Source organism: Xiphophorus hellerii, chromosome 6 (genome assembly GCF_003331165.1).
Source record: "Xiphophorus hellerii strain 12219 chromosome 6, Xiphophorus_hellerii-4.1, whole genome shotgun sequence".
Lineage (NCBI taxonomy): Eukaryota > Metazoa > Chordata > Actinopteri > Cyprinodontiformes > Poeciliidae > Xiphophorus > Xiphophorus hellerii.
In genome coordinates this window covers 19,187,431-19,239,662 of record NC_045677.1, presented here as the reverse complement: position 1 = coordinate 19,239,662, position 52,232 = coordinate 19,187,431, and the positions used below count along the sequence as shown (strand labels likewise).

Sequence of the window (52,232 nt, the reverse complement as noted above, 5' to 3'; positions counted from 1 at the left end):
CTGTGCCTTGAACGTTTCTTACATTTTACCACACTGCACACTTACATTTTACTACCACTGCATACTTCTACTTTAATTTTGATATATTATGTTAAAGTTCAAGAAAACTTCTAGTTTATTCTAGTTTATTCACTCACACAATTTTAATACATTCCATGATGAGCTTACAACATACTGTTTTACAAGATAATGCAAATCACAGATCGTGCATAGCTGTAAGTTAGAGGAACATTTCACTGTTTTTAAGTCTCTTCACAAATAAAAAATGGAGAAGTGTGGCATGGTTTTGTATTCTATTCTAAATGAAATCTTCTACAATAAACTGTCTCCAGAAGCCACCCAATTTATAACTACAGTCCATCTGTGCGTAATATGATCTCAGTATGCTCCATAAAGTCCTCAAACATTTGAATTAATAAACAACAACATGAAGATCAAGGAACACAGCAGACAGATCAGGAACAGAGTTTTCATCAGAGAAACAGTGAAGGAGCTGCAGAGATCTACAGCACAGGTGAGCAAATCTGTGTGTATGGTGTTCTGACTATCTGTGCTACTTCATCAGATTTTCCTACCGTAGCATGGATAGATATTTATGTCAATACTGTATGTCAGTGCTCCCAGTCTAAAACTTCTACTGTCATGCTTACAAACCAAAAACTATAGCGGGTTATGTTGATGTTAAACATTATCATTGGATAACATTCTTTGAGTGACAAGACCGAAGCTTAGGGGTTGTGCTCTAGATCAAAGAATATTCATGTTAGAATGTCCCAGTCAGAGTCTAGACATACATCCAAGGGAAAATGGAAAATATATATTTTTTAAATTATGTTCACTGTTCCCATCTTTCTAGCTTGACTGGTCTTCAGCTATTTTTGCAGATGGACAATATTCTAATTGTCCAAAAAAAAAAAAAAAAATTGTGATGTATAGTTTTGCTTCTGCTTCACGATTACCACTTCCTATTAAACTGCATCATATAGCCCACCAGAATTTGCACAAAACTTTGTATTGTGTATCTGTTTGAGATCATCATTTTGAATATTAAATCAGATATGCTGAAGTAGTGCTAGTCTTAACTGAGTACCTTTGTTCCCAAAATACTTATACACTATGAATAACAATAACAGCTGAAAAAGTTCTTATGGCATGAACACACGAGGCAGAGTATGTTACAAACTTTTTTCCCCAAGGTATCTGAAAAACCAAAGAATGTGTTCAGAAAATCCTTTCTACAGAAAGATACAACAACCTGATGTAGATTTCTGTGGAAAGTAATTCTAGTTGGTTCCCTCAGTAAATACTTCACTTCTCAGTTTCACTAATCACATCAGCATTTGTCTGTTTAGCAGTTAAGCCCTCAAACTGATGGTTGCATCACATCCACAGTGTAGACACAAATCTTACGGTGCTGCCACATGTGAAACGTTAGCCTCACATTAGGCAATTTCTTCTGGAGCAGAATGGCCATAATTTCACTCAACACTATAACCTCTTCCTCCAGCAGCACAACCAAGGACAGTTTGCAGAAGCATTAGGCTTCAATAATGAAATAAACACCACAGTGAGAAATGATTTCCATCCCTGCTGTCCCCATAGAGCCCAATATGGTTACGACAAACAAACACATTTTAGGAGCTTGATGTCCAATTAGATTCAGATCCGGTAAGATTGAAGATTTGTCAGCAATTTAGACATTTTGTGTTCCACCCCTGTTCGCTGCTGCTATTTATGACTTTCATTCAGCTTACACACATGTTTAATATAGATATATATGCCAATAAAATGATGTTAGAACCTAAACATTGTCTCCTTTATTAGGTCCAACTTTCATAAAACCTTCAATATGAAGTATGACATCCTGAGTGAATCATCACCATGGACACTTTTCATAGATATACACTGAAAAAAAAAGCTGCAGGGATGTCAGTGTTTATTTATTTAAAATGACTCAATACAACTGTAGTGACCATGCAGCCATAATAATGCCAATTTTTTAAACAAAAACGTACTATGATATTTATACTGAAATCAGCTCTAAATTGCATCTGTCAAATAAAATTAAAAGTAAAATTACCAAGACACTGAAGAACATCAGTGAACTTTTTCAGATGTTATAAAATTACAACCACAAACTTCGGGTTATATTTTATTTGGATTTCAGTGATATAACAACACAATGCGAACAATAGATTGGATGGAAAACATTTTTGAACATTATTGAATCTTGATAAAGGGGCATGTTAAAAAAAATCATTTACCATTAAGTAAGTTACATCTTATATTCTTACAGAAAAAATATTCTTTTTAAAGATTTACACAGATTACTACCTGAGTCCTGTTTTGCTTAGAAGCAGGATGTATTATCCTCCTGAAAGAGATCACAGCAATCATGAACATCTATATGGAGAAAGAATGCTTATATATTTAGCAGATCAGGTCAGTTTTTACCAGCATTTCAAAGTGCTTTACGTCATAAAAACACAAAAATATAAAGTCATAGTTGGACTGTCAACCCATGTGGAAGATAGTCTGACTTATCTTCTTTTAGTGTTTGAGCACAAAATTTTGCTATGCTCAACCAAAATAATAACATTTTTAACTGATAAATAAGTTACATTTTTATGTTTCAGACCAATATGTATGCAAACATAGTACTCTGTACAAAGACGTTAAAGCAATAGTTAATGCTGTTTTAACCCCTAAAGATATTTTCCAAGATAAAACATGTCTTTTTAAGTTCTGTAGTAAAAAGGTTTTTTGTCTTTGCATCTGCTTTTAACAACATTAGCTAAAATGAAGATTATAAAATTTGTTGAAAGACTGTTAAATGGGGTTGCTTCTCTTTGCTATGCCTTTTCCTTCATCCACCGGAGGAAATCGGTCATAAAAACGTACTGAGTGCAAGAAGTTGATTGAAATTGAAAAACCTTAAAGTTTTCACCTTAAATATGCATGTACATCCGATCATCTGCGTCTTTGCGGTGTGCAAAGCGTGCAGCGCCAGTGCAGTGAACAGATTTTTGTCCTGGATTTCTCCTCTGTGTGCGTGTAATACCTGAGAGGCGCATCTGTCCTTCCTCCTGCTGCTGACGTCGCAGCAGTCGGAGGTTTTCCCTCGTAGGCTGAAGTCAGACTGCTGGAGATATCTGAAGAGGAGGAGGAGGAGCTGTCAAAGTTGGACTTTCTCGGAGAAGGAAAACTATTAGACACATCGACACGGGAATTAGATTAAATTAAGGTGTTTGTTTATATCCAGTCGGGATATCGTGTCCTGTTGACATGGAATGACACCGCACTTTCCATACAGGAGCTTCGAAAACACCATGGCAGCCCGTTTTCTGCGGTGGATCAGCCTCACCTCTCTGCTCTGCTTTGGCTCCTGTGTTCTGGCGGAAAAGAAAGGTATGCTTGGGCAGTGGGTCTCAAAAGGCAAAACGCCAGCGGGGCTTTCGTTTCCCTGTTTGCCTGTCCTGCTTTTTCTTAAATGTGAGAGAGACGGAGACGGAGCTGCGCGGAAACTTGATCCTGCATGGGCGAAAAGTTTCTCACAGTCCCGCTGTTCGCCCTGTGACCTGTTGTAAAGCTAGATTTGAGCCTTCAGTGAAAGTACAACACAGTAACTGCCACGACAATTGAAAGTCTGATTAGCAGAGGTTATGATTAATTGGTTAATTGATTGATTGAGGAAGTGAACATCTGTCAGGATCCAAGTGTGAAATTTTGAACTAGACTGATGACGATGATGATGGAAAATGATGTTGGTTGAGCAATCGTTTGTTTTCTTTCCACTCTGTATGACATTGTTTTAAGGAAAATCATATTTTCTAGATAAAAAGTTACAATTCTGAACAATTAGTTGCATAGAAAATAATTGTGAATAATTTTTTAAGTTCTGTAGTAAAAATAAATGTATATGTGTATATATTTTAAAAATTGACTGCACTATATCTATCTATCTATCTATCTATCTATCTATCTATCTATCTATCTATCTATCTATCTATCTATCTATCTATCTATCTATCTATCTATCTATCTATCTATCTATCTATATATATATATACACGTATATACTGTATATATATACAGGTATATGCTTATTCTTAAATACTTCATCCGGTTTTGAAACAAATAACAAAGCCATATCTCTTAAAGAGTGATATTCTCTTCTGCTACAGTACAAACCTCAACTAACTTGAAATAGAGGTTTCAAGGGAAAGTTAAGCTCATCAACTTTGCAAATGTTAAAGTCAAACTTTTCATCCCGTTTAGTTTCTTTACTCTAATGCCTTCAGTTGAAGAGAACTACACATTCTAGCTTTAGTTATTGGTTATGGTTTACATGACAACTTGCTTAGAATATATTTTTTATGTTTAGCTTCTCCTTCTTTTATGCCTTAATCACAAATGGCTTCTAACTTTTTGTTTCTTCTTAACATTTAGGTCAAACCAGATGAGAAAAATCATTATAACTGTTAAACTTACATAACTTCTCTTCAGAAACATTCATTAGATAAAATGTATGCAAATAGCTACCTTTAGTTTTTTGCTTAAGTTAAATTTACATGTTTACTTGAAGTTATGTTCTCTGGTGGCCCTGAAGCAGCAGGGTTTTGTCTATTACTTAGCTACAGTATTTCTTATGTTTTCTCTTTAAATATGTTTTATATAATTTTAGTTGGTCTAAGTGAATCAGACTTCATGAAGGCCAGATGTGAGGGGAGAAAGTGACCAGTAGTATCACTTTACTCCCTAATGACTGTAACTTCCTATTCTCATGAATCATAATGGTCCAACACTCATATCTTGTCTGTGCTGTTTGTCCCAATGAGTAGATGGCCACATGTTTCAGTTCCAGCAGCCCACATGAGCATCTTTGCTCCAATCAATGTATGTTTTATATATTTATTTATGTACTTGTTAACCATAACCATTGTAAGCATATTTGTGAGCCAAAAAGACAGTCCTCTCTTACTTACTTGTGGGAAGTCAGCTTATATCTCAAGCAGCAACATGTCTCCCACCATAAATAATAAATTAGGAATTTTATTAAGACCAGATGAGGTGAATAATGAGCAGCTGTACTGACAGACATGTTGTACTATTTGGTTTATTGCTGTTCTGGGGCAGGACAGATGTTTCCATGTGGCAAATATCCTCAGTGTCCAGTTTGATTGTAAACCTCCTCCATGTTGCATGTTGTAAATCTTGGTATGGTTACATAACAGAGAACCAAAGAAATATTGGTGTGCATTAAAAAATGGTAGGAGTTGAAATTAGCTCAGTGTATTTTTGGATTTGCACTTGACGGCAAACTGCCTATCTATAATTTACATTTTAGCATAGATGAGAACTGAATTCTAATTGCATTGTATAATATATTTATATTTTGACTAAGTGAGTTCTGCTTTGCAAATAGGGTAGAGCTTGATTTTGAGTCTATTTCTTAATCTCAGATGGATTTTACAACTTGTGGCTTGCAGTCACGGCCAGTTTGAGTCTGCTTCTAGGAAAATCCAACATACTTTAACAGAAGTTCCCAAGCATTTAAAACAGAAGGACTCAAATTCAAAACATAATCTTACACTTCTACTTGTTCTTGTCAAATCATATCTTCTTGTATATGTTTGCATTTATCTTGTGTGTTTAATAAGCGGGGCAGTTTTTTAGCTCATTACAAGAAAATAAATATGGTAGGGCGTTTGAAGAAACAACACAATGGCTGGTGTGGCCCCCTTTTTGTCGTCTGCCACAACAGACAGAACCATGGTGAAGATTACACCTTTAAAATCTGGTGTAACTCATTCCACCCACCTTCAGTCAATATGAGTTTGTTGTATATTTGCTCTCCATCTGTTAATTGGAGTAGGCGTTTTTCAATCAATATCATTTGAAGAGTTTGAAGCAGATTTCTTAGTTAGTAAAATACAAGCATCTAAGAAATTATTTTGATCCCTGGCAGCAAATTGTCAAAACATTTAACACTCCACAATACTTTCTTTCGTATTGCTGGTATTTTAGAGCTATTTGTTCCAACTCTGCTGTTGTAGTGATGATTTTCATGTGAACAAAACATCCTTTTCTATTTTGTCATGACTACAAACTTCTGTGCATTTCATTGGGGCTTTATTTAGTAGATTGACATAAAGTACTGCATATTGTGAAGTGGAAGGGAAATTGTATCTGCTAACAGAATCCTTTTACAAATGAAATCAGAAAAGTGAGATGTGTTCTTACTGTATGTCCCCATTTGCTCCATTTGTTGCTGTCAATCTTTACCACTTTTTAACATCTATACATGAAAATATTTATTTTTCTTTATGTCCTCCAAACTACATCTAGCTTTCTATGTTTTAGCACAGACAGTTTGATTTAGGTCTGAACTTTAACTAGGTCAATCTTGTAAGGTTGGAATGGGCCATTAGGTACATTCTGCTGTTTTGCTGAATGTGCATCCCTATCTTAAGTATTTTTTCAGCCTCTAACTGTTTTTCTTCCTGGATTGCCCTGTATATCTCTCCATCCATCTTCTTCACCAGTGTTGGCTTTCCACTGTACATAAAAGTAAGTAAATCATAACGTTTAGTTTTGGTCACATAAATTTAGAGCGCCTACTGCCACATGCTTACTGTGTCTCTTGCATGGTGTGGACAGGAAACTGTGAACAGGGTCTTTTTATTTCTTTCTTTCAGCAATGGACTTCTTCTTGCCCCTTTTCCATACAGGCTAAATTTGAGGAAAAAAAATTAAGTGTTCTGTTAACACTCTTCAGTTCTCCTCGTCTTAATTTTATTTTGTAAGCAACACATCAAGCATTTATGTAAATTAGATTGACGATACATCTGAACCCAGCCAGACGTTCTCCCCAGTGAAGTCCCTCTTGTCATGTGTGTGTTGAGGGACAGCATTCCCCTGTTAGTGTTTTCAATTGAGTGTAAAAGCTCCTTTATGTAGAAACAATCCTTACCTTGGGTTCTGGTATATTAAATTTATAAAATGTGGAGATGTTCATAAGGTTATTTGATTAGTCTATTTGTGACTGGAGTGGAACTGGAAGTGATTGCTGCATTTTGTTCCTATGAGAAGTGTTTCACCAGTAGAAAGCTGCTAAAGTGGTGATTATTCCTGCCTCTGCCAAAAAGTTTACCTGTGAAAGATCAGACTAATCATACGAGCTTATCTAAAATAAATCAGTAATCCCTAATGCTTGAAGCATGATTTGGGTAAGGATAGCCTGCTGATGCCAGTATGTTTTGTCTACATTAGTTAGTTCATTCCGATTCTTGACACAATGAAATTTAAAGATGGTACAAGTTTTATTAAGCTTTCTGTATTCTCTTTTGTTAAATGTTGAGCTGATTCATGGCAACATTTTTCAGCTTGAAGCACAATTCAACATTTCAGCTAAGTGATTTTCCTGGTGTGTTCAGTTAGTCTTAAAAAACCCGCTTCTTTCATCGGTCCATCTGTTTTTTCCCAGCTTCCCTATAAACCATGCCTTTTTCCATTCATTAAAGCCAATCTCCTAAGAGCGATAGTGAAGTACAGCTTGTGATCCAGTGTAATCTTAGACCCACAAGAGGTCCTGCTGCTGCTGATGCTACTGCAACTTCAGTTTCCTGTCCCTCTGACGAACAAACCAGACTTACATCTGCTGCAGCCATTGTTGGGGAAGAAAGGATTTTTTTGTTAAAACTGTGGGGGATGGAGTGTAATTTCTGGTCATCCTCAGCGAAGCTTTGAGAACCTGCATCAAGTCTGAGAGGTAGTAATTTTATAGAACTGCTGGCAAGGTGCAGGATTTCAAGACAATAGTGGCTTTGTATAGAGTAGGTCATCAGGCATCAGTGATACTTTGCAGAGCAGCACAGATCCGCAACCTGATGCAGACACACCTGAAAGCAGGTATGCAGGTCATCTGCATCAACAGTTTTATTATTTCGCTTCCTTTTCACTGTTAGGAGATTTTGAAACACTGTGAATCTAGTGTAAATCACGTGACACTGCACTTATACACGTGTTAATTATGTGTCTGGCTGCACTTCAGTAGTTTGTATACCTCCAGCATGGAATAAGTGAGTGAATATGTAGTTACTCATTGAACAGATTTGCTCCCTTTGTTTGTTCATGGTAACAAAGTCATCCGCAGCATTTATGGCCTTTCCATGATCGTCTGGTTGTGTCAAGTGGAAAGAGACCCAGCCGTCTAGGCTGGAAAAAGGCCCTGTGCTATCTTCTCATCAGCTTTAGTGTCGTGTTTAACAGGAAAAACATCCTACATCTAATTAAATTAATAACCCTCTGTGTGGGGGGATGTTTTTGCTTTAGAGACAGAGATTCTTTTACTCGTGAGCATATTTTTAGTGCAGTGCCATTGTACTGTTAAGATAATTATATTTTTAAAACATAAGTTTCCTTTTTACTGTAAGAATAACTCCTGATGAAAAGCTCTGATACAAAATCTACTGCTTTTGATTTTAAGCAATGCATTACTAAATGCGGTAATTATATGATTGTTTATTTGCCACAGATTGAAAGATTAAAGAAGAAATATTTAGTATCAGGAAGAGATGAATGAAATCAAAAAGCTTGTCTAAAGCCTTTATCCATAAAATAACAATAGCAACAACAGTATTTCATTGTCATATTAAATTGTCAGTATATCTTCTACACATTTTACTAATCATAGCTTTAAAATATCATTACTATTATAGTCATGACTGTTGGCTATCTTTTTGTATCCACATCATTGCTCTCTGTCTGTTCCCAAAGTAACATTGTGTTCTTACATGAATGTTTAAAAGTGAAAGCTAAAAAGATTTCTGCATGCTTGTCGTAGTTATGCAAATGTTTCTTATTTAGGTTACTTTGGTTGCTGATTTTTGTTTCCCACAAGTTAAAGCTTTCTTTCTGACAGCAACAGCACAAATAAAATGTTACAATCTAAAACTATACGTTTCACAGACATGTCTGAATGAAGCTCTGCAGTAATGCAAAAGTGAATAGGTAAATGGCGAACCCATTAATATCACAGAATTTAGAGGCTTAAAAAAGTCCCATTTTCACTTATTTAACTGTGGGATAAAAAGACTAACACTTGCAGCAGTGAAATAACCATTAAAAAAGATCCACTAACCTACAAATGTGTCTTTTACTACTAAATGGAAGTGCAAGCACATGATTTTCTCAAACTTGCACAAGAAATGGAAAAGTGTAGTACACCCCTTTGAGCCAGCTGACAAACGGTGAGTAGCAGCGGGTGGAAGAAGGGAGGGACTGCATTATTCTATACTTTATGGACTTAGTCACTCTGAACTTCACTTTCCTCTGTAGGAAGGTTGTCATAGAAGCTGTAACTTTTAAAATTTCAGTATACTTTCTTACCAATAACTATCCCAGGCTGTTTTGTGGTATTCTGATTTCAAACTATGTTTTAAATATTATTAACTATGCAATTAACTACTACTTTGAGATTAATTCATAAAAAATGAAATGGGTTGTAGTTCTAAATAGAAAATAAAGACAAGTCTTGATTTTTAGAGCTGCACTGCTATAAATGTTGGAATATTTTAATTTAGAACAAAGCAGTCGATTCATGCTAGTTCTTATGGGTTCTAATGTTTAATGTTAATCTGCAATCACTACACACATTTTTTATTATTTGTGGTAATTAGAGAATCATATTTCTTTCCCATGAATGAATATGTTTTATTTGCATTAAACCATACACTATATGGATGGACAGTGATGGTGAGCTAATTAAAGTGAAGAAAACCCGGAAAATTGGGGCAAGGATACAAAAACAAAACATCAGACAGAATGTTTCAGTTTTTTCATATTTGTGATTGTTTAAATGTCCATCAAAGAGAGCCTATATCCTGCTGCTTTTAGCTACCACTGCTTCAATGGAAGCATCCAAACTGCAGGTGAGAGACGCTCCCCATTATCTCGCGGACCTCCTGTCGGTCTGTCATCTCCTCTCGTGACCCACAGGTCGCTCTGAGGAGCAGAGCTACAATGTGCGCTCGCCCGCAGAAGAAATCCCCTACAGAGAGGAGAACAATGGCTTCACAAACAAACCTCCATCCTAGAGTATTTCAGAAGAAACCATTGTTTAAAGGGTGGTGTCTGATTATTGAAAATGTCTTGCCTAATGCGGATTAGCATGTTTTCTGATTACTTCTTATTAACAGTTTAATTTTTTTCCATGGATATTTTAAACTTAATTTTCCCAGTTGACTTTAAAAAAATGGGATTTGCATGCTCTTCTCATTAGCCTGGAGGACTTTCCTACTTCAGATAAAGAAGCCCCGTTTAGCAGTTTTAGGAGGTTTTGACTCATGAGGATGACAAAATTATAGACTGTTGTAAAGAAGTTTCAACACTTCTTCTCTTACGCCTAAGATCAAAGACAGACATGGAGATTTAACTGTTATTGCCACTGAGGTAAAATGGCTTGACTCAACTTGAAATTTCTTCAGGCAGTGCAGGATTTTGTAAACCTGAGTGCAGAGATCCGTTTGATTTAAAACAAAACTAAACAAAAAAAACCCTCAACTTTGTGTACCTTTTAAATGAATCCTGATCAGACTTGTCCACCTACCGCATTTAACACCCAGATGCCCATTAAAATAATGTTTTCTCCTCAACTGTTATTAAGGCATTACATGCTTCACTACAAAGGTGTGGTCAAATGTCAATCAAGATCCTCTCTTTTTCAGTAATCACGGAAACTGAGGTTGTTCAGAGAGTTAATGAGCCAAAAAAAGAGAAACGTCTTGTTTCATTAGGTCTTGGAGGTTTTTGTTATCTACCAGGAGAACAGATAAAACAAGACTGCATTTTGTAATGAGCTTTTACAAATATGACAATTTTCAAATCCTGTACAAAAACCCAGATGTTAATCGGAAGCCTGTAGTATCTCACTGAATTTTAGATCAGACACCTTGTTCCATCTTTAAATGGTCCAAGTCAGAGTCCAAAACAAGTTCTCAGCTTACACTGCCTATTGTGTTGAGCTTCTACAATAGAAGTGTCTCTTACATAAAACTCTAAGACTGTAAATTAATCAGCATAAATGCAGGCTTTCAAACTCACTTCCAGATTGGATAATGACATGCTAGCCTAAGATCAATATGTCAAAGAGAAAGAAAAGTAAAATTAAAAAAACTTGTTTCACACATGATTGCAGAAGCCCAACTCTTTGCACAAAAGGCTTTTTATTTAGGTCTTTGTTGTCTCCTTTGACACTGGCTTATCTGTCTTCTTTGACCTTAACTTGCCTTGTAGACATGACTTTACAGCCCTGTGCCAACAGAGAGGAGAAAGAAAATCCTATTTGCTGAAAATTACAATGGTTAGAAGGCAAAAAGACATTTAGATGGCATTAAGTGTGTATTTAAGTTGATTTATCACCAAAGAAACAAGACCAAGAATGGTTGACAAAAGCCAGTGACAACTACTATTTATACCTGCATGTAACAAAGAAATTAGTTTGGCTAATGAGCATAAATGCTTGGGTTTATATGGTTGCTGGATTAAACCAACCATATAATTTTCACCTGTTCGTGGGAATTTTTCTCAAATATTTAAAATCACACTCAGTTTGTGGGTAGATTTTGGTATTCCCCTATTTATTTTGTTCATGGCTGATATTAAAGTCAAGATCTTAAACTTTGTTGCATGTAATATAACTTTTGGAGTTGTAGCCATACTAAATTGTGTTCTCAACATTTATACCACAGTTTCTGCCATTTTCAAAATTCAAGTTTAAAGTTCTAGGAACATCCCGGATTTATTAAAGTCATTAGGGTTCCTTTTGTAGAAGTGCCAAGTTGGCATCAAAAAACTTTATCCAGTCTGACTAGTAAATCCTAATGTGTAAACTGAATTTGCAACGGTCAGAGTTTTGTAGCCAATTTACCACGATGAAGCTTTAACCTGCCAAAACAAATTGTGTTACTGTATTTAGTTAAACTGACATAGTTTACATATAAAAAGCTCCAGATCCCCATGGCTGAACATTTTTTAAATTGCTCTGTGAATTTCAACTACACCTGCTGAGCTCTGAATTCATTTCCTAGTGGGACTTTGAGCAGAACATCTTTATTACACTATGTTTTTTTCATAAGTGAAGCCAGACACACATAAAATAAACAAATAAAACTTTAATCATGATCAAAATAATAACACTAAAGAGAACTGTACTCTCCTTCTCTCATTTGCAGGGTCATAACCAATAAACCTGTTATTGCAACAGCCTGAGTTGTTAGTTGAGACCACACATTTTAAGTGTGTAACCAAGTACTTCATCGTATTACAGCTCTGTGCCACTTAAAGCATCATTAGATGGCCATTGTCTGCAACTGTACTTTAATTTCATAACAAATCACTTGAAGCTTAATGACTGTGTGACTAGTGGGAAAACTGGAAGGGTTGAAATGCTCTAGAGTGCATTCTTGGAGTTGAGCCAGGAAGTAAGGATTAGCCCTTTGGACCCACAATATATCCACTACATCAACAACCTCCCCCTGAGCTGATTAACTGGCAACCTGATGTTTTATTTTTTAATATGTATCCACTGGATTTATTTATATCTGAACATTATTGCAATGATCAGGTGCCAAGAAGATTTGCAAAAGATTAAAAACTCTGAAAACCGTATTGGATTTTCAGGTCAATGGAGACGTCAACAGCTAAGTGAATTGGATTTATTTAACCGTTGAGGCTGGGCTTTTTAAGTTCAGGTACAGGTGGGAGACAAATTAAATGAGAAAAAGTTGTAGGGTTTTTTTTTGTTCTGCCTAATGCCCCTTTTCAGGGTGAAAGGTCACTAGAAAGTAATTTACTCTGAAGTAAAGGCCCCAGTTGTTCTTAACGGTCAACCTAATCCTATGATTAAAAAAAAGGAAGCAATTTTAGAATGACGAAGGTGGCCTCCTCTAGGGTGATGTTTAAGAAGATTATTAGTTATGTGGAATGACTGAAGGTCTCTACATCCTTTGGACCTCAATGACTTTCATTCCTCCTACATTGTACTCAGAAAAATACATTTTTAGTGAAGAGGTGATACTGAACTGGTTTATTGCTCTGGCCAACTGTTTACTCAGAGGAGAATAAATAAATAAAAGGATTGAAGTGACCATCATATCAGTGACGGTTTTATGTCCTTATTGTACTATAAAGATTAATTATAAGGGAAGCCACTTATCTTCCCACACAGTTGTCTTTCATGGGATATTTCTTACCAGACTTGAGAACATTTTAAACCTGCTTTCACGAAAAAATGATCTGCTATAAAGCAGGGTAACATTTACCTCAGTGATCTGCTATAAAAAGTGAGCTTCTCACCGTATCTCCAAGGCTGAGCAAAGAGGCTGCTTGCATCCAAGATCTTGTTTATGGATAAGCCTGTAAATCAAGAGCTTTGCCTTTTGGCTTGCTCTTCATCTCAACAACAGACAGACACATTCCTGCAGACAATGCCAGGATTCATCAGGTTGAGGATTTAAATCCAACTTCAATAACCACATTACAGTGCCATTTGGCAAGGCTCTTGATGCCAAGTAGCTTACTGAGGTGCTAATCAATGTGTGAGCATTTTCACTGAAGGGAGCAGTCCACCTTTTTTTTTTCTGGTGGAGTGATCTAATGATATAATATACAACTGGTTTTATCACACCATCATACATTATAGGTAAAGATTACCTGAAAATGATGAATGGGATCTGTTTACCCTGACATCTCCTTCCTCTTGATACAAAAGTAAGGGTAGTCTCACATAAGGGCTCCAGTTATATAAAAAACATCTTCTTTGGAAGCAGGCTTTGCATTTGAGACATTTTTTTTCTATTTTTAAATACTTTTGATGTGTTTTGCCTGAGGAACTGAATATTTAATTATACTCCTGACAATGGAAATAGTATTTGATGTGCCAGTCACACTGATAATCTAATCATTTTAATTTTGACAGTATTGTAACTGATGAGGGATTCAATCTCTTCACATTAAAATGGCAAAAGGCTGAAAGTTTTTCCTCAACAAAGACAGATTGGTGCAGTTGAACCTTTAACTGAAATTTAGTGTTGTAGAGGTTATGAATCCTTGCTTGTACTTTGACTGTCAAGGATTCACTGTGTATTTCATAGACACTCCATCCAAGCCAGGGTCCTTGTGTTCAGCAGTGTAGCTGATAGTGAGAAAAGGGTTTTGTCTGTCAAGTCTCTTGCCTTTGATGACTGACGGAAAGCAGCCCAGCCTTTGCCTAAGCTAAATGCCTGAGTGTGTTTCTAGTTAAGAGGGTGGCCTTGAAACAACAACCCTCCTCAGTCATAATTATCTTAAACAAGCATTAGACATCATTGTGAGGATGTGCTAAACATGCGTGATGTGCCCTTTTGTTTTCTGCTTTTGGTCAACAGCATATCAACTCGCTCATTAACAATGGATGCAATTTGAGTCGTCGGGATGAGGTGCTAGCTGCAAAGCCAGTAGAACCTTATGTCCTTCTGTTCTATTCACACTGCAGCCGATTGTGTGCATGTGGGTGTTTTTTTTTTTGTTTTGTTTTAGAGGTACTTGTGAATTTTACTAGAACTCCACAGGGGCAGGCATGCTTGGCAGCGGTCCTATGTAGCATTTGAGACATTTTCGTTGTATTTGTCATCATTCTGTTTCCAAGCTTTTCCTGTTCATATTAAATTGGTCATGTTTTAGATGAGAACAACAGCACATCTAACACAAAACAGTTCTAAGACATTAGAAATTAAGTAATGTTCCCCTCTCCATATAATCCTTTCCCTTGAACTCTATCAGTTTCTGACTCTTGGCCTCTGCCAGGATCAAGGAGGAAGAATTTACTCCTTTTAAATACTTTTGATGTGTTTTGCCTGAGAAACTGAATATTTAATTATACTCCTGATAATGGAAATAGTATTTGATGTGAAAGTCACACTGATAATCTAATCATTCTAATTTAACCATCATTGGGTGGATTTGCCACCCAATGATGTGCAAAGTTTTTTCTTTAAGTGGTGAGTAACGTCTGACCAGCAGTAAGGTTTAATAGCCCAAACCCCAGGGCTTTTGTGCTATATTCCTTTTATGGGATCACTCTGGGTTGCTTTAAACATGACTAAGGTATAAATTAACAGTTTGGTTCACAGGCAGCAATCTGAAACATTGGTTAGATCTACACAGAAAGGGACCAGTCACTTATCGGGCTAAAAATAAGAAGCTCTTGAGTAGAAAGGCTGCCTCAGAGAGTGTCTATCTCATAGTTGAAGTGAGAGTTATTTTTCCTCCTTGTTCGAGTGCTCCAACTTCACCCCATTGGTTCATGCTGGGAATGCTTGAACCAATAGGGAATTCCCAAATTACAGCTACATTCTCCTTCTAGAATAATGTGTGAAATGTGTGGGTCTGTGCACTTTTGTGGTTGGTGGGATTTTTTTTTCTGTTTCTTTCCTCTGCTCTTCTTTTCCAGGCATGGCTCACTGGTGGTTGCTGGAATGAAAGTTTTAAGGAGGGGGTGTATAGACTTAGTGTTGAGTTAGAGGCAGCACGCCCACTACATTTCTAGCCTTCCCTTCAGTCTTCCTGTGGGAGTGAAGAGGAGTAAAGTTTTAACAGAGGAAGGAGTAAAAGAAAAAAAATACAAGTATTTGGTGAAGGGGCGTGGCATCTTGGCTAGGATGGACTTCAAATAGAAGAATGCTTGGACGTTGAAGAGGAAATGGTTGAATGTTGGTGGCTGCTTTATTGTACTTTCAATGTAAGTTAAGAGAACAGCAGGCAGATTGTATGGTGATTTTTATACAACAATAATGAACTTTCCAGCAAAGAATGAAGGAGAGTTGTTCGATTAAAAATCGATTATTTAGGCCAGGGATATGTTCATGTCACACTGAAAGATTATGTGTAACCCCCAAGCACAATTCAAGAATAATACAAATTTGGCACAGACAATTCATGTAGAAGGACTCTCTGGACCCATGTCTTAAAATCTAAACTAAATCCTTCTGAAAACACTGTTTAATATATCATTTTCCAAAGTCTCTTTGGGTTTTAGTCATTCTTTCCTTAACTTTCTCAGAATGGTGTTGTTGAACATGTAAATTCCACATTAAGGTCAACCCCAGTGGTTGATCTTTGATCTGTGACACTTCTTACAACTGACCCCACATAAAAACCTTGTTGTGAAACTTAGTGTAGAAAACCTTTTGCTATTGGTCCGTGTATTCATTACTCCATTTGTAAAAAGTGGGATCAGTTGTGTTTTAACAATGTGTCACTTGTGGATTATTGTGAGAGCAAGTTAAACTTTGAAAAGTAGGTCCAGTCCACTTTTTTCCTTGGGAAGAAAGTCTGTTCTGTTGTGTAAATCCCTTATAAATCCACTTCATATGGATGTCATAGAAACTGCTTAGACAATTAAAGGTCACTATTTTGCTTCGCTGACTTTCTAAGAAAATAGTAGCCCAAGAAAATGAGTATTCAGCAATTTGCGTTTCTCTCAAATCTGTGGCGACCCTGGATGCTGTCAGTGAAGTTACCCAATATTAACTTTTTCTTGTGTGTGCATTGTAAATGGCTCTGTTATTCATACACACAGTTTCCTGTGTTGGGTTTGTTTTATTCTCTCACTTTCTTTTCATGAGTTTTACTTTACAAATCATTCTCTGAGCTTCATTTAGATCATCCTTTTGCCTTCCCCTTACAGAGAAAACGATCAACTATGGTTACCGCTGCTCAAGTGTTGCAGGGTAACTTTCTCAACTGACCCCTGTGCAAAGACTAACTTGTCTTGTTCCAACTAAAAACTTCAATGTGCAGGTAGTTGTGAATGAACAGCCTCATGAAGACCAAGAAAAAACATGAGACAATTAAACTTGTGAAGAAGTTTGGATCAGGATTAAAACATTATCTAAAGCTTTTGAAGATCTCATTGTTCAGTTCAGGATTAAAAAATTGAAGGGCATTTCAGAAACAAACAACCACATCTTCCAGTCATAGTCCAAACCTAATTCCAATTTCTGTTCATAGGTAAAAATCTAAGGGGTATGAATCCACTTGAAAGCCACTGACTAGTAGTTACTGACTACTAACCAGCTCTATAACTATTGAAAAGAGTATCTCACCAGGTGTTTAAAAACTGCAGCAGGGAATATGGAGTTTGAGTGAGTATACATTCTGTTTTTTCCTGTGTTTGTGCTGAACCTAAATCCATGGTTTCCTCACTCTGAGGCTGAGAGTAAACATCATGAGGGCTGCAACTCCAGGTATCTGGAGTGTCTCACTGACTGTAAAGAGCACTCATCGCAAGCGGAAAGTAAACACAAGCCTTTTTGGTCTTTATTTGGTCACTTTGCTGAGCTTTCCACAGACTAAACTTCACTGAACTCAAGCTGAGGCAGAGCCTGCAAGTGTCATCTCAGAGGTTTTAAATGTTTAGAAGACACGTGATGTAATGACGCTTCATTTGCATCACTGCTGGCCTTAACCCTCTATGGCATGGCGTTGCCCTCAGGCAACAAACCACATATCTGTACCTCACATTGCTCCTTTATTTTATTTTTTGGGGGGCATGATTTTGACATATTTTTGTCCAAAAAAAAGTTTTTTCATGAATATAGTTTTTGTTTTGATTTGTATTTCCTTTCTCATAATCAGTGTAGAAAATCTTGGTGTTCTAGACCAATGTTACCCTGAGGCAACAAACCCAAATCTGGTTCCAGGAGGTGTCAGAGTCCGATTTTATGATTGACATGTAATTAGGGACCACCAAGCTCCCAAAGAATGCAGGAAAATATTTTTTCCCCCCAAAAATAAAAAGTCATGCCATAGAGGGTTAAAGGAAGGGTCATCCACGTTCATGCGCCAAGTGTGATGCTTTACATCCCTTTCTCCACTGTTTGAACCCACAGCCACTGTCTGTTTCCCACATCTACAACTCTTAACCGAACCACATACCACAGCAGACTATTTTTTAAAATACCCTTTGAGGGTTTTTTTTCTCTCGTTTCCTTTCCGTAAGTTTTGCTTCACGAGTCATCCTCTGAGCATGATTTAGATCATGCTTTTGCCTTGCCCCCACAGAGAAAACAATCAGCTACCTCTCCTCTAGTGTTGTAGGGTGACTTTCTCAACTGACCCCTGTGCAAAGACCAACTTCCCGAGATGCCAGAATGGCTAGTGTTGTTGCGTTCAGAGAATGGGGCGGAGAGGAGGTATCCTTAAGCCTTCAGGAAGGGATCTGTCTTTCTTTTCAAAGGTCACAGGACGTTTTTCTCTAAGGGAATATTTCATCTCCCACACAAAGGAAGTCTGCAATTCCACTGGTCAGAGAGCAGGACATCAGGACATTTAAACTTCAAAACTTAGTGGGGGTTTTTTCCAGCTGGTTTTAGCTTTCTGTGACATAAAATCGCTCATGTCCTCTTTAATATATAAAAACATTTGAGCAGGAAGTTTGAGCTGAATGCACTGAGAATCAAGGAAATTGGCTTTGGAAGATTTACATGTCCATAAAGTCTGGAGATTTGGAAACAGGAGACAACCCACAGGAGCTGAAACTTTAAATCAATAAAAGCAGATTGCTCTTGTTATTTTCTCTGCTCATCTCCACGTCAGCCTACGCTTCCAAGATAGAGAAGGGAGTTACCCATAATTTAACATTAACACTGGAATTCATCTTGGCATCGATCTCTTAACAGCAGAAGATCGCTGCGGAGTGGGTTATGTAAGATTCTTTGGTGTAATGCTGTTGACTTGGGGAGAAAAATAAACAAGTCCTGTCAGCTAGCATAGTTACTCTCTTTCTTCCTGTGTGAGCTTTCATGTAATGCAATCACCTGGTTCTGGAGATGGCCTAATTGAATTGGACTTGGTGAATCAGAGGAAGTGAAAGTGGCAGGACGATTTCTCCTGTCTCTGGAATAGATTCCCAGTTGCCCAGGACAAGCCAATCCTAAGTTCTGGATATTGGCTCTCTCTTCTTGTTGGAAATGCTAGAGCTCATTTGAATTTGTTGGGTACCCACCACATATATGTTTTTAAAGCATATGGACTTTAAATTCTTATAAAAGAGATCTTACCCTTTTTGTGAGCTAGTATAGAGTACTTTGTTATTTAATAATTTTTATCATTCCCACAGATGTGTCTATGTAAAACTTCTGAATGGTACATTACCAATCGTGATCAGGACTTGAGGTAGCATTTTAAATTACTCTTGGCTCTCTTATCTATACCATGCACCAGAAAAGAACCACAACATACTCCCCGCACCCCAAAAAAACTGCAAAGTAACAAAATAGTTCCAACTCAAGTATCTATATTATTTTCAACTGTTTTCCTACATGTTTTCCTACACTACTGTGATTTTCCTGGATAATGTGCAACTTTAATTTACCCCAGAACTGCCCACTCACATTGTAAACTGTTTATAGATCCAGATACCTCTAGGTTGTTGCAAGTATTTCACAACCATTAGACAGTAGGGTAGAGTGGGAAAACAAAACACCTTTCTTTAATCACGATTTACTTCGAAACCGTGAGTCAGAAAATGCATTTCTTCACATGAATTCTTTATTTTGATCTGAACTACACATCTGACTGTTTTTCATGACTTGATCTTTCCAAGTTTTTAATTATGTCATCCTGAGCCTGAGGCCTTGCTCATACCTTGAACTTGAATATATGTTTGGCTAAAATCACATGTGTGGGATCAGACTGACTTAAAAAGTAACTAATTATTCTAAGTGATAATCACAAGCAGTTTCTGTTTCTATAGCTGTCCAGACTTTATAGCCTCAAGAAACAAATATCTACCCACATCCTTGACTTCCAGCATTAGTCCCCAAGTAAACATCAAAAGCGTGATGTGCAGCCACACATTTCAGCAAGCTTAGATGACTAATGACAGGGTTTATTCAGTCTATTGTTGAGCTCTGACTGAGTGCTGATCAGTGTAGCTCAGTCCAGGAAGCGTTTTGTGTTGCACACGGTGCTGCACACACACCCCTGCACGCCAACACACCCTTGCACACACTCATGTATGAGGCACTGAGGTAGAGATACACCAGACCTGCCACTCCTTGCTTCGGGTTTTACCTTCTGGACATTTAGTGACGACAGTACAGCTGGAAGTGAGTGAAGCAATCTGTAATTAGTCGCTGTCACAGTATCTGTTGCGTCACTGAAAAAGCCCCCCTTCCCTGATCGTACACCTTTTAGCTCACAAAATTGTATTACGGATGAGTCAGGTTATGCGACAAAATAGTTCTAAGAGGGTTTTATTCATTCATCTTGGCTTTTATAAGGGTAGTTTGCATATTGTGCAAGCTTTTGTTATCCATTCATCTCATAAAAATCAGAGTCATTTCCCTTTAGAGAAAAGTACAGGTTGTGTTGCTCAAGATGAAATTTCACAAAATATAAAAAAAATATCCTACTTCTTTCTAATGTGCTGTAGTCGAACAAGGAAGCGTGTTAATGGTTGTGGTACATCAGGTTATTCACCACCTGCAACTCGGTTATGAAACGAACAACTGGGCAAGCTGCATGTTTACTGTGGATATACGCCTGCAAGCTTAAGCAATAAACAGTTTTTCATTTTTCCTTCCTGGATTTGGGCTCAAAGTGTGAGCTTCAGTAAGAGGAAGTTTGCTGCACCTTAAGTCACCTGTTTCAGCTGGCCGTTAAAACTCATTGTAGCTGATACAAAGGCATCTATAGCTCTTGAAATAACTAGACCTGTCAGGTCATCAGAGACCTGCTTAGTCAGTGTCCCAAGACCAGAACTAAACAACGTGAGGCAGCGTTTAGTTTCTTTATGCTCCTCACTTCTGGAATAAACTCGCTGAAAACATGAGGCACAGAAAATCTGTTGGCTCCTTTAAGTCAACAATTAAAACCTAGAGATATGTTATGAAAAAATTCGGTCACAATAAAAGAAAACCATTGTTTAAGGAAGAAAGCCTATGAGTTTGTTAAACTGGTCCATTTTTTATGTGGCAATGTGAATACGTTTACAAGTAATTGTGATGATCTGTATTTGCAAATTTGCATTTTGGGTGCTCAGATATTCACAGCTGAATAATCAGAAAAACCATGCGCTTATTAGTGTTTCTAGTTTGACTAATAATTATGGGGATAATTACATCTCACATGACTACCCTAATTAAAGCAGTCAGCTTGCCTTGGCTCATCTGCTTTTGTTGCTAGGGTCTGAACTTCATGCCACCAAGATCCCTGGGGGATGAACTAATGAGGATTAAGAAAAGGGAGGGCAGTAGACAGATGTTTCAGCCTAATTCTTACTGATCTGGTCAGAACTGTTGTTTGTTTGTGTGGGAAAAGAAAGGATATGATGATACAATGTACTATGAAATAATTTAACTGGAAGAGAGTGTATCTCTCTGTTTGTGGCTTGATCTCAGTACAATTGCTTGAGCTCCATGTTTGTATGTGAAGTGAGGTGTGTCCCAGTATTCAGATTGCATGCTTAGACTTTCTTAACTCTCAAGAGCAGACATGTTGAGGAATGTGTCTGGGACACTACAGTGGCCCCTGCATTTTTAATAAACAAGACATAGTCGTCTGTTTTTCTTTTTTAACCCATTTCTCTTTTCATCTTCCTTAGAACATGAACCAAAAAATGAGCTGCTTAGACACAACTTAAGCACGAGGAAGAATATTTTTTATGCTTATGGCTGTGCATGTTTTGCATGTCAGTATTTAGGATAGATAACTCCAACATCACAGACAGTCAGGACCTGTCTGTTCATGACTGACAAGATGACTGGATACAAGTTTCAGAAAATGACGTTGTTTGGAAGCTTTATTCAGAACAAAACTATTGTGCTTATCAATATTATTGCCTTCTTTTTAATATTGTAATGTTTATCAGCAAACAAGCCTACATTATCTGCCCATAGTTGTAATACTGCAATACTGTTAGTGATACTTATGAAAGTGAAAGTTGATCGAAATGCCTGGAAACACTTGTTCTGTTTTTTCCCCAACTATTCTCAGGAAATATTCAGATCTGTGCCAGAGTCCACAAAGCCAGAGCCAGAACCTGCTGCATCACTGAGATTTGAGATCTGTTGTAGATTAACCCCCGATTAGCAGTTTCGAGTCAAATTCACCACAGTTGTGTCTGTGCAGACAGAATTTTACCAATAATGATATTGGGTCATAACTGAGCCAGATTGCTACATGATAAGAAGATGTTTGTAATTATGAAAACCACAGTGCTTTTGGGGTGTTCACAGAATCAAATAATTTTCTTTTTTTAATTTTTTTTAATTTCTTTCCAGTTTGCCAGGGCTTCAGCAATCGCGTCAATCTTATGGACAATAAAGAGGACCACTACCTGAACATGGTGAAGACCTACAGCAATTGTACTATTGTCCTGGAAAACCTGGAGATTACTCACGTAGATGGGAACCGTGACCTGTCCTTCCTCAAGGTAAAACCCTACACTATGTTACTATTACATTTGAAACAAGATGTAATCGTTTCTATATTTTATAAATGGATAACTTAAATTTGAATAAAGGTTTCCAGCTTTAGGTCAGGTATTATTCATTTTGCAAACTGCCAAAATAATAACAAAGAATTTCTCCTCTGTTTTTGGTTATTCTTTCCCTTAAATACATGATAATTGTCCCCCGACCCTTCGGCAAAAAGTGTTTCCACCCTCAACAGCAGCGTTTTCCTCGACAGGATGACATATTCCAGATAAAATGCACTTTTTTCTTCAAGAATATCTGTCAGCAGCATTAGAGAATGATCAGCTATAAGTGGTTGCCAATACAGATACAACTTCATAATCCATATATGTCAGTGCTTCCCCAGTTCAGTGGTTATGAACAATAGCTCTTTATGTTTAACAAAAGTGCATTTTAAATTAACCTGTCCACTTTGGAAAGTAATACTCAGAGAGTGTCTATCTCTCTGAGTACTGCTCATTATTATATGCGTTAAATATATATAATAATGTCATATACAAATATTATTTAGATTATGTAACATTTTGTTTATGTGAGTAGTTAAATTCACTCAGTAAAACACATGATTGATAAAATATGGACTGATGTTTTCAAGTCTTTATTTCTTAATTATGCCAATTTTTTCTTTGTTTTACATCTAATAAAAACACAACATATAACACTAAAATATTACTTCAGACCAATACAAAAGACATTTTGAAAACCAAAATGGGAGGTTAATGAAATTTGTTTATTACCTGCTTTAGGGTTGCTTTCAAAAAGTACTTTGATTCTGTCAAATTACCTTCATCCAAACACATTTTCTCATTTATTGAATGTGAGTGCATATTTTACACTTTTTAGACTGATATCTGTAGACTCTTCACAATTGTAATTGGCTGAAGTCTGTTCAGAACAAGTGCTTATAATGATTTATTGTGTTTGTACAGCTCTGGTTAAAACTTCATTCATAGATCAGCTGTAACTGCAAGATTTTGAGCACTGGGGAGATGTGTTATAGGACCACACACGCTCCTGGGCTTCAGGCTAGCCCACACAAGCACAGAGTAAAGTAGTCAGCAGATACAATACAGCAGTTTTAAGGGGAATCTTTTTAATGTCCCATTTGTACCTTGTTCACCTTTCTCTGTGCAGATGTCAAAAACCAAATGTGTGCGAATCTGAGTTAAATGTATGAGTTAATGGATATCTCTCTTAGCGGTATTTTAACCCTGGATTAATATACTTGTTGGACTAACAATACTAACATTTAACTTTGTACCGACAGTGAGAAAGATCTCCCAATCATAACAGAGCCACAAAACAAATCATGTCTTTGAAAGGAATAGTTATTGGAACATATTATGTTAATTGGAATTTATTTTTAAAATGTTAAACAAAAGAAATGCTCTCCTTCTTTCCAAACAATATAAAACTTTGAACTCATATTTAACAGACTTCCTGTGTTTCTTTGCTTTGTTCTGGGAGCACTGACAAAGGATGTGCATTTATGAGATGCTTAAATGGGACAAGCAAAACATTTTCCTACTGAAACTTTTCTTGAAATGTTAAAATTGGCAAACAAAAAAAATACATTGACCCTTATATGTTGCTGTGAAAACCCCTTTCTTCTTCTTTTGCTCTTTTGTTATTCTTGAAAGGTTGAGGCCATCAAACAAACTGTCTTGCCAAGTAAAACCCCTTGATGGTTTTCTGGAAAACATTTAATGTGACAAAAAAATCAAAAACTGAAGAAATTTAAGTGAGGCAAATTCTGCTCAAAGGTCATAGTCTTGATGAATCATTTCTTGAAGTAATCGTCAACTAATTTAGCAATCGATTAATCGATAAAGGGTGTGTACAAATTCAAAAAATGCCATTTGCTGAAAGAACACTCAGAGCACAAAGGATTGTGCAAAAATATATATACAACTTCTATTTACCATAAAAAAAACAAATATACCACTTGAGACAAAACTCAAATGGCATAATATTAGTTTCGCCAGGTTCAAATTCTGTAAAAAATTACTTTCTTACTTAATTATTTATTTATTTTCAGTTTTTAATATATTTCGAATATTGTATAAAATTGCAATTATATTATTACTCACCATGTCTTCAGTTTTATTGACATAGCTGAAAAACCCCCTGAATTGTCAGATCCTGTATGAGGCTAACAACTAGGAGTATTTTTTTCTTTCCCCTCTCCACAGTCAATTGAAGAAGTGAGTGGCTACGTTCTGATTGCCCTCAACACAGTTTCTAGGATTCCCCTGGAGAATCTGCGCATCATTCGGGGTCACTCCCTCTATGAGGAAAAGTTTGCACTTTCTGTGCTTGCCAATATTGATAAAAATACAGGTCAGGGAACCACCGAGCTTCTTCTGACCAGCCTAACAGGTAGATGGAACCCTAAAAGGATCAAATATTTCATGACGTTATGTTTGATGCTGAACAGTTAAGCATCATAGTTTGGAACTGCCTTTCGTGTTTCTTTGCAGAAATTCTCAGAGGAGGTGTAAAGTTTTTGAACAACAAGCTTTGTAATGTAGAAACAATTCAGTGGTTTGATATTGTCAATGCTGATACTAAACCCAGCATGGAACTTCAAGTGGCCGGAAACAACCCACTCTGTAAGTGCTTCCATTCACAGCACAAGGAAAAACAAGCAAAACCTTTTTTCTGTTAATTTGTGACATTTTTTTAAGGTGAGATGTGACTTACTTTTCTTCTTACAGGTAACAAATGCCACTCAAGTTGTTACAATGGTTCATGTTGGGCACCTGGTGCAGAAAACTGTCAGACCCGTAAGCTCTTGTTGATTTAAAAAAAAAATTATTGTCATGTCAGAATCCAAACTATTCTATCCACTAAATAGTAAAATTGTCTATGTATAGTTTTATTATTCATGTTTACACACACTCCAACATCATTTTAGTATTTCAAATATCTTAAGCATTGTAGGATTTGGTATTTTTAAATTATTTCTTTATCAGAATAAGAAAAGGACCTCTTGTAAAGCATAAACCCACTGTGTTTGTACCTGTGTCATCTCCAGTGACCAAGCTGAACTGTGCACAGCAGTGCTCAAAGAGGTGCAAAGGACCTTCACCAAGCGACTGTTGCAATGAGCACTGTGCAGCAGGATGCACAGGGCCCACAGCTGCTGACTGCCTGGTGAGATAAAGAACACAACTAATGAATACACTCAATATTTCATATAGTTCTATTCAATCTGGCTGAGAACTCTATTTAAAACTTAGTCCTGTCTTAGCAACCTCTGCTTTTATGATTGGAAATGTTTTTGTTTTAATACCAGAGAGACTCATAACTGCTGATTAAATCTTTTATTTGGCAGGGCCTTGGGTACCAGTGTCTGCACACTCGCTCTGTACAGCTTTGAGAATTAAGCCAAGGCTATGATAGAGGAATGCAGTGTTATCATTAGGAAGGGGCTCTGTTTTGGTCCCGCTGCACTAGATGACTGTTGTTTGTGCTGCAGGCCTGTCGGGACTTCCAGGATGACGGGGTTTGTAAGGACTCCTGCCCTGGCCTTATGCGCTATGATCCCAACCTACACCAGCTGGTCCCTAACCCCCAAGGAAAGTACAACTTTGGTGCCACCTGCGTGAAAAACTGCCCACGTAAGAATATAGTTTTCATTTTGTTTTCTTGTTGTAAATCCATCCATCAATACATCCATCCATGTCTATAAAGTATAATTAAAATGTTTAATGGGGATAATTATCACTTAGCAACCCAAAATTAACTTTTTCAGAAAATGTGTATATTACTAGCCTGGCCACTGGCTTCCAGTGAAATTCTGCTCAATTCCCATCTACCTTCACTGCTCTGTCTGGGATTTCTCCCATTGAGCTTGATTCTCTGGTGGAATTTCAACTGGGCCAAAAGAAGGAGAAGTTGTGAACGATGACTGTGCTGTTTTAGAGTTGTAGTCTGTTCGCAATGGCAGCGGAGGAAGTGAACGAAGTCCATGTTGGCCATGTTTCCAAATATTGAATTAATATTAAGCGTTGCCTCGTTCAGCTCGGGATATCTCTCTTCGCAGTGGGGAATGGTTGTTTAGAGTGCACCCAATTTCCCGTAAACGTTATAGTTGGTGCAGATGCAGATGCAGCACATCTCTTATGTCATGGCCAAGCATTAACATTTGGTTACAATTTAAAAACTTCAGCAGACTATCTGTATGAAGCAAATCATAGAACAAGGGCATGACTTTTACCAGGCTACTAAATTACACAAGTCCAACAAAAGTTATTGATTCCAGGACCAGTTCACGCTTGCTGTGGCTATCCCTGTTGCATTTTATTTTACCACACTGTTTCCTTCATCTTCACTTTGCATACATTTTCTTAGACAAAACACTATGTAATCAAGCATCTTCTTTAACAACAACCTTTTCTGGCTTACTGTCCTTGTGGAGGGTGTCAGGTACTGTCTGCTGGACAACTGGTGAAATCAGCAGTAAATCCCTATTATTGTGCAGGCCGTAACAAGGTCACAACATAGCATCTCTGTATTAAAATCAATTTCTGACGCCACTCCATTTTTGCTTACATTTTGTGAAGAATTAAGTTTTTTTTGTCTTTTCCTTCAGTAGTTCTCTGTGAAACACCACCACAGGTGAGGGTGGCAACAGGTTTTTCAACTAAGTTGAGTCATTTGACACAGCGCAGTGTGAAAGTGAACCACAGCAGCTGAAAATGTAACATGTTAGAATTTTGGTCCCTAATCGAACCGAATATACTGGACTATCAGATGTGAAAACAACCTATAACACGGAGGGTGATGCACCTTCAGGACCAGAGTTGGAAAACACTGTTGCAAACCACAGTCTTAAGAAATAACAGACATAAAGTCTTGCACTCTGTTTACCCTAACAAAAAAGTTTGCATCTGCGCTGACATGGATACATACTGCAAATAGAATTAGCGGGTTGCATGTGTAATACACATTATATGTGATAAGAAATATTTTGCATGTTGTGCAATACTAAACATTTGCTCAAGTTGTCCTTGAGGTTTGTTAGACATTAAAAGGTGAGCTTGTTCAAGTTTAATAATAAACTATAGAAACAAGAAAGAAAACTATTGTGCTTCAGAGTGTGTTAATGCAACATCCCATCTTTTAGAAGTTTAACTTAATGCATGATTCAGTCCATGTGACCTACTAGATGTACCTCCAGCTATGCGGTTGCTGCTCCTGAAAATCATCTACAGAATATTTATGTTTTCTGTCTTTTTTTCTAATAGTCTGACTGTGTTTGATAAATGTGATAGTGTTGGCCTGAATAGCTCTATTTTTCAATTGTTCCAGATAATTATGTTGTGACCGATCATGGTGCGTGTGTGCGGACATGCAGCGGTAACACATATGAAGTGGAAGAAGGAGGTATCAGGAAGTGTGCCAAGTGTAACGGACTGTGCCCAAAAGGTTCGACGTTAAGCTTTTACTATGCAAATGAAGAAATGTTTCTGACAAAAATGCAGCAATGACTGTGGTATAGTCACTAATGCTTCTAAAAAACATGTATTTGCATGTATTACTAAACATTTTATAGTTTTAGTGATTTCATTTTTTCAGCTAAAGCTGACTTGTATAATAATGTAATTAGAAATAATTTATGACTAAGTATAACTAAGTTTTATACTCTTATATTAGATGTATGGCCAATATACTTTGAGTGTCCTTCAAAGCACTTCATACATTTGATCAATTATTATTGTTATTATTAAAACAGAAAATAATAACAAAAGTGGCATGTTTAAATTTTTATATGTCTGGAGCATACTGTACATCAATGTTGTCGTTCTGACTGGATCTCCATCAACTGACATCTCAGTTTACCAGATTCATATCCAGTTATTATAACAAATGTTGGAAAATAATGTCTTATGTGATTTGTATTTTGGGGCTTTTAAATATCTCTGCTAGTTTTTCTTTATGGAAATAATGGTAATTTCAACACATTATTTGCTTTTTTAATTGTTCCACAGTGTGTAATGGACTTGGGTATGGAGACCTGACTTACATACTATCTGTCAATGCCACCAACATCGGCTCCTTTAAAAACTGCACTAAAATCACTGGTGACATTACTATCCTTAGAACATCAATTCATGGGTAAGATCTGACCCTCCTCTGACATTTGATCTCAACATTTGTTCTCCTGACCATTTTAATGTGTTGTTGTTGTTGTTGTTTTTAAGTGATCCCTATACCAAAACGCCAAAGATGGAGCCAGCTCAGCTGGATGTGTTTAAAACGGTTAAGGAAATTACAGGTAAGATTATATAAGATGTGACTAATACATGACATACTTGATGAACCTTGGACGCCTTCATAATTAACAAATCATCTGTCCCTTCAGGACACCTGTGGATTCAAGATTGGCCGAAGAGCATGAACTCACTCTCGCCTTTTGAAAATCTAGAAATCATTCGAGGAAGAACAAAGCGGTATGTTTGTTGTAAAGACTACCATGAATCCCCTGCTACTTTATCAAGATGGTGAAATTTGTTTATTACAGCTGTTGTTTTAGATTATCAGTCATTCAGAGAATTATGAGACCTTGCCTCCTTTCCTATGTGCTAAACCTGTTAAATTTCTTATCCCAGTGGACTCTTCATCTCTACAAAAACCTTAAAGGACTAGCACTTGGAATTTCATGTACTATAAGAAATTATCAGAAGATGTCATTTTTATTTCATCCTTTTCTTGCACTTATATTTTGGGTAGTGGTAGCCGCAGCTTGGTTGTGACACTGCTCGATATCGACTACCTTGGCTTTCGGTCACTAAAGGAGATCAGCGACGGAGACGTGGTCATTATCAAAAATCACAACCTTTGCTACATGGATGACAGCTACTGGAAAAGGTTCTTCAAATCAGGAGGCCAAACTGCAACAGTCAATGAAAATGCAAATGCTACCATTTGTGGTGAGATTTCCGTTGCTTTTCAGGCATTTAATTTTGCAATGACCCAACAAATTTCAAAACTGGGGCAATTATCAAGAACTCTGTTTAATATTTTACATCTGGTTTTAGTCCTGAGGAATAAGACCTGTGACAGGAAGTGTACAGCAGACGGCTGCTGGGGCCTAGGCCCGGACATGTGTTTCGCCTGCCGTGACTACAGCCGCGGCGGGAGTTGTGTTGACTTCTGCAACATCCTGGAGGGGTAAGGGAAGAATCTGGGCTTGATTCCTTTTTAAGCATTGAAATCTGCTGTCCTCTATTTCAGACAAACAAACAGTCTGAAACATCAGATCTCAGTGCGAGATAGTTAATTTCTTCAAAGTCTGTTGTCATACCATGAGTATTTCCAGACTATGTCATTAGATAAATTAGAGGATTATTGAAAGAAAGCTGAAGATCCAGGGTATTTCTGAAGTTAAATCTCTAGAAGATGTAAGACAAACATTGTTGGAAAAATGGCACATAGCACTCACATCTGTTTATCTTTGGAGATATTTGTCAAACATTGAATCTTGACATGCTTACAGTTTAACTTGGCCCTGCAAAAAGCAGATCAAATGAAGCTGTTTAAATTGAAGCTGCCCTGCAGCAGCAGTCTGTCAACTTTGTTAATTTTGTTAAATTGTTTTGCAGCGAGCCACGGGAGGCGGTCATGAATAAAAGTTGCATGGAGTGTGACCCTGAGTGTCTACGCATGAACGGGACAGCAACTTGTCAGGCGCCGGTACGTATATTTTGTGCAGTTAAAGAAAAGACACTCACGCTTAGCACATTTGTGAACATAATTGATGAACATCTTAACATTAATGCTGCATGAAATCCCTTCCAGAAGTGTCAGCGATTTCTCCATCAGCGGCAGCTTTAGCAGATCATCCTGCAGGGCAGCCGCAAGACATGTTGTGTTTGAAGGAGGGGTGTGACTGTGAGATGAAGTTGGCTAACTGTTTGCTTTTTTATGCGCATAATCCTGTATTTTGATTAAAACAAGTTTAGGCCTCTACTTTTTTAAAAATATAACAGGGGAAATGTATGCCATCATTGTCAACAACAGAAATGCTGACTGAGTAAAGATGCTCACCTGTGGTATTAAAATGTTAAGATACTGCAATCCTGTGCAGAAGATAAACACAGTTCCTTGGAAAATTATCCACACCTCTGGAAGTTTTTCACGTTTTCTCACATTACAGCCACAGTCTTCAGTATGTTTTACTTGGATTTTATTTGACACTGCAAAGTAGCTTATAATTGTGAAGTGGAAGAAAAATTATACATGGCACTGGCATCCATTTGAGGCGGTAGCTTGTGGAACGAAATTTTGCTGCAATTACAGCTGCAAGTCTTTTGGAGTACTGTAAGTCTCTAGCTTTGAACATCTAGAAACTTGATCTTTTGGCCAATTCTTTTTTCTTAAGTTCATTTCTTCTCTCAGCCTCTCTGTCTGTATTGAGAGCATCAGTGAACATTGATTTTGTTTTTTTGGTTTTTTTGGAGGGTGTTTCTCTACACTGAAAATAGAACTACAAAGAAAATAGTTGAACCAACTTAACTGAATTTCTTCAATTGGTAACAATTAATTAAATTAAGTTTATCTAACTTAATTGATTAAATTGGTTTAACTTGACAAATTTAAGTCAGTCATACTCAAATCATTTAGTATACATCCAATAAATAAGTAAACTAATAAAGGATCTTTTTTAAGGTATTTTGGCTTAGATTGCCTTTATTTGACAGTAGTTAGACAGGAAAGTGGGTAATGACAGAGGGGGAAGACATGCAGCAAAGGCCATCAGTACGAGAATCGAACCTGTGACACTTGTCGAGGATTAAGGTTTCCTTATGTGGGTTGTGCTCTGTTCTGCACCACCACAGCACTCTGGTACAGAATCTGTCCCTGGTGAAGCTTGCGTCATGATGTCAGACGTAGGATACAAACATGACATTGAACTTAATTGTTTCAAATAAAATCTAAGTAAAAACTTCCTTGAAGTTAAAAATCTGTAACTTCTAAGTTAATTCAACACAACAAAGCAATTTGTCATCACCACTTAATACCAAAAGTATTAAGTGGGATTAATGTAAATAAATCCATTACATGAACTACAGCCCAAATGTATTTTTATTTGGCCATGCACTGCATTACTGGGCCATTCTAACATAAGAATCTGTTTTGATCTAATCTATTCCTTTATAGCACTGCCTCTGTCTGGTGTCTGCTTGCTACACCTGCAAGATTTTCCTCCAGGACTGCTCTGTGTTTAACTCGATCCTTCTTTGTATGAACTCAGGCCAATATATGCTAAAAAGCCTCCCTACATCATGATCCTGCCAACACCATGTTGCTTGCTTGATTTTTTAGGGTTATCAGATATAAAAAAAATGTTTTTTAAAAAAATCTCTGAACCATTTTTTATTTTGTTTCAAGGAGAGTGGATTTTTGCAAACATTTTCCACATTTATTAGGATGATAAATGCAGTTTCCTTTGAAGAATTATCATTGTAATATTTGACAGTATAATATTTGCAGCAATTGTCATTAGAGTTAGTAAACATGAAAAGTGTGTTGTTGTATTTTTTTCTTCCAGGGTCCTGGAAACTGTACAAAGTGTGCCAACTTTCAGGATGGACTGTACTGTGTGCCCCGTTGTCCCCAAGGCGTGCCGGGAGAGGGTGACACCTTGGTGTGGAAATACGTAGATGAGAAACGAGTGTGCCAGCTGTGCCACAAGAACTGCACCAAGGGGTAAACACGGTTGATACCCGAGAGCTGAACATTACGTTTCTGAGTTGAAAATGTTTGTTTGGTGGAACAATGGCATGAATCTGAAAGGCTAGGTCAGCTAAGTTTACAGAAGTCAGGAGATTTTATTGGAGACAAAATGAAAAAAACAGACGAGTATGTTGGTATGTTTTTCCAGATATTGTTGCCCTCTTCATTTGAAGTCTCCATTGGTTTCCCTTTTTTATTGTATTTATTTATTCTCTAGCTGCAGTGTTTAATTTTAGTGGTCTGTAGTCCTTTGTGGAGCAAAACCATACCGATACAAATCTGAAATGAAAGCGAGCCAAATGTTCCCTGTGATATACAATCAACACTGAGCCTTGGTGGTACTATGGATGAGTGAGAAGGAAAATGGGTCTGACATACCTTCAGACCACTGAGAGCAGTCATGTTACTGGGTCTTTTGTGTGTCTTGTAAAGAAAGAAGAAACTGATATATTTCTAAAACATTTCAATAGCTTGGAAATGTGGAAATAAATAGTTCCCAGCTGAACTGAGTGATTTATGAATCCATTCAGAATATTTAGTCTATGTTAAATATTTTTGCTGGCAGAAGTAAAGAACACTAGGAACGTGTAGCAACAGTCATACGTTTTTGATGGTTACCGCCTGCAAAGCCTGGTTTAACTTCATGTTGTTGTGTTTATGGACCATATTTTCATTAGACTTGTTGTGTCTTCAGGTGTGTGGGACCAGGTCCCGAAGGTTGCCAAGGTGAAAGGTGAGCTTACATTTGACTGAATGTGTTTGAGCCATTCACAGTTGAATGTTACTGTGTAAGTGTGGTGTAGAACAAATGGAAACGCAATGAACTCATTTTTAAAAAAAACTAACTTGATTAATTTGAACTCTTTTAGTAAGAATTAGTTAGGTGTTTTCAATCAGTAGGAAAAGGTTCTTGAACAAAGTATGGAGAACTATGCAATCTGAATACTTTTTTTTTCCAGTAGCAAAATGTTGTCCTTTATTCCATTTACCTTCCCCATATATTTCTATACTTCCTCAACCCCTTTTTTTCTTCTTTGTTTTCATTTTTCCTCATGTTCCTTTGTTCCATTCTCATGTTTTTTCCTTCTTTTCTTCCTTTCATCCTTATTTCCTTTTTTCTTTCATGTGTTCCTTTGTACCTTCTCTCCTTCTTTCTGCCCTTTGTTTCTTCTTTCCTTTCCTCCTCCTTTCATTCCTTCCTTCCTATCTGCAATAATTAAGGAAACTTAAATATTTTATAATCTGAAATTAACTTAAAGGAGGTTAAACTCCAAAGAACTGAGTTTGTAAAGTGTATTGAATTTTTATATAACATTTGTTCAGTAACCTTGTTAGAATGACAAAGATTTTTTTTATCCACCACATTTAATTTATCAAAGTTTTGACTTTCAAAAAGAAGTTGATTGATTTTGTACTATGACTCAAACAAAGCAGATCTCTGAAGACCACCAAAAAAGAAGTAGTCAATCCTCATCAGGCTGGAAAATGTTACTAATTTATCTCTGGGATCTGTTTGGACTCTAACAATCCGCAGTCAGACAGGTTGTGTACAAATGTGGGGAAACTCGAGATCATTGTTACTCTGACCAGAACTGGTTGACCAACGACTATCGGTCACGTCATAAAAAACCCAGTATAACTTCTAAGAAACTGAGCAGTCCTTTCCCACATTGGCTAAGATTTAAGGGCGTCATCTTGTGAACACTGAGCAACAATGGTGTTCATGGAAAAGCTGCATGGAAAAAGCTGTTGTCTGCCAAAAATACAACCCTTGCTACCTGTGTGCAGATTGTCACAGGAACTGTGCTCAAGGTGCTGGACATTAAACTGAAGCTACTTTGAGAAGCAGCAGGAAAACCATGAGCACACAATTCGTGCAATGCAAGACAAACTAAGCTTTTGTGGTGACTGAGTCAGTGCTATAATTTCAAGCCAAAAGAAATACTGTAAAGAGACAAGAACAGACCAATTTTTGTAAGTACACGCAAACCCAATCCGGAGTCAAAAGAATAGGCATTGGAATGGTCTTTTCAGCTCACCACAAAGGTTTTCAATTAGACTCAGGCCTCTGGACTGAGATGGCCGTGGAAGAAGGGTGACTTTGTGTCTGGTGAATATTTCAATGTTGATTTAGTGTTTTCTTTTGGAGCATAAATCTGCTGAAGATAACGCATTTTCAGCTTAGCTTTAGTAATTATACGCCTGGAAAAAATTTTCAAACAAAGTCAATATGAAATTATTGTACTGCAATAAAAGAATAGTTAATTTTGATGTTGTTTTTTCAGCAGGCCAATAAATTCATTCCCATCTGTATAAAACATATTTGTATCGGTTTTTCTGGTTCAGTTTATCTACTTTTTCTTCTCTCTTGTGTCTTCAGGTATGTTAGTGTTCTTTATGTTTATATACTTACATATTTTTATATATATTTCTGGAAGGCCTTCAGGTCTCTCCATAATTGCAGCTGGGGTTGTTGGTGGACTGCTGGCAGTTCTGATCGCAGGCCTCTCTGTCTTTGTGTTCCTACGCCGCCGCCACATCAAGAGAAAGAGGACAATGCGCAGACTGCTCCAGGAGAGAGCGGTAAGGAGAGACAGCTTAAGCTCAAAGCACAAATTCACAGCGTTTTTTTTTTTTTTTTCTGGTCATGTTTTTATGAGTCCCTCTCCTTCCATGCAGCTAGTTGAACCTCTCACTCCAAGTGGACAGGCACCAAACCAAGCTCTGCTGCGGATACTGAAGGAGCCAGAGTTTAAGAAAATTAAAGTGCTGGGATCAGGAGCCTTCGGTACAGTTTACAAGGTAATTACAGGTTTGGCTTGCATAATGGCTTATTGTAAAATAGAAACTCAAGTGCTGAGCAGTTTTGAAACTCTGTTGCTCCGTCATGCTGACTTTTCACAGATCTACATGTGTTTTCGATTTTTCAATTACAACACATTTTTAACTTGCTACATCATGCATGACTGGCTTCATTGCTTCTGTCAAAGCCGTTGCTCTAATCACATTTGGGGATTTGTATTTAGGACACAAAAATCTGCACTTTGGACTGTCTGTTTATTTCCATCCTTAATTAAGAGGTAAATCTTCTAATAGAGGACAGATAAGTCAAATACAGTGTGCAAGTGTGTATTTCGGTGTTTGTAGGACTGATTAGAACGTCAATGAAGAGTTAATTTATTTCAGTAATGCCTCTGTAAATGGGAAACTGGGAAAGAGTCTGGGTTTTATATCTACAAAGGGATATTTCAAGCTTTTATTTCAGATTGTTTTGATGATTATGGCTTACAGCTACTGAAGGTTCAAAATTCTAAATTTTAGAATATTTCTGAAGAGACCAATGAAGATATTTTAATAAAGAGAGTTGAGGAAAGCTTCAGGTGATGGCTGTGCTGTTTAATAAAACACATTGGATCTACAACAGCAAGTGGCTCAGTTCCCCAAAACATCACAAAATGAGCACCTTCTTCCTGCCACACTTTATTCTTCCAGTCAACTTTCTAAATTCAACCCTATGTGTATAGTCTGATTCTTTGTCAATGAGCTTTTGTGGCCTCCTCTCCTAATAGTTGGTCAGTGAAGGTCTGCTGGACAACTATCAAAAGAGTCTACCCATAATTGTGTGGGGAATGACAAAATATTTCTGTTGGTTGTATATATCAGTTTGCGTGTTATGACTCCATAATATGAGCTTTGCTAAACAGTTTGTGGGTTGTTGTGATTAAAAAGTAAATAAGTAAGTTAAAATTTCCAAAATATTGCAAACAAAACTGAAAACTGTTGATAAGAAAGCTATTAAATGTGGCATGTACACAAATCTTTATAATCACTTTGTACATTGTATAATATTCCTGTGTCTCTTGACATTTCAAGCATAGAAAATGATACAACAGAAACACTGTGTTCTTACAGGGTCTTTGGGTCCCAGAAGGAGAGGATGTGAAGATCCCAGTGGCTATCAAGGTTCTGAGAGAGGCCACATCACCAAAAGCCAATCAAGAGATCTTGGATGTAGGTTCTCTCATTTTTTCTGCGGGGCTGGGGGACTGTGGTCTTCAAGTTGAAGGAGGTGCTTGGGATAAGAGACATTCACTAAATGTGGTATTTTCCTCATCTACTTTGGTTGTGCCTGAGTTTTTAATTGAAAATGAAAGTGAAAGGAAATATCAAAATGTTTTTGTGTCATGTAAAAAAAAAAAGGATAAGGTTAGGCTTTTATTTATTGCTGTGAGCCGCTGTCAGCTGATTGCCAGAAGAACTTCAATTTATCTGGGAGTTAATAGCAAACCCAGACAATCTTTTTAAGCTAACGAGGGCTTGTTTTCTTTGCAATAAAGTGTGTCACATTACACACAGAGTCTCTTGTGGAGTTTTGCGAAATAGGATTCATTCATTGGAGGGCAACATATAGGCGTTGGTGTGTAATTAAGAAGATGAGGTGCTCGGAAATGAAATGCAGCTTCGAAGCCGCAGGCTGTTCTAGTTCACCTTTACAAACAGAAAAATCAGTGTCTCAAATCTTGTGTTATGTGGTCATGCTGCTGGGTTTTCCTTGTGCATAAATCCTGCCATGTACATGAATTCACATCAAAGCCTAACTCTGGGGCATGGAGAAAAAAACGATTAAGATCTTTGAAGCCTCCTTTTATATCTTGCTGTCAAAATAACAAAGCTCCATGCAAGGGGTTTATTTACTGAACAGCACTGACACGCAGTAATAAGCATGAAGAAAATATTTGGCCTGCAATTATTTCAGCAGTGACAGGGAACATACCAAGTAAAGCTTAGTTTAAAGTACTGTTTGCTCACGTCTCCATGCGAGAAGCAGAAGCCATTTTTTTTCTTTTTTTTTGTGCTGGCTATCCTTTTTTTTTTTTCTAAAGCAGCTTTTCTGGTATGATGACTGAGAGTTTCCACTCTCAGGCAATAAAATGGAGCAGGCTGTGTGTGACCGCTGCTAAGAGACTTATCCCCCAACACTCTGTATCCCACAGATGTTTCTCAAGCTATCAGTTGCTTGGATAAACATGTACATTTCTACCAGGGGTTCTGCGAATTGGCCTTCAAGACACATAATTCTTTTTGCTGTGTTTTTACAGTGTTGTTTCAATCCTAAAAATCAGCTACAACATGCAATATGTTCATGTGCATTATAGGAAGCTTATGTGATGGCCAGTGTGGAACACCCCCATGTGTGCCGTCTGCTGGGTATCTGCCTCACCTCGACGGTTCAACTCATAACCCAGCTGATGCCGTACGGCTGCCTGCTGGACTACGTCAAAGAAAAAAAGGACAATATTGGCTCCCAGCACCTGCTCAACTGGTGTGTTCAGATAGCCAAGGTGAGCGAATCACTTTTTATTTTACTTTTTGCTATTTATATAAAACAATGCTTCACCCACCACATTGAACTTTTGTTAAAAGATCTGCTCTCATGCCTTAGTTCACTCCTTGTTTGATTAAAGGGAATGAACTACCTAGAGGAGCGCCACCTAGTGCACCGTGACTTAGCAGCCAGAAACGTCCTGGTCAAGACTCCTCATCATGTCAAGATCACTGACTTTGGGCTGGCCAAACTCCTCAACGCAGATGAGAAAGAATACCATGCAGATGGAGGAAAGGTCGGTTAGGTCTTAAAGGCGCAGTCTGTTATTTTTGTTGTTGTTTTTTATTATGATGGGATTGGGCCATCGATGGCACCATGTTAATCATTTTAATTTTATCAAAGTTATTAAACCTTTTCATGTGCATGCTTTTGAGAAAATTTAAATGATAATGTAAAAAAAAAAAAAGATATCTACACAATATCAGGAATGCAAGAATACAAAGTACTTTCAAATACTCATACACTACAGACTAAAAGTTTTGAAACATGATTATATTTAATACAAAATTAGGATTGATTCATTGGTATATTTTGCAACTAGATAAACGTGATTATTCTATCAATCTAGAATGTGTATTCAGAACAATTTTTAACATTTTCACGGACTCTTTTTCTTGTCCGTTCTTTTTTAGTAACCTCCTCTGACTTGAAGGACATCATGACATTCATATTAAAATGCAAACTGTAATTTTTTTGTGTACTTTTGCACTTTAGTTGTGACTCAGGAAAATCTTCTTGGCACTTTTTCTCTTTTGTAAAATGTATTTTTTGAAGATCTCATAGCACCATTATACTTACAGATAAATTAAGAAAAACTGTAAATTATTGAAAGCAAAATCCGATTATCCAGTCAACATCTTCCAAAATCTGTTAAACTCATTTAGGGTTTTTTAAGAGAAGCATAAAGTTAAAGTTGCATCCAAATACTTGTCCTATGTTGAACTTCCTTTGAGACTTTTGACCTCTAGAGCCAGAGTTAGGTTTACTGAAACTTACAAATAACCTCATTCACTTCATTCATTGTTAAATATCTGGCAAACTGGCTCTAAAAGCTTTCTTACAGTGGAAACTGTTTATAAATTATTCACTTTCTTTAATTTTTTATTTGCTACATATGCTGCCATATCTAAAACAATCTTTTTATTTGGGTTTAGTTTTGAAAATAAATCAAGGAATTTGGTGAAACATCCAGGTCTTGTCACGTCTTCAAAGTATGTGTCATTTCAAATGCTCCCATTTTATAGTTCCTGTTTGTATTGGTTTGATAAGTGATTGAAGTGTAGTGGATTGGAATCTTTGTTGCTTGAAACTGACCAGCTTTAATTGAAAGTTCAATGCTGTGCACAGTTTTGGGCTACACGACTGGTTAAGTAATTATTAGCTGGACGAAGCCCCATTTCATGGCATTCATGATTTAACTCATAAAACAGGTTCCAGAGCTTTTTAGATAATCTTATGCTTTTTACCCATTTTTGTTCTTTAGGTACCGATAAAATGGATGGCTCTTGAATCAATCCTGAACAGAACTTACACTCATCAGAGCGATGTCTGGAGCTACGGTAAGACTAATGCTCTGTATTTAAAGCAAACACTTCAAGTGCCCCAGATTGAGCTTTGAATAGCTTAAACAACTGAGCCTGTGTGCTTCTCCTGAGTATTAATGACAGGCTCACTGAAAAACATTGTTTGAATAAAGTGTTTTAGCAGCAAAGAAAGCATAGAGCAGATTCTATTTCACACTGGATGTTGACTCTTGAGCTTTTGAAGCTGTTAAACATTTTAGAACACAATAAAAAGGGAATATTTCTTTCCAGCATCTGAAACAGGTATTACACACACATCATCAGGTTCAGATGGATGATTTTACGTCAGAGAAAATCGTTATTTCATCCCACTCAGATCATTCCTTCACTTCAGGACTGAACATACAGAGAAATGCCTCCATACACACACAGTGAAACCAAACACAGCAAGGCTTTTTTAGAGCAGGCCTTCTTCCAACATTTCCTTTCCTGAGGGTTTGATCGCACCTCCCGCTCAATCTGGCAAAAACATCAGCAGACTCTGGCAGAAGTGATCGACTTCCTTTCCTCCTTTCTTCCCCCTCTTTTGGTTCCTCCAGCCCTGCAATGCATCCTGTCAACTCCCACTCCTGCATGTGGAGCCAATTTGTCCATGTTTTGATAGCATCTGATATTTGAGGAGCGTACATCCTGTCAACTTCTGTTTCTTCTCCTTTATTGGGGGCAAAAACAAAAGTGAATGACAGCTCATTGCCCTAACATTTACCAACTGCTTCTCGCGTCTGTGTCGTAGGTGTAACCGTCTGGGAACTGATGACGTTCGGGACCAAACCATATGATGGGATTCCAGCCAGTGAAATAGCCGGAATCCTGGAGAAAGGAGAGCGCCTCCCTCAACCACCAATCTGTACCATAGATGTCTACATGATCATGGTGAAATGTAAGCACTTCCTCTTGAGGTTCTATTTACATAACTTTAAAAAAGTAATCCTTTTCATATTACAAGCAGAAGAATGCATGCATTTTATTTATATGATGGATAAACACCAAGTAGTGCATACATTTGAAGAGGATGAAAAATGACATTGTTTTCTAATATTTTTACAAATAAAAATCAGAAACCAATGGCTTTCAGATTTCAGATTATTCCTAACATTATACAATACTGTGTGTTAGTCTTTGACATAATGTGCTGTTAAAATATATCGATTCTTGTGTTTGTAACGTGAAAAAGAAAGCATTACAACATTGCAGTTACATACTTGCGTTTTTGTTGACCCGGGTAATCAATAAGTTGGATTTTTTCCAACTTCAAACCGTTATGCTTAAAAGTATAACATTAATTATCTTTACGAATGTGTCTGCACAGGTTGGATGATTGATGCAGACAGCCGGCCTCATTTTCGAGAACTAATAGCCGAGTTCACGAAGATGGCTCGAGATCCACCCCGCTATCTTGTCATTCAGGTAAAAATGTACCTTACCTCCCAGATTTGCTGTAAGGCCGCTGAAGGACTTTACTGGTGTGTTAGAGCAACTAAGTCATATTTCTTTTTCAGGGCGATGACCGCATGCATCTGCCGAGTCCAACGGACACCAAATTTTACCGCAGCCTGATCAGTGGGGGGGACCTGGATTATGGTGTAGATGCAGAAGAATACTTGGTGCCACAGCACAGCTTCTTCAGCAGCCCAAGCACCTCCTACACCCCGTTGCTTCACTCCACGGTATGTTCATCCATGTGCAAAATGCAGTGACAAGTTTTGAAGTTATTTCTCTTTCATAAAAGTAACATTCATATTTACTAAAAGGATATATATTCTCAAAAGCAAATCCAATTGAAATATTTCTCCCAAATTCGCTCTGATATTTGAGAAATATGTGGCCACATTACTGCTTAATTTTGCAATTATTTTTTACTTTGAAAAGAACATGCTATTCTTATATGAAGTAAAGCAATTACTGACATGGATGAAAGGTTTAGTAGTGCCATAAATGATGTATTGTAGCTCCAAGTTCTTTGAAAACAGACAACTGATTCCCAGTACCATTAAGAACTGGGGCCTTTCTGTTCTCAGGTTCAAAATATCAAAGTTCTTATCTTCAAACAAGTTCTTTCCACACTTTTGCCTTATGAATTTTGCTCCATTGTGCTGGAAAATACCCTGATAACTGTTGCATTGTTTTAGGTTTCTTAGAAGACGTCGTGATCCGATTTATTTGTGGCAGAGCTCTTAAACAGAAATATGAATAAGCCCAGTGTATTGGATGAGAATCAGCTGCACACATGGATTTTTTACTGTTGGCACCAAACAACAATCATGGTAGTTTTATCTACAAATGGTTTTCCAAGTGTCAAAAATAATCACAAGTAGGATCCATCAAATGAACAAACTCCCTGCCAATTCTCAAATGTCCATACTTGTAATTCCTGCACAGTTTCAGGCTGTGCTTGATATTTTTTTTGGACAGAAGTGTTTTCTTTGCAGCCTCACTTTGGTCCAAAAGTCTTTTCCAGATTGTACAGGTAGATTCACCAAACCGCTCCAAATGTTGCGCAAGCTCTGCACTGGTGGCAGATCTTTCAGAAATAATTTAGGTCAGCTCCTCTGAAGATCTCACCTTCAACCTTATGATAGTGAATAAAATTGAAGGTGTTCCTTAACGTGTACTTTTCTTTGCAGCATTTTTGGATTATTTTTTATTTATTTTGTACATGGGTCCATCTTGATGCATAGTAAAGTTGGCAACATGCTTTTTTGGACACATCTGTTAACATAAAAGGGTAATAAAGTTAAGCACATTTAAGTATTGTTTATATAAATTGGTCTCCTAATAAAATTGATGGACTCTTTAATAGTTCCTGATGCTGTGCTTTAAATGTGGCTTTAATAAATATAAAAAATGTAAATTGGGATATTTATTTGGTTGAGAGCAAAAATACAACAAAAAAAACTTTTTGTACAAAGTGAATTTTTTGCCTATTTAAGATAACTGCTAACTATAAATAGACATCAAGTCAATATGAAAATTGTTTTTAAAGAAATGTAAATGATCCTGAACAAAAACACTGCACATCAATTTAATATTCTTTGCCTTCCACAAGATGGCACTGTTTACAAAATCTGACCCTAATCTACTGCGTATTTATGTGCATTTGATTCATAATTATGTACCCGATATTCATTAATACTGCTCTTCCTTTAAATACATTTAAATAAAAGAAGTGTAATGAGCTGGTTCATCATAATTACCTGCTCAAATGAACACTGGGGCCTGGAATAATTGTAATTTTTTTCCCCTCATTTCTTTTTTGATTCAAAACTGCAATGTCTTAAGTCACAAGTAGCACACATTTCCTTTCTTATATTTTAAAATCTTGAAAGAAAACATAACATAGAAGCAGAAATCTGAATGGGCGGGTCAAAGAAAGAAAACTAGAATTCAGTACCAGCAATGAAAAACATGAAGGAGATGTTTTCCATCGCCAGCATGATTGGTGCATCTCATTCAGCATATTTGCTTTGAATTTGTGATCATTTATTTGGATGTTAGTAATTCAAATGAGCTATTTATTGATTTGATCTGCATGATTAATCAAAATAAGAAGAAATAAGACATGAGCAAATCAATCAATCAATTATTTAACATCTCAGATTGGCGATCAACAGTTCCAACACTAAGAAATCTCATTTTTACTCTTTCTCTGTCCTGTTCAGTTTATGCTTCAAAAGTAAAAAAAAAATATACCTTTTTTGATCTATAAACATATCAACTAACAATATCTGCTTTGATCTTCTTTTGTTAAGTTTAATGAAGAGTAGATGAACGTTTGAGACACATGTTTGATTAGGATGGTCTTGTAGTAGCTTGATGCGGTCAAGTGTTTAAAATTGAAACGTTAACAGAGCTATTTTCACCGTGTTTTTGGAAAAATCAGATTTCTGCAGAAATCACTACTCTGTAAGTCAGAATGAAAAAGTCATCTTTCATCTCAAGGGGATAAAAATATCTTCTGCTTACCGTAAGTCAGCAATAAAAAAAAAAAACCATGAGCATCTAAACTAATCATGGAACTGGAGCCAGTAAAACTGGAAAAGTGGCCAACGTTACCTGGATTGACCCAAATTGGCAGCAGCCGCCCTCACTCTGACAGCTGTCCTGGCCTGATCTCACCCACACGGCGTCCTCCAGCTGCCTCACACCCACGTTTCCTCCCAGATGGCTTTTTGATTGATAAGGACCTTCTGTGTAGGCCATCAGTGGGCCAGACTCTTCTACCCGGAACTGTTGTCAGCCACCAGTCAGTTCATGTGAGCTTTCAAGCTCAATTACCTTTGCAGACAGTCAGGAGGACTGTAGTAAAACCTCAGTGTGAGCCTTCTTTTGTTATGTCACTCACTGTTAGGCAGAAATGTTTTTCTGCTTCACTGCTGTTTAATTTCCTTTTCTTGTTGAAAGTAATTGCATTGTCACACCTGTCATTCCCGTCTTCATTCTTGCTTCCTTTTAAGCGTTTACAGTCCAGACAGATACAACAAGGCTTGGCGGATGAATTTATGTAAATCTGCTTTGTGGATTTTTAGTTTGATCTTTGTGTTTTCCTGAAAATGCTAGCTTGCCTTTTTAGAATTTAAGTAAAAACACATAATTGTCATGAACCTTTCTGCCCCTGAGAGACTTTAAAATAATTCACAGCAAAGTGATGGTTTACAAGTGGAGACATAAAATACAAAATGAAATTGTTGGGATCAAACAATTTTTGATCCCAGCAACAGGTAGTCCATTCAGACTACTAACAGGATTTCACTCCCACTTTCTTATACATTATATGAGACATTAATTGGATATTTCATTATTTTCTGTTTCAGAGCATTAATAGCAGCATAGGGACGAGCAAAAACAGAAATGGCTTAATGGTAAGCAAAAACTGAACTTAAAATTCCTTAATAATTGTGCTTACTTCCTTGTGTTATCTGTTTGCATTATTTTTCAATTGGAATTGTGTCAGATTACTGAAAATCTATGTCTTTTCTTTCAGAATGGAGTCCCAAGCAGAGACGGAAGTACGGTTCTCCGATATATGCCTGACCCCACAGACAAATTCTTGGACCAGGCCTTCCTGCCGGCTCCAGGCGAGTATTTGCCTTTTAAATGTGAACCTCCTCAATGTCTGTAGATTCTCTGCAGAGTTTTCTCCATGTCCTTTAGTTTGACACAGCAAAAACTGAGACATCTAGTGGTGAGGATAAAGAACTGAAAATTACTTTTATGATATGCCTTTTATGTTACTCTCTTTTGTTTTTTGCATTTACTTTAATTAAAGAGAAATTGAAAAATACAAAGCAATGTGCAAATCATTTTTCAATAAATCTAGCAGTTTTATTTTTATGAATAGAAAGGAACATCTTTGAATGACTCAAAGTTCAAACCTAAATCCAATGGAGAATCTCTTGCAAGACTTAAAAACTGCTGTTCACAGTTACTCTTCATCCAATCTGAGTGAACTCGATATATTATGGAATGAAGTATAGGCAAAAAAATATATCTTTTATGCACAATTTGTATGTGATATGTACTGATAGAGGTGTACTCTAAAAGATGTGTGCTTGTAATAAAAGAAAAATGGTCCATAGTTGCACACAACTATGGACTACTTCATGTTAATCTATCACATTATAGCTTCAAGGAAATACTTTACTTTAAAGTTTGTTGTTTTAACAAGACAAAAGTGGAATAGCATGCTTGTGCAGTACCCTGACAACAAGCAGCATCATCTTAATGCTTTATCTAATAAGATCCCTTTGTTTCTCACTGAAAATATCTTTCCACTGATCGTCATTTCAGCTAAAAAAAGGGAAAACTATAAAATGTATCATAAACGATACCAATTGTTTTTTTTCTGCAGAATACATGAACCAGAATGGAGTCTCCAATGTGATAAATTACGTCTACCAACATTCAGGTCCACCTCGCACCCTTCTTCCAACCATCTCTTCAGATGATACAGAGTCAGAGTACCTGAACTACTTTAAGAACAGAGCCAACGGACCTGAATACCTCAATGAGCTCCCATCCTCCACCGCCCTACCCCTCAACTCTAACAACACGGCCATCGGCGGTCAAAACTACAGGCCTCAGAACAGCATGGACAATCCAGACTACCAACAGGATTTCACTCCCACTTTCAAGACGCACACAAATGGACACATACCAGCAGCAGAGAACGTAGAGTACCTTGGTCCGGACTGAGGGAGAAAATTGAATAAATCTGTGAATAAGAGTCTGTTTTTTTTTCCTTTGGGGAAGTTATTCTATGTGGCTGGAAACTCAATATGTTGTACCATCAGTGAAAACATATGCAAGAGTTTTTTTTCTCAGCACCAAACTTAAATGACTTTTCTCAACTGAAAACAGGATAGCAAATGGGTTAAATGTGTCTCAGTCAACCTTTGAACTGCTGCTTCTAACTGTGAAGGACAGCTGCAGAATGGATTGGAACCTTTGTTGCTTGAAACTGAACAACTCGACCTGAAATGACGAGTGGTACACATAGTGCTGTAGACCTGTGTTGGACTCAAAAATTTCTCAGTGAGGAATTCAACCAGGTGAGAGCGAGTTTTCTCTTGAAGCAAGCACTATTTTTAGGCGTATGGAAGGCCAATTCAGTGAGAAATAAAACCTTACGTGTAAAATGTAGAATCAGTGTCAAGCTTCTGTTCTGAAACAGTTTGGTGTCCATTAAACACTGAATATGTGAGCAAATACAACTGATGGGACTGTGGTGGTTTTCACACTGATGTTTTGTGGCTCATAATTTGCAGCACTTTGTAACATAAAAGTATATATATATATGTATTTTTTTTTTTTCCAGATTTGACAGGGGGCTTCCCTACAACAATGATCTAAAATCAAATCCTGTCTTTATTTTTATGCTTGCCAAACACAAGCACAAAAACATCCCAGATGCATTTTGTTTTCTGTCTGAATAATGTTTGTAAAAAGCTGGGTGAACTATCTGAGGCCATGTGTGTGTAATCTTTAGCTGTAGCATTTCATTGTGCGGTATTTTAAATAATGAGACTGTGTAAAAAGAGATTACAAAAGTCTGTTTTTTATTTGTTTTATAAGATAGATGTTTCACATGGTGTTGACGCCATATGTGAGAGACCGCCTCTTTGCTTTATAGTCAGTCCTCTGCAAATGTTGTTCCTAGTTTTAAAGGAATAAACTAATGTAGCATCTTTTTAAAAATAATTTACACAGGTACATGTACAGCCAATGTTCAATATCCTTAAATATATTCAAAATTAGCTGTCATGAATACTCCATATACTTTTGTCATACATCTATGTGAATATGCACTTGTTTCTGATTGTGACCATATAATTCAACAAAGTATGTGAATAAATTTTCTTTCTATAGAAAGGTATGTTTTTGGTTTTGAAGCTTTGCATGTAAATGTTGAAATGCAAGAACACAGAGCCTGATTTACTCATCCACTGAGCCTGTTATTTATGGTAATGTCAGAACTTCAGTCAACTATTTAAGTCTTTAATCATCTTATGGTCAGCTTCAAAATCCTTATTCACTTTCTTGCTGTCTTAAATTTAGGCTACAAGGCAACTAAGAATATCCATAAAATAAAAGTAGTTATCTAGCAATATCAAAGGTAATGATGATTTTTAATTTATGCTTAGCTAAGAAATTGTGAATTGTTTGTATTTATGTTGAAAATGCTGACTAGGCTTGTTGCAGCAACTAGATGTTAACAAAATGTGTTTGTTTTTTGTTTTTTTTACATTTAGATTTTTTGACTTGGTGGTGGCCAGAAATACTGCTAGCCCTTAGTTGTGTTAATATAGTACAAATAAAAAACAATATTAATTGAAACATAGGAGCTTTTACAAAGTAAAATATGAATTCTTATCATCACACGTATAAGTATGTATTTGAATTTCTAAAACTAGAATCAAAACGTGTAATAATGCGACTGAATGAAGCTGTTCCAGTGAGTTCACAAGGCTTCCTAGTATTGCATTTTTCCTGTTTATTTTTGTTTAAAAGTATTACTGTGTTTAACAATCTAGAAAAACTATCATTAAGATAGCCAAACATAACATTTCTATAAATGCCAGAACATACCAGCTCATCTACTGCTCATCCTACAAAAGCAATGAATTTTCTGTATGGCTGATTGCATTCTGTAATATTGCAACAATCTTTGGCAGTTACAAAAGCAGAGTTAATCATTATTGTTAGGAATAAGATAATTGTGTTTCCCATTGAGAGTATTCACCCACCCAGGCCTCACCACTTCTTATCTTTGCACACTTCCTGAAACCCTTAGTAATAGTTTTATAGTCATATGACGCATGATGTAGATTTAGATAGAGTATAAAACACTCCTTTATAAAGGGAAATTTATTTTTACTTCCCTTTATAATAAAACTTAAATAAATGTTATGATATATCATAAGGGGATGTACACTAGAAAACAGAATAACTGTGTTGTGAGCCATAACAACAAACCAACTTATTCAAAACAAACATCAGCTTTTTTCCAAGAAGATTAATGTCACAACATCAACCCTTTGTCTATCTCATAATGCAGGGCTGGAAGGGATTTTCTGTTTTGTGGGATTTTGTGTTTTCTACTTGTCTACAATTTAGACAAGTAGAAAATATTAGTAAATGGTTTAATTGGGTGGTTTCACCCTTACTTGAAAAAGAATCAAGGTCAAGGTTTTCTTGTTGAACAAAAACTGAACAGAAATTAGCATGTTTCTGTCTTCCTGAAGGTCCTTATGATAAATTTATTACAAAAATGAATAAATCGCATAAGACATGCTACTTACCTAAAAATAATCCTAATCTTTTATTTTGTTGAACAGATTTGTAGGACTACTTAAATACATAACTCCATAAACATGAGGAGATAGAAACCACCAGTCCACATTATTTAGTCCTGATAAGCAAATACTTCAAACAAACTACTAATAACTATCATACTATAAAAGAGTTATTAGTGCAAAAACACTATTTGTACCCCTCTTTAAGTGGCAGTTGCACATGCTGCAGTGAAGTCTAACGGAAAGGGTGAATTTCAGTGCAATTTCAAATTATTGATAGTCATTACCTTAATATTTCTAAAATGTTTTAATTTCTTTTTAAAAAGTCGCAATGCTGAAAATTAAATATCTTACCAAATATTTACTGAATAGGAACTAGTCAATATATGACTTTATATGGGTAACTATATTTAATTTATTTTACTGCATAGCACCATATTGTATTATCATCTTGAGGCATAGCAAGGTTTGTATGATGCACTCAAAATATCAGTAAAGACCTCTATGGCCCTTTTTTTCAATGAGAAACTGATAACAACAGGGAATGTTTCACAGGTTGATAGAATCTAAAGTCGGACTCTGGTCCTGATCGACTAAACATCTCCTATCTAAGGACAAGTCTTATTTGAATACAGTGAATGCAATTGACTTTAAGACCAAACTGATCTGTGTTTGTGGAGCAAGAAATTAACCAGTAATCAGTGAGTTAATATTGTTTTTAAAATGCAGAATTGAACAGTAGCTTGAAAAGGACAGACTATATATATGTGGGGTTCGAACATTGTTTATACATTTACTCCTTTTATGATGTTTACAGTGAAGTTATGTATAGTGAGTTTAAGAGTTTTTACTGTTAAATGGACATAAAATCTTTAAAAATTCCATAATATGGAATTTGCAGTACTGCCTAGCTCAAACACACTTGAAAATATTTTGTAAATGGAAATTAAAGGTTAACATTTAAATCTAATTAAATTAATTATATAATTAATTATTAAAATGAAAGAAATGTTGAATGTTAATCCTATGGATTATCCTCAGATTACTGCTTAAATCTAAAGTTTGAACATCTTTTTGTATTATTTCTTTACATTGTCTTGGGTTCTAATTTGCAGATTGATTCTATGCTGCAAATTTTAGTTTGAATAAATAAAATGGGCTTGTTGGTGTTTTTTTTTTTTTTTTTTTTTTTTACAAAAGTTTTTAAAGAGACAAATATTGCCTATACAACCAAAACAAAGGCAGATGTCGCTTTATATTTCCCTGTGCAGAATCCCATGCTTCGCATCAAACATTGATTGTGAGCGCTGAACATTCTCTGCCGCTTGGTGGCAGCACTTGCCTCCGCCCCTAAAGAAAACGTCAGAGGAAGAAGAAACCATCAACAAGATAAGCAAAAGTTTAGCCGGACGGTCAGTTCAATTCGATGATTTCAGAGAGAGGGATGGGGCCCACAGCAGGGAGGCTGAGTTTCACTGTTGTCTTCTTCATTATTCTGCTGTCAGGATGCTATCGTTGGGTGAGTGTGACTGAACGTTCCCGGACTCATGACTGTTCCGTGACAGCCTTGGCTACAGCTGTTGTGATGTTTATTCGAGGCGGAGAACGAAACTGGATAAAGATCATATAACCTAATGTAGACTGGAGATAGCTTTGTCAACTTACTGGATTTATGTTAGTTTGAAATATTATTTTTAATGGTATAAGACAAGCCGCGCTTTCGTTATTGAAAGCTGATTGAAATTAATCGTTTCAGGGAGACGGGGCTTTACTTTTTAAAAGACTGGTTGTACTGGTCGTTCGCGGCTGTCGAAACCTATAATCATCAGAAAAGCAAAACTGCTTTTTAGGAAGAAGAAATTAGTTATTAAAACCTCAAAACGCGAGTTTAATTGCTAGCTGAGTGAAACACAACAGTGCTCAAGTTCACTGCTAAATATAAAATAACCAGGCGAATATTAAAACATCATGTTGTATAACCTGTATTTCTGGAGATTGAGCACTTTTTTGATAACAAAAAGCAAATGAATTGCTTACCGCTTGTCTTTGTTGGAAGCCGAATTAACAAATTATTTCAGTGAATTTAAAATTCACCGATTGGTCATCCAGGGATCGGAATTGGCCAGATATTCTATTAATCAGCATTTGATATATTCATTAAATCCATCGTGAAAAGCAACACATATCACTTTTTTTAAACATCATGTTCTGTGATTCTTACCGTATGCCCCTTCTAATTTTCCTGTGAACTACAGACGGGAAAGACATCTAGCAAGTTCTTAAATTGAGATAGTTTTGAAATTCACCAGAAAATTAAGAGATTAGGACAATACTGTAACCTTTATTTATGCTTTATGAATATTACCCTAACCTTTGTATTACATAATGAACTAAAAATAGGTGTATCAAAGTATACAATGATTTATAGACTAAAGATGTTGGGAGTTCTTTGTTTTTATACATTTTAAGGATTGGCATCAGATGTTTTTTTTTTTTTTTCTTCAGTATTTAAAATGCAGGGCTAGGTTCATCTCTAATATAAACTACATCAAGGATGGCCATCCTTGTAGTTTAAATTATTCAGACGGACAGCTACACCTAAGAGTTACTCAAAAGAATAAATTAAAATTAAACTAAATGCAAAAGCCAGATTTTGCACAGCTTTGTTGTCTGGCGGTCATGTTTCATTAACTTTAACATGTCTCTCCAGTTCAGGGTATTGCTAAACAGAAAGCAACTCTACCCCTTTGCTTTAATTTAATCAATTGTAGGTAATACTCACTTGTTCTCAGTGACCTCTTTGTTCCTCTCACTACATTATTTGCACGTCTTTCACATGATGCAGTTAGTTAAATCCTCTGCAACACACATACCTGCTTTGAAATTGAGCTAAAACATCTGAAATGTCATTAATCATTACTGTTTTAAGATAAGGTAAAAAAAAAAAAATCTGAAAAGAATGCTAGAATCAGTGCAAATATTGACTACCTGAAAGCTGCTGTGGGTAAGCAGAAAAGTTGAAGAAAACGCATGAGTATTTAGGCAGAAATTCCATTTCTGTCCAAAGATCACTATGGAGACCTGTTTGGTAACCTAGATAAACATGACTTAGCAAATGGTTCCACAATCCAGGAAACAGGAGCAGTCTATAGCTTCATACAGGTTGTTTTCCAGAAATAATGTCACCTGAATATCATCTGCTTGTGAATAAAATCCGCAAAAATAGGACAAAGTTCAACTCCAAGTTTTGTCAGAAAATAGTTTGTGGAGTAAGTGAATTAACTTCCCCAAGATGACCTTCGCAACAAAATGCACGTGATGGCTCTGATGCTGAACAGGCAGATTAAAGAACATGTTTAGTTTTATTCTAACTCCTGTTTTAGACAGTAGGTTATCACATGTCACATTTTAAATTGATGTCAAACATTTTCTGTGGTGGGTGTCACCAGTTCTTTTCTAACTCCTGTATTGCAAATATATTTTGCAGAAGTAAAATGTTATTTTTAAGTATATAGAGCATATGATATTCGAAAGACAGGAAATAAATTGTTAAAAATAAGAACGATAAAGGGCTTCTTCACCTATATCTCTGAAGAAGTTTTAAAGCTTAATAAACTAAGGCACATGACTCATTTTAGCCTTGGTAAAAATAGCATTGGTAAAAATAGATGAAGTTTTACATAAATTAAAAGTTATTTCTCATCCACCAGCCAACATCCTGTTCAACATTGCTCATAATTTTGTTTGTTTTGTTGTCTCGCTGTCAGGTTGAGGCCCAGCACTGTGTTTGGTATGGTGAGTGTGACGAGTCTGAAAAGGTTCCTGGCAAAAAATACAACTGTAACTACACCGGTCCCGCTGTTCCACTAAACCCTAAGGGCTACGAGCTTCTAACGGTACGTTCACTACTGTAATGCTTTGCCTTTGTTGGTGATGGTCTGTGGAGTAAGTGTTCATACATCTTCAACTTTTCACATTTTGTTACATTACAACCACAATTTATTGGGATTTTATGAGAAGCTTTAGTTTTTAAAGTTTCACTCTACCAGCTTTGTACATCTAGCAAGATGTTTACCCATTCTTCTTTGCAAAATTGCTCAGCCTCATTTAGTCTGGAGAGAGAGCATCCGTGATTATCACTTTTCTTAGTCTTGCTACAGATTCTTTGTTGGATTTAGGTCTGGACTTTGACTGGGCCGTTCTGACA

General features: G+C 36.7%; 2 protein-coding genes across 2 annotated transcripts in view; both read left to right on the top strand.

The window, feature by feature from the left end:
* The first annotated feature begins 3,119 nt into the window (after nt 1-3,119).
* On the top strand, nt 3,120-46,605 carry egfra (epidermal growth factor receptor a (erythroblastic leukemia viral (v-erb-b) oncogene homolog, avian)). The gene is made up of 28 exons (XM_032565731.1): nt 3,120-3,408; nt 22,326-22,477; nt 24,713-24,899; nt 25,001-25,132; nt 25,238-25,306; nt 25,558-25,676; nt 26,002-26,143; nt 27,837-27,953; nt 28,517-28,643; nt 28,730-28,803; nt 28,891-28,978; nt 29,259-29,458; nt 29,567-29,699; nt 30,131-30,221; nt 32,080-32,237; nt 32,959-32,997; nt 34,703-34,847; nt 34,944-35,066; nt 36,177-36,275; nt 37,421-37,606; nt 37,730-37,885; nt 39,134-39,209; nt 39,967-40,113; nt 40,543-40,640; nt 40,733-40,900; nt 44,045-44,092; nt 44,215-44,308; nt 45,082-46,605. Exons 1-28 carry the CDS (start codon nt 3,291-3,293, stop codon nt 45,423-45,425), a joined length of 3,630 nt encoding a protein of 1,209 aa, XP_032421622.1. The 5' UTR covers nt 3,120-3,290; the 3' UTR covers nt 45,426-46,605.
* A 2,781-nt stretch (nt 46,606-49,386) lies between these two features.
* Nucleotides 49,387-52,232, top strand: part of npc1 (Niemann-Pick disease, type C1) — a 20,413-nt gene continuing 17,567 nt past the window's right edge. Inside the window, exons 1-2 of the mRNA XM_032565805.1 lie at nt 49,387-49,544; nt 51,793-51,921. Of these exons, the coding sequence (XP_032421696.1) occupies nt 49,452-49,544; nt 51,793-51,921 (222 nt within the window). The 5' untranslated portion in view covers nt 49,387-49,451. The remainder of the gene's footprint in view (nt 49,545-51,792; nt 51,922-52,232) is intronic.

What these genes read in the sequence shown, in the direction of transcription:
- egfra (XM_032565731.1), top strand. Translation starts at nt 3,291, where the DNA reads ATGACACCGCACTTTCCATACAGGAGCTTCGAAAACACCATGGCAGCC. An exon ending in TCTTCTGACCAGCCTAACAG is followed by an intron (nt 24,900 to 25,000) that starts GTAGATGGAACC and finishes GTTTCTTTGCAG; the next exon opens with AAATTCTCAGAGGAGGTGTA. An exon ending in AAAACAGAAATGGCTTAATG is followed by an intron (nt 44,093 to 44,214) that starts GTAAGCAAAAAC and finishes CTTTTCTTTCAG; the next exon opens with AATGGAGTCCCAAGCAGAGA.